The following is a 72,089-nucleotide window of genomic DNA, read 5'->3' as shown; positions in this document are numbered from 1 at the left end:
CATTAGCTGATTTTTCTTGACCGATGCGGCATGACCTTCCAACATCTGTGAAAGTTTAAAGGGAATTGTGTCAGGCACGTTTCTTGTGCAGAAGGTGGTAAGTGACAACAACTTTCTCTCCTGGGAGATGGTAAAAGCAGAAACAATCACAACGTTCAAGAGGCATTTGGACAGATAAATAAGCAGGTATGGGTTGGCAGGAATTTGGATCACATACAGGCAGATGGAATTAATTTGGAATAGCATTATGATCCGCACAGACATGGTGGGCCGATTATTCCAGTTCTGTACTGTTCTGCTTTCCGGGGGCGAGAATTTTTTTTTGAAGAAGCAACAAAGAGGATTGATGAGGGCAGAGCGGTGGACATGATCTACATGGACATCAGTAAGGCGTTCGACAAGGTTCCCCACAGGAGACTGGTTAGCAAGGTTAGATTTCATGGAATACAGAGAGAACTAGTCATTTGGGTACAGAACTGACTCAGAAGGCAGAGGGGTGGTGGTGGAAGTTTGTTTTTCAGACTGAAGACCTGTGACCAGTGGAGTGTCACAAGGATCTGTGCTGGGTCCACTCCTTCTCATCACTTATATAAACGACTGGGACGTGAACATAGGAGGTATTCGTAATTTTGCAGATGACACCAAAATTGGATGTGCAGAGGACAGTGAAAATTATGACCTCAGAGTGCAACGGGACGTAATCTGATGGGCGAATGAGCTGAGGAGTGGCAGATGGAGTTTAATTTAGAAAAATGTGAGGTGTTGCATTTTGGAAACTCAAATCTTAGCAGGGCCTCGGGAGCATTGCTGAACAAAGAGACCTTGGAGTGCAGGTTCATAGCTCCTTGGAAGTGGAGTCGCAGGAAGATAGGATAGTGAAGGCGGCTTTTAGTATGCTTTTCTATCATGGTCAGAGCATTGAGTATAAGAGTTGGGAGATCATATTGAGTCTGCAAAGGACGTTAGTTAGATAACTTTGGCAATATTTCATGCAATTCTGGTCTCTTTCCTATCAAAAACAATGTTGTGAAACTTGAAAGGCGTCAGAAAAGGATTACACAGATGTTACCAGGATTGGAGGATTTGAGATATAGGGAGAGGTTGAATAGACTGTTTTATCTGGAGGGTCAGAGGGGTGACTTCAAGAAGGTTTATAAAATCAGGAGTGGCAGGGATAGGGTAAACAGACAAGGTCTTTCCTCTGCAATGTTGGGGGTGTGGGTGGAGAACGAGTAGGGCGGGGGGGGGGGGGGGGGAGACAAACAGACTGGGGGGCGAGGAGAGTTATTTTAATGATCTACAATTCAACCTTGTTCCTGTTTTCTCCCATCCCCTTCAATCCCTCTGAAGTGCTCAGAACAATTGCATAGTTCTGCGGAAGTAGGGTTTCAGGGAGATCAGGTGCTGAAGGTTGCATTTGGGACGCTGACCTGTATTGATCAGTGCACTGATCAACAAAAGGACCCGTGTTCGATTCCACTCTCTGTGTGGTGTTTGCATATTCTCCCTCTGTGTGTCTGTGTGTCCTTCCATTCTGTGTCTGTTTCCATTCCAGACATCTCTATGACACTGTTTTGCTAAACGTGAAGGGTTTCAGAAAAATCTCCAAGGTTATTCTTAGGACTGTGGAGTTAAAGGGAGAGGCTGACTAGGCTGGGGCTTTTTTCCATGGAGCCCAGAGACGAAGGGGTTACCTCATCGAGGAGCACAGACAGGGTGAATAGCCAAGGGCTTTGTTTCCACCCAGTATCGGGGAGTTCAAAACGACAGGTCGTTGGGTTGAAGGTGAGAGGGGAAAGATGGAAAAGGGACCTGAGGGGCAAACATTTCACGAGGAGGTTGCTGTGTGTATGGAATGAGCTGTCATAGGAGGAATGAATGCATGGAGGATTACAACATTTAAAAGGCGTCTGAAGGGATACAAGAATAGAAAGTGTTCAGAGTGATATAGGCCAACTCTCCCAAATGGGACTGGATCAGTTTACGATATCTGGTTGATATGGACGAGTTGGACTGAAGGCTCTGTTTCATGCCGCATAACTCTATGACTCGAAGTGCTTAAGCAAAATGGTGGAAATCTGAGATAAAAACAAAACGTGCTGGAGATCCTCAGCGGTCGGGCAGCACCTGAAATGGTGACAGATGCAGGAAACATTTCAGCCTTGAAATAGTGTTTAGGTGATCACACCAGACACGTGCGCTTGATGACCAGTATGGAGAAGTTGGGGGCATTGTGTTCAACAGTTTTACACGACAGAATCTGACTCCATTTTATTCTGTATTTCTCTGTGACTCCCTCTTTTCGGGAGCAGGCAGGAATGGGAAGCAGTGGAGAATGTAAATGATGTGTGACCTTCCTAGTGAGAGGATTCGAGTACAGGAGCAGCGATCCCTTTCTGGAAGGGCTTTGGTGAAACCACACCTGGAGAACTGTGTGTACCTTTGTTCCCCTTTCCCAAGGAAGGCTATCCTGGTTATTGAGAGAGAGTAAAGGAGGATCGTCAGATGAGTCCTGGGATGTGGAGATAGTTAAGGACTGCAGATACTGGAAGTCAGAGTCTATACAATGTGAACCAGGAAAAGCACAGATCAGGCAGCATCAGAGGAGCAAGAAAGTTGCTGTTTTGGCTCAGGATCCTTTGTCAGTCCCGATGAATAGTCCTGACCCGAAACGACAACATTCCAGCCCCATCGTATTCATGCTGGTCATCAAGCACCTATTTATTCTAGTCCCACGTTCTGGCACTCAGCGTGTAACCGATATTGAAGTGCTTGGTGTGATCATCTCAACACTTCTTCAAGGCTGTAATGTTTCCTGCATCTCTCACCATTTCAGGTGCTGCCCGACCTGCTGAGGATCTCCAGCACTTTTTGTTTTTATTGCAGATTTCCACCATTTTGCTGAAGCACTTAGGGTCAGAGAGCTGTACAGCTCCATGTTTTGCTGACTCTGATTCCTGGGGATGTCAGGACTGATGGATGAAGAGGGACTCAATCCTCATTTAAAACTCCACCTCCTCTGGTTTTCTGAGCAGCTGACTACATCACTCATATTCTACCTCCCATTCCCTGAACTGAATCTGACCCATCTAAGCCTACACTTTATTTCCCATCCCTCTGCCGGACTAGTTAAAACCTCACCAATGGAAGTGGCAATAGCCCCCACCAGGGGATTTCATCCAGCCCTGCCCAGGAGTAACTAGTCTGGCTGGTACAGGTCCCACCTAACCCAGAAACGATCCCAATGCCTGAAGAATCTAAACCCTTCACTAGTACATCATTTCTCCAGCCAAACATCCAGGTGATCTATCCTCTTATTCCTACTCTCATTAGCACATGGCACTACTGGCAATTCTGATATTATTATATTTCAGGAGATACATTTTAATGGATCTCTGATTTTCTTTTATACAGTTTTCAGGCCCTCATCCCTTTATTTCGGAATGTCGTTGGTATCTGTGTTCCATAACCATGAGCTTTTTACCCTCTAGCTCCAGAATGTCCTGCAGCCGCTCTATGATATCACGGATCCTGGCACCAGGGACGTAACATACCATCCTGAACTCATTCTTATGGCCACAGAAGTGCCCGCCCTGTCCCTGACCATTGAATCCCCTGTCACTGCAGCTCTACCACTCTCTTTCCTCCTGTTCTTTGCAGCAGAGATCTCTGTGGTGCCATGAACATGGCTGGTGCTGATTGCCGCTGAGAGACCACCCCACCCGGTACCCCCAAACAGAATCCCAAGCGGGATATCTGTTTGATAAGCGGATGATCACTGGGGACTCCTGCACTCCCTTCCTGAGCCTTTTACTTGACCTGATGGTCACGCATTCCCTTTCTGTCCGTGGAACCCTCATCTGCAGTGTGACTAAATCACTAAACGCACTGTCCATTACATTCTCAGTATTGCAGGTGCTCCACAGTGAGTCCACTCACTGCTCCAGCTCTGAAAAACTGGTTCTTAGTAGCTGCAGATGGCACACTTCCTGCACACATAGCCGTCAGGTAGACTGGAAGCATCCCTTACTTCCCACATTGTATAAGAGGAGCACACCACGGGTCTGAGGTCTCCTGTCACAACATCGCTCTAGATTCAGCTAGTTATTCCCTTTAAGAGAATTTAAATGAGCTAGTAACCTTCCTTCCCTTGAAACATTTCTATTATAATCAAAAGCACCGAACTTTAACTAAACTGATATGTTATATTTTTAAAAATCTTAACAAATACTCCGCAGGTATCACTTACAAATTGGCTATTCCCATTGGGACCATGTGAATTTCTGAATGGCCTGAACTAAAACTGAGTTTCAGCTTCACCTTCTCCCTGTCTCACCTCCCTCTGTTTTCCCCCAACTCCAAAACACACTCATTGAGCCAAGCAGCACTCTCAGTGCAGCCCTATCATTTTCATTGTCTGCTCACACCTAAACTGCCCTCAGCCTCTTGTACTGTTCCAGTGCATCTCAATGGGAGCTCAGGAACTGCATCTCATCTTTCAGTTCAGCCCTTTGTAACTGCAGAGTCAACATGGATTCAGCAGTTTCTGGATGAACAGACAGTTATCAGAATCTGGAACATTCCACCTAAAAATGTGCAGGAATTTGAGTTCATAAGGAATTTTATTAAGAAGTTTGCAGGGAGTTGAAAATAGGGAGTTTACAAGTTAATATCATGAAGTGGGGTGATTGGGACTAAATCTGACAAATCTTACAAACATACGAGGTATAATTTGGATAAAACTGTGCTCCCTCTCAGGCCAAATCGCCCAAGGGTGATACAAACATGAACTTGAGCACACTCCTGCTTTTTGCTTGACAAAGAACTGGAGATATTTTCCCACAAAACAGACAAACCTTTCTCCTTCCACAGTTAAATGCCAATGATATTCAGATCCTGATGACTCCGCTGACTTTGGAAACTTGCTTTCGAGATCCCGGTCTCATTTATTCTCAATATCCTATACAAAGAATTCACAAAACAAATCTCACAGTCAGTGCAAGATGAATAGTAAAGACAAATATTTCTCTGGTATGTGTTTGCTGTGTAAATGCTCCTCTTCAAATCGCCCTTCCCCCACCCAGGAAGAGGACATGTCCATGCGCCTCACTGTACCTTGCCCCAAATAAAGATGGCGGTCAAAACCCAGGACCTATCACCGCCTGAGGCCCTCAGCCGCTTTCCCATTTGCGGCAAACTTGGGATCAAGAGTTTCTAATTCAGAACTAGCGACCTGTACAGAGGTGTAATTAAACCCTCCCAGTCTGAACTGAAGCATTCCATCCAATTTCCACTGCCACTCTTCCCCTTTCCCGTTTCCGGCTCCTGCACACAGCAAGGGTATATCCAGGTCCAGTGACTTTCCTCAGAAACAATGGAGGCTGGGAAAATTCAAATCCCTAGTGTGGAAACAGGCCATTCGGCCCAACAAATCCACACTGACCCCCCAAAGAGTATCTCAACCAGACCCATTACCCTACCCTGAAGTGTATCTCACCCAGACCAATTACCCTACATTTTTCCTGACTAGTGCACCTAATCTACACATCCCTGAACACGACAGGAAAATTAGCCTGGACAATTCACCTAATCTACTCATCTTTGGACTGCAGGAGCTAAGGCTAAAAGAGTAAAAAAATAGGTGGGGATGGGGCGAACAGTCAACAACATGGCATCAAGGTTTCCTCATCTCCTCTCCCCAACCTTATCCCAGACCCAACCCTCCAACTCAGCACCGCCCTCCTGAACTGTCCCACCTGTCTATCTTCCTTCCCAATTATCCACTCCACCCTCTCACCATTACCCCCACCTGCATTTTCCTATCATCTTCCCAACTACCTTCCCACCCAGATCCACACAACCATCCTATAATCTGTCAGCCCTCTTCCCCACCCTCACATTCCTGATGAACTGATTAGGCCCAATATGTCAATTCTCCTGCTCCTTGGATGCTGCCTGACCTGCTGTGCTTCTCCAGAGCCACACTTTAACACAAGCTGGAAGATCAATACCTCATTTTGTACTTGGGGACCCTTCAGCGCTCTAGCCTCAATCTTGAATTCCATAATTTTAGGCCTAAGTCTTCCCTGACTAGTGTCCTAGTCCCCCACCCCATACATAGGCTTTGTTATTGCACTGTCTGCCATTACACACTACCTATGCGTAGCTGCTAACAGTCCCCATAATCAGCTATTCATCTCCCCCAGCCAGATCATTATCCACTCCATTGTCCAACTGCTCCTATCTATCTCTTTGGTCTCTAATCCCATCTATCATTTACTCTTTAACCCCTACCTTCTGCATATAAACTGATATGTTTTCTCAGTAATTTCAGTTCTGAGGAAGGGTAATCGGATCCGAAATTTTAACTTTCATTTCGCTTCACAGATGCCGCCAGACGTGCTGAGCTTTTCCAGAACCTCCTAATTGTTGTTTCTTATTTACAATATCCGCAGTTCTTTTGGTTTTCATTGACTGGGAGCTTGTCGTTCAGGTCTAGCAGGCAACATCGTGTGTTTATAAACCCTCTCAGTACACAAACACAATTTCTTTCCCAGTCTCCGCTGTCTCTCCCACTTCCGTCACACTCACTGGGACAGCACCACCCCCCACCCCCACCTCACACTGACACTGCACCTGCACATCTCAAGGTCACGTTTTGGCCTGCTGGACCCACCCTTCATTCACTCCCATTGGCTGGAGGATCACACCAACTCTCCTATTGGTCTGAAGCTGCTGTCAATCAGGCAGGATCCATGTGACGAGTGGTGGGTTCCTCCCATGAGCGTCAGAGTCTCAGGGGTGACCACATAGAGGTTTATAAAATCATGAAGGGCATGGATAGGATACATAGACAAGGTCTTTTCCCTGGAGTGGATAGGATAAATAGACAAGGTCTTTTCCCTGGAGTGGGGGAGTCTAGAACGCGAGAGCATAGGTTTAAGGTGAGAGGGGAAAGACATAAAAAGGATCAAAGGGGCAACATTGTTCATGTCTAGACTGGTACGAGTATGGAATCTTCTGTCTGGATGATTATATGAATAGGAAGGGTGTAAAGGGATATGGGCCAACCGCTGCCATATAGGACTAGATTAGGTTGGGATAAGTGGTTAGCATGGACGAGTTTGACCGAAGGGTATGTTTCTGTGCTGTATTTTCTATGGCTCTGCCCTGGGATGAGCTTCATCATTCACAGTGAATGGCACAGCATCACAGAATACAGAGGTTGGGGGCTATTCAGCCCATTGGGGCTGGACTCTCTCCCTCTGGAGATGCAGTAAATCTGTCCCAACTCCCCTCACATTTACCTGAAGCCCTCCAAATTTATCCTCAAATAGTTAAATTCCAAATCTGTTTTGAAATAACTGCTGAATCTGCATCCAGCTGTAGTTCAAACTGTTCTAGATGCTCAGAATTTACTCAGTAAAATAATCTTCACATTTTTACCCTGAATTATTTGCCAGTTACCTGATAGTCGTACTAAAAATTTTGACGCTAATATTTTTCTCTCTCTGTAAATTAAATATCCTGGAAACAAATCGGCTCCTGGTCCAAATCACTGCTTAACCTTCTCAGCTCCAAGGAGAATTATCTGAGCTTCTGCTAACTCTCCATAAAAGAGAAACCTACCTTAATTTTATTTTATTAGTGTCATACAGATGTTCAACACAGAAACAGGCCCTTCGGTCCAACTCGTCCATGCCGCCCAGATATCCTAAATTAATCTCGTCCCATTTGTCAACACTTGGCCCATATCCTTCTAAAACTTTCTCATCACGTACCCAATCAGATGCCTTTTAAATGTTGTAATTGTGCCAGCCTCCACACTTTCTCTGGCAGCTCATTCCATACACGTACCACGTTCAGCCTGAAAATATTGCCCCTCAGATCACTTTTAAATCTTTTCCCTCACACCTTAAGCCTGTGCCCTCTGGTTTTGGACTCACTGAACCTTGGAAAAAGACCCTGGTTGTTCACCCTATCCATGTCCCTCACGATTTTGTCAACCTCTAAGATCATCTCTCAGCCCCAGCCTATTCAACATCTCCCGATAATTCAAACCCTTAACCCTGGCAACATCTTTGCACATCTTCTCAGAGTCCTTTCAAGTTTTGTAATATCACTCCTACAGCGGGGAGTCCAGGACTGAAGGCAGCATTCCAGAAGTGGCTCAATCATTGTCCTGTAGAGCCACAAAATAATTCTGCGACTCCTGTACTCAATGCACTGACCAATAAAGGCAAGAACACAAAACATCTTCTTCACTACCCTGCCTATCTATGATTCCACTTTCAAGGAGCAATGAACATGTGCACGCCAAAGTCTCTTTGTTCAGCAACACTCCCCAGGACCTTACCAATAAGGACGTAGGTCCTGCCCTGATTTGCTTTTCCAAAATGCAGCACCTCACATTTATCTGAATTACACTCCATCTGCCACTCCTCAGCCCATTTGATTGAAGTCCCATTGTACTCTGAGGTAACCTTCTTCGTTGTCCACTACACCTCCGATTTTGATGTCTACTGTAAACCTACCAACCAAACCCATATATTCACATAGAAATCATTGATATAAATGATGAAAAACAGTGGACCCTGCACCGATCCTTGCAGCATATTGTTCATCACAGGTCTCCAGTCCGAAAAGCAACCCTCCACCACGACCCTTTGTCTCCAACCTTCCAGCCAATTTTGTATACAAATAGCCAGTTCTCTCTGCATCCCATGGTGTCTAATTTGCTAACCAGTCTGTTCTGTAGAACCTTGTTGAATGTCTTTCTGGAGTCCAAGTCAGTGATTTCCATGGACAAAGCCGTGCTGACTATTCCTAATCATTTCTTGCCTTTCCAATTACATCTAAATCCTGTCCCTGAGAAGCCATTCCAACAACTTACCTGACTTCAGGCTCACTGGTGTATTGTTCCCTGGACTTTCCTCATCACCTTTCTCAAATAATGGCACTTGCCATGCAGCACCACACCTGTGGCTGTCAGTGATATAAATACCTCTGCAAGGGGCCCGGCAATCACCTCCCTCGATTCCCACAAGGTTCTGGGATTCACCTGATCATGTACCAGGGATTTATCAATCTTGATGCATTATACAAGGTCCAGTATCTCCTCCTAACTAATATGGACACTTGTCAACTGAACACTATTTATTTCTCCAACCTCTCTCGTTTCCATATTTGATTTCAGTAAAAGCTGACATGAAATCCTCGCGTATCATCTCTCCCATCTCCTGCAGTTCCACAGACAGCCTTGTTGATCTTTAAGGGTCCCTATTCTCTGTCTGGTTACTCTTTTGTCCTTAGTGTATTTGTAGAATCTCTTTGGATTTTCCCTAAACCTTTTTCCCAAAGCTATCTCATGTCCCCTTTTTTGCCCTCCTCGTTCTACTGGCCCAATCCTCTTCCAGGGATTCACTCAAACCCAGCTGTCGATATTTGCCATATCCCTCCTTCATATTCTTGACCAGATCCTCAATTTCTCTCGATAGGCAGCATTCTCTGCAGCTACCAGCCTTGGCCTTAACAGGAAGATACTCTCTGCATACTACAGACCTATGGAGGCAATGGCAGATGAGGACAGAGGTCAGTAAAGAGGTTGTGTTGGGAAAGCTAACAGACTAAACGTATTTGGGTCTCCTGGCCCTAATGGAATGCATCCAGGGAACTCTAAGAGATGACAGACGGTAAATACATCTGCACTCGCGACAGTTCACGAAAAGTTGCTGGACTCTGGGACGGTTCTGACAGACTGGAAAGCTGAAAATGTGATGCCAATATTTTAAAGTGGACCTGTTAGCTTAACGTCTGTAATGGGGAAAATGCCTAAATCTCTCAAGGAAGCAATAGTGAGCTATCTAGATAGAATTTGTCTCATCGAGCAGACACAGCATGATTCATGTTTACTTCATTTACTCAAAGTATTTGAGGACATTACGTGCAAGTTGGACAACAGAGACCCAGTCGATATGGTGTATCTGGATTTCCAGAAGGTATTCAACATTATGCCACACAAAAGGCTGCTGGATAAGACGCACGGCATTCTGGCTAATGTATTAGCATGGATGCAGGATTTATTAACTGACAAAACGTAAAGAGTGGGGATAAATGGGTGTTTGGACTAGTGTTGGGACTACAATTGTTAACAATTTACACAGATGTTTTGGAGTTGAGGACCAGGTGTCAGAGTTCACACTTGACATTAAGATGAGGCAGAGCAATGTGTGCAGAGGCCACTGTAAGTCTATACAGGGATAAGGATAGGTGACGTGAGTGGGTAAGGATCTGGCAGATGGAGGAAAATATTGGGAAATGTGAGGTCATTCGTTTTGGTTGGATTAACAGCAAAATAGATTATGTAATGGTGAAAACTTGCAGCAAGCTGCTGTGCAGAAGGAGCTGGGTGTCCTTTTGCATGAATCACAGAAAGTTGGTTTGCAGGTGCAGCAAGTAATTAAGGCAGTGAAGGGATATTGTCCTTCATTACTGGAGGGATGGTTATGCTGCAGCTGTACATCGTGTTGGAGGGGCCACACCTGGAGTACTGTGTATAGGTTTGGTCTCCTTATTTCAGGAAGGATGGACTGGCACTGGCGGGGGTGCAGAGGAGTTTCACTAGTTGGAGACTGGAGTTGAGAGGGTTGCCGTATGTGGAGAGATTGAGTAGACTGCTACAATATATATTGGAATTTTGAATAATGAGAGGTTGTATAGGAGAAAAATAAAATTATGAAGGGGGTCGATAAGATAGAAGCAGGGAGGTTATTTCCATTGGGGACGGGGCAAACTAGAGAACATAGCATCAAAATAAGGTGGTATCAGATTTAGGACTGAGTTGATGAGGAACTTCTTCAACTAAAGGGTTGTGAATCTGTGGAATTCCCTGCTGAACGCAGCAGTTGAGGCTTTCATCTTGAATGTCGTTTGGTCAAAATGTAGATTTATGCATAGGAAAGGGATTAATGGTGATGATGACAGAGCAAGAAATTGGAGTGAGGACATGAAAAGATCAGCCCTGATCTTATTGAATGGCAGAGCAGGCTTGAGGGGCCAGATGGCCTACTCCTGCTGCTATTCCTTATATTCTTATGTTCCCACTTTCCAGCCGTCCATTTACCTGGGAATAGCAAAGAAATATTGAAAGTTCTTGCCTCGTACCGTCAAAATTTAGAACATGAACTTTTAGATCTTTTAAAACTAGTAGAAAGATCAGAGAATTCCAGCAGGCCATTCAGTCCATCACATCCACACTGACCCTCAGGCTCCCACCCTAGCTAAGTTATGCTGCATTTCCCATGGATAATCCACCGAGTCTGCACTTCCCTGAACACGATGGGCAATTTAGCCTGGATAATCCATCCAACCTGCATATCTTTAGATAGTGGGAGAAAACCAGAGCAACCAGACGAAATCCACGCAGATAATAACAACCAGGATATCATCTCTTTCTTATTTCCCAGTTCCACCCAAATAACTTCACTGGATGCACTCCCATGAATATCCTCCCGAAGCACATCTAAAATGCTATCCCTGATCAAAAACACCACTCCAACTCCTCTCATGTCCCCCTTTCTATCCTTCCTCTTGCATCGATACCTTGGAACATTAAGATGTCAGCCCTATCCATCCCTGAGCCTCGGTTACATAATGCTCATGATATCCCAGTGCCACGTTGAAAACCATACCCTGAGCCCATCTGCCTTCCCTGTCAGGCCTTTTGAATTGAAATAAGTGCCGTTTAACTGGTCAGTCATACCTGGTTCTGTACCTTGCCCTTGCCTGCCTTGACTGTATGACTTCTGAACTGTACCAGCCTCAGACTTATCTCTTTTCTCATTATCTCTTTGGGTTTACCCACACGCCCTCACTGATGTAATTCCTCCCGACTAGCACTAGCAAACATTCCTATCTGGATTAAGAAACCTTACAATTCAGGTAAAATCCATCCTTCTTATGCATGTCAACTCTACTCCAGAGGAGATTACAATGATCCAAAAATGTGAATCCTACACCAGCTCCTTAGCCACTCATTCATCCCCTCCATCCTGCTATTCCTCCTCTCACTAGCATGTAGCACTGGGAGTAATCCAGATATTAGGACCAACGAGGACCTACTTTTCCAGGCTAATTTGCTATATTCTCTCTGCAGAACCCCATATTATCCCCTTCCTATGTCATTGGTATCAATGGACAACGACCTCCCAGTAGTCATTCTCCCCTTTGAGAATAGTCTGCTCCCTCTCTGAGACATCCTTGACCCTGGCACCAGGGAGGGACCACTCCATTCTGATGTCTCACTGTCAGCTGCAGAAACGGCAGTCTGTGCCCTATACCAGAGAGTCCCTAAATATCATTGATCACCTGGAACCTGATATACCTCTCCTTACGTTCGAGGTACCTGGGCTGTCAGTGCTATATTCCCCTGAAAGTCTATGACCACCTACATTTTCCAGAATACTATACTTGTTTGAGATGGGAAAAGCCACAGGAGACTACTTCTCTACCTACCTCCCTCTCCTACCTTTCCGAGGTGTAACTCACCTACCTGACTGTACCTGCAGTTTTCCAGTTGAAACGGCCATTTATCACACACCCTGACTCGTGTAAATTCTTCATTACCATTAAGCACTGCTCCATCTAATCCATGAGATCCAAGAGGATTTGCATCCTCACTTCCTGCAGACTATCGTCAGAATCATTGAAACTCTTCCTAATCTCCGACATCCTGCAGGAAGAGCACGTCACTGTACGAACGGCCATCTCTGCACCTTAATCTGTAGACCCAGAAAAAGGCAGAGTCTTAGAGCTTTACAAAAGACTACTCTCGAATACATTAGTACCTGTATTTTATATTTAAATCATTCAACCAAAAGATCATAAGACAGGCATTTAAACTAATAAACCCTCACCCCACTGAATGTTATGGATTTTTAGAAATAAAACAGACCAACATTTACCTTTTAAGAGACTGAAACCCACTGAGCTGATACCCGGCTGTGAGTCACAGCCATACAGCACTGAAACACCCTTCGGTCAAACTCGCCCATGCTGACCAAATGCACCAACCTAATCTCGTACCATTTGTCAACACTTATGTGCGATATCCCTCTTAACCCTTCCTATTCATATACCCATCCAGGTGCCTAATAAATGTTGCAATTTTATCAGCCTTCATAACTTCCTCTGACAGCACATTCCATAAACGCACCACCGTTGCATGAAAAAGTCTCCCCTTAGGTCCTTTTTATATCTTTCCACTCTCGCGCTAAACCTATGCCCTCTAGTTCTAGATTCCCCCTCCCCAGTGAAAATACCTTCTCTATCTCTCTGATCCATGCTCATGATTTTATAAACCTCTGTGGTCACCAGTCAGCCTCCGACACTGGAGGAAAAACAGCCCCAGCCTATACAGTCTCTCCCAGTAGCTCAAACCCTCCGACCCTGGCAACATCCTTGTAAATGTTCTCTGAACCATTCAAGTTACACAACATCCTTCTGATTGGTGGAAAACAGAATTGCACACAATATTGCAAGATGGCCAAACCAATGTCCTGAACAGCTGCAACATGACATTCCAACTCTTGTAGTCAATGCTCTGACCAATAAAGGAAATCATATCAAACACCTTCACTATCCTATCTACCTTCGCCTCTCCTTTCGAGGAATTATGAACCTGCACTGCAAGGTCTCTTTGTTCAGCAACATTCCCGAATACCTGACCATTATGTGTCTCAGTCCTGCTAAGCTTTGCTTTTCCAAAATGCAGCACCTTGCCTTTATCTAAATTAAACTCCATCTGCCACTGCTCAGCCCATTTGCCCATCTGATCAAGATCCCATTATAATCCGAGGTAACCTTCTTCACTGTCCGCTACACCTCAATTTTGGTGTCATCTGCCAACTTACTAACTATACCTCCTATGTTCACATCCAAAAAAATTATATTAATGACAAAAAGCAGAGGACCCAGCACCGATCCTTGTGGCACTTCACTGATCACAGGCCTCCAGTCTGAAAAACAATCCTCTACCACCACCCTCTGTCTTCTAACTTCGATCCAGTTCTGTAACCAAATGGCTAGTTCTCCCTGTATTCCGTGAGATCTAACCTTGCTAATCAGTCTCCCATGGGGAACCTTGTCGAATGCCCAAATGAAGTCCATATGGATCACATCTACCGCTCTGCCCTCATCAATCCTCTTTGTTTCATCTTCAAAAAACAGCTCAATTAAGTACGTGACACTGATTTCCCACGCACAAAGCCATGCCGACTATCCCTAATCATAGAACATAGAAATGTACAGCACAGAACATGCCCTTTGTCCCATGATGTTGTGACGAGATTTAATCCTAATGTAAAACAAAGTAATTTAACCTACTCACCCCTCAACTCAACTCAGAGCAGACCTCTGCAGTTCTGCCACACCCAGTTGTGAATGGTAATGGACAATTAAACAACTCACTTGAGGAAATATTACAGATATCCAGACCCTTACTGATGGAGGGGTCTCACATATCCATGCAAAAGTAGATGACAACATTTGCAGCAATTTTCAGGCAGATGCAAAGTGGGATGATCAATCTCAGCATTCTCCAGCGGTTTCTAACCTCATAGCTGTGAGTTTGAATCCAGTTTGATTTAGTTCGAATAATATCAAGAAATGGTTAAGTAAAGGCTATAGGTCCTGCTAACATTCTGGCAACAATATTGATAGCTTGTGCTCCAGACCTTGCCACCTACCAAGTCACGTACCGCTCCAGCACTGGCATCTACCGACAAAGTGGAACATTGCCCAGAGATGTTCAACACAATAACACATGGCAAATCCAACCCAGGCAATTTTGATCTATTGGTCCACACTCGATCAGCAGTAAAGTAATGGAAGCTATCATTAACAGGGCTATCAAGAAGCAGCTGCTCAGCAACAGCCAGCTGAGCGACACTCATTTTAGGTTCCACCAGGACCACTCAGCTCCCGATTTGGGGACCGCCCTGATTCACAACCTAACAACCAGATGAATCCCAGAGTTGAGGTGAGGGTGACAGCCCAGTCCCACTCCAAGACCACTATTTCTAGCTGATACCAGCCTCACCTCAGCTCATATACTGAAACCCTCATCCATCATGTGTTATGATTTTTAGATTACTTACAGTGTGGAAACAGGCCCTTCGGCCCAACAAGTCCATATCGACCCTCCGATGAGCAACCCACCCAGACACATTTCCCTCTTCACCTGACAGTAAGGGCAACTTAGCATGGCCTGTTCACCGAACCTGCACATCTTTGGATTGAGGGAGGAAACCGGAGCTCCCGGAGGATAATCCACGCAGACACGGGGAGAATGTGCAAACTCCACACAGACAGTTGCCCGAAGAGGGAATTGAACCTGGGTCTCTGGCGCTGTGAGGCAGCAGTGCTAACCACTGAGCCACGTGCCACCTATAACCAGACTTAATTATCCAAACACACTCCTGGCTAGCCTCCCAAACTCAACCTCCCTGTCATCTCAAGAAAAATCGAAAACTCTGTTGCCCACATGCTCACTTCTGCCCAAACATGTTCATCCGTCAAAAGGCTCATATTCATAAGCAACAACAATTTTAAAAACTCATTCTTGATTTAATTCCTGGCTGTGATCATCCCGAGCTCCCTGCACTACACATCCTTTGAGACCTCAACAACCTATTTTCTTCGAGACTCCCAATGATTTGTTAATTCATTACTTCATTAATTCATTTGTTAATTCATTAATTACTGGTATCTGTGGAATGAGAAACACAGTTGATGTTTCAGTGAGTGCAAAATGGATTACAGGGAATGAAAATGGTACAGAATTTGATAGTCAGAAATGGAAGGAAAATACACTTGCTTATTGGGAAAAAGAATTCTTGACTGTCAAAGATATTCTATTAAAAAAATATGATAACAGAGCAGCACATGGGGCTGGGCCGCAATGAAAAACTCATTTACAAAGGGTCTATAAACGTTTTAGTACAGTGGGTGACATGGTGGCACAGTACTAAACAGACCAAAAATACACCCATGGCTCGAGGCTGAGGAAGCTAGATATTGACAAAGTGGTTATGAGGGAGCCCAGAGGTGAATCAGAGCAGTATTAGCTGTTATGATCCCAATGACTCTCTACCAGAGAAAGGATGCACGTGCGCCTGTCTGCACCTTGCCCCCAAAAAGATGCCGGCAGCGCACGTGCCCAGTGAATCGTTGCCCCGAATAAAGATGGCGGCGCTCACTCAGGCCAGCAGCCGCGCTGAGGCAATTCCCCGTTTACTGCAAACACGGGACCGGGACGTTGAAATTTGTGTTTTCCGACGTGCACAACATGTTTGTAAAGCCTATCCGCTCATAGCAACACAGTTTTTATCCCCTTTCCCTCTGTTTATTTCTTTCCTTACCGTATCCTTTCTCTCCAGAGCTTCTCAAGCATTCATTCCAGCGACTCTGCGCCATGCGCGAGGGTGATCACGTGGTTTAGCGTAGTTCCGCCCCTCATTCACTTTGATTGGTTGGAGGACCAACCGCCCCACCAGTTCCTCCAGCACCGCCGACCGTCCTTTCATTGGTCCGGTGCTGACCAATCACTCGGGGTCCCTTTGTTGGCTAGAGCATGCGCAATGCGTCCTGCGTTTGCTGATATTAGATTAGAATAGCGGTGCATAGGTGAAGGAATTATGAGTGACATCAAATTGAAAGAAAAGGTGTACAAAACTGCAAAGATGATGGGAGACCAGAAGTTGAAAAATTTCAAAAAAACAAAGGATGAAGAAAAAAACAGATGGAAGATATTTTGGCCCTTGTCAGAGATCCTGTTACAACAGCTTTGCTCCCATTAATACCTTGCTTATTTCCCAGCTTTAGGATGGTAACAGTATCTTCCGGATTAGTAAGATAATTGGGCAAATTAACCCACCAGTTACTAAGCCTAAAACAAAGTGCTCTTGTGATGCTGTGGTAGTGTCTCCAACTTTGAGCCAGAAGGCCTGGATCAGTCCCAACTGCTTCAGAGTTTTCATAATGCATCAAAATGGGTTGATTAGGAAAGCAATATGAGACAAAACTTCAGTAACTGAATGAACAGTCTTGATGGTCGACGGAAATTCCAAACTTGACTGTTTTGTATCCTCACCTGAGGTCTGATCTCAATTAATCTTCCTCATTTAAACTTGTGTTGAATATAATTAAAGTTTGTCTTGTCTGCATGCCCCCTTGTGCAAAGCCTGTTGCAAACTGTCAAAGAACAAGATTGAAAACACAGATTAGCTGATAACCTGTTCAAGGGCTTAAACCAGTGGCCTTTTCCACTGGGACAGTAGGCGCTGCAGAATTGATCCCATTTCACATTGAGCTGAGACAGGAGGTGGTGAGCTTGCTGAAATGTCTTTCACTGAAAAATGTTTGAAATAAAATAAATTACAATGGCTGCAGTGCATTTGAATTTAGAGACTTAGTGGGGAGTATCGATCGTCTTTTCTTTGTTTGTTTCATCGCAGAAGGAATGAGAGCAGCCCAACGCCAGCTGGACCTGCGGAGAAACTGCCAGATATTAAAATGTGTAACTCTGCTTCATTAGCCAGTCTGACGAAGTCATCCAGACTCAAACATCATGACTGGCGGTGGGTTTTTTGTGTTCACTATGGATACTGTTAACAGAGTACAAAATTAATGCATAACATATTTCTTGAAAACTGAAAACAACCGATACTGAAAATCACAGTAGGGAGCCGATGGCCAAGTGGTATTATTGCTGGATTATTTATCCAAAGAGATGGAAAAGCGCAGCAAGTCAGGCAGCATCTAGGGAACAGGAGAATCGACATTTCGGGAATTAGCCCTTCTTCAGGAATGAGGAAAGTTGGTCCAGCAGGCTAAGATAAAAGATAGGGAGGAGGGACTTGGGGGAGGGGCGTCGGAAATGTGATAGGTGGAAAGAGGTCAAGGTGAGGGTGATAGGTCAGACTGGGGTGGGGGCGGAGAGGTCGGGAAGAAGATTGCAGGTTAGGAAGGCGGTGCTGAATTTGATGGATTTGACTGAGACAGGCTGGGGGGAGGGGAAATGAGGAAACTGGTGAAATCCGAGTTCATCCCTTGTGGTTGGAGGGTTCCTAGCCGGAAGATGAGGCGTTCTTCCTCCAACCGTCGTTTTGTTGTGGTCTGACGATGGAGGAGTCCAAAGACCTGCATATCCTTGGTGGAGTGGGAGGGGGAATTGAAATGTTGAGCTACAGGGTGGTTGGGTTGGTTGGTCCGGGTGTCCCAGAGGTGTTCCCTGAAACGCTCCGCAAGTAGGCGTCCCGTCTCCCCAATATAGAGGAGGCCACATCGGGTGCAAAGGATGCAATAGATGATATGTGTGGAGGTACAGGTGAATCTGTGGCGGATATGGAAGTTTCCTTTGGGGCCTTGGAGGGAGGTGAGGGGGGAGGTGTGGGCGCTAGTCTTGCACCTCCTGCGGTTGCAGGGGAAGGTGCTGGGAGTGGAGGTTGGGTTGGTGGGGGGTGTGGATCTGACAAGGGAGTCACGGAGGGAGTGGTCTTTACGGAATGCTGATAGGGGAGGGGAGGGAAGTATATCCTTGGTGGTGGGGTCCGTTTGGAGGTGGTGGAAATGGCGGCGGATGATGCGCTGTACATGGAGGTTAGTGGGGTGGTAGGTGAGGACCAGTGTGGTTCTGTCCTGGTGGCGGTTGGAGGGGCGGGGTTCAAGGGCGGAGGATCGGGAAGTGGAAGAGATGCGGTGGAGGGCATCGTCGACCACGTCGGGGGGGAAATTGCGGTCCTTGAAGAAGGAGGCCATCTGGGATGTGCGTTTTTGGAACTGGTCCTCCTGGGAGCAGATGCGGCGGAGTCGAAGGAATTGGGAGAATGGGATGGCGTTTTTACAGGGGGCAGGATGGGAGGAGGTGTAGTCCAGGTCGCTGTGGGAGTCGGTTGGTTTGTAGTAGATGTCCGTGTTGATTCGGTCGCCTGAGATAGAAATAGAAAGGTCGAGGAAGGGGAGGGAGGAATCTGAGACAGTCCAGGTGAATTTGAGGTCGGGGTGGAAGGTGTTGGTGAAGTGGATGAACTGTTCAACCTCCTCGTGGGAGCACGAGGCGGCGCCGATACAGTCATCGATGTAGCGGAGGAAAAGGTGGGGGGTGGGGCCAGTGTAGTTGCGGAAGATGGATTGTTCCACATATCCTACGAAGAGGCAGGCATAGCTGGGGCCCATGCGGGTGCCCATGGCTACTCCTTTCGTTTGGAGGAAGTGGGAGGATTGGAAAGAGAAGATGTTCGGGGTGAGGACCAGTTCAGTCAGTCGAAGGAGGGTGTCTGTGGAAGGGTACTGATCGGTACGGCGGGAAAGAAAGAAGCGGAGGGCTTTGAGTCCTTCGTGATGGATTTATCCAAAGATCCAGGTAGTATTCTGGACTGATCCCCCACACATTGGGAAGGATGGCAGGGTCCCTGAGAAGGACAGATCGCAAACAAAACTAGCAGACCTAATGCTTTTTCAGAAACACCGAAGTATGAATGTTAAATGTGAGACAGTCCGAGGGCTTGAGCCATAAAGCAATCACACAACTAACAACAGGGCAATTCCAAACTACTCTTTCAAACATACTGCAGCCTTAGTGCACCACCACTTCCCAGACATTGCTGAAAAGAGAGAAAGAAAGAACATAATAAGAATGGGCCATAAAAAGTGAATTTCACCAATCACAGTCTCGATTAGATTACCTTTCCCTTCCGATTACTCCAGGATGGAAATTAAGGAAATGGGAGAAGTTCAATAACATATGACATCGAAATGCATTGGACCGATATTCCCATTCGCCAGAAAACCAAATAACGAGTCGAGTCACCGCAGGACTTTGTTTCACAACAGCGATGAAATAACAGTCTCCATTCGGTTGCAGTAAAAACTCAACTTGCCTAGAATATAAAGCAACAGCAGAACTGTTTGCGATTTTCCGCACGGGAGACGAACACGATCATGACAGCAGAGACACTTTGAAATATTTGACACTATCGCACACCACAGTTAATTCCCCGGGAAGCAAACACATTGCTCTTTTGTTTTCAACATCAATACAATGGGGACCGAAGCAGCATTGGAACTGATCAGCATAAATGACAGTGGTGGGACTCGAACCCACGTCGCTTTCGAGACTGAGAATTGAGATCCAGCGCCTTAGACTGCTCAGCCGCACTACCAGCCGGGTTAGCTCCACTCCCCATTTTCTTGCATTACCAATTGTGCTCCTGCATAACAACAGATGCAAAGTCACATGAAAAGGGTTCCATGATCCCTCTCCCACTCACACAGCTGCTGGGATGTGCCCGGCTACAATGTCAATTTCGCAGCAGATAATGATAGCCAATCAATCCAGACAAAAATCAATTGTAAGCTGAGTCTATCTTCTCAGACTCTTTTCAGCTACAAATGTATCTGTGAGTGCGTGGGAATATATGTTTGGTTATGATTTGGTCAACTAACCATGAGCTGCTTGAAATTACTGCAAGTTCGATTGGTACTTTGCTAAATGATTTCACCCATTGCTCGAAACAGGACGACTTTCACCGTTACATGGAACACGAAACACACCGAACTACAGGGAAATGCACAAAGCTGAGCAGGCCGTGTTCCACATCATACCGTGCAGCATAGTTTCAGTCACTGTGTCTGTTTTGCAGAATAAGAGTCCCAAAGAATGTTCTCCACCCTAAAACCGGAGGGAGCATTACAATCCGAGAACGACAGATCACATTGTGAGGATGCTCTGACCTCGGGGCCTGATCGAGAGGCCACTTTCCTTGCCTTTTACCTTAACTGTGCAATTTGCTGCAGAGATGTTCACTCCTGGACATGAGGCACATGGATACCAACTGAGTTGGAAACCTGCGTCGGAATCGATGCGAAGCGACTCAATAAATTTTGCTAAATTCCATGGTGCTTATTAGAAATGCAGTTTCTGTTCCCGTCAATCTAAAAGGCAGTTTCTGAACATGGTTACAGAAGTCATAAGGTAATTACCTCACCCCACCCACACTCCGGAAGAGGTGCTAACTGCCCTTGAGTGCTTTTTGTTCTCGATGTGAAGATCTCTCACGCCTGAGTCACCTTCACGTCTCTTGTTGCTGAGTGAAGCACAAAGAAGGAATTTCACCAGAGCTGCAACTGCCTCACTTCCCCACTCGCCCTCCCCGTTTACATTTTCCTATTCGTCAGTGATTTAAAGAAAACCAAATGGATGCGATGTCATTCTGTAGCCTCTCTGTCGATTCTTCCGTTTCAGTTCCAATATGACTTAGATCTCGGGGCGCACCTTAATTATAGCGACGCTATGAAAGCACAAGTCCAAAGGTTCCTCTGAGAGTGTAATGTCTTTCATTGCTGTTGCTGATTGAATAAGCCACTAACGTGCGAACTGCTCCAATACATGATTCAGGACCTTTGGTGCCAAATCTCACACGTTGAATAACGACAGACAGCTTCCACATGAGGCCTTTCAGAGACGACTTTGGGGTACATTTGACAGACAGACAAGTTCAGGAATTCGTAGTGCGCTGTGACACCAGCGCATCAGCTTCTTCCCTGTCTTTGAACCGAGCCGCCTGCGCAAGGAATGCAAATGCGGTATTGCTTTTTGTGGAAGGATCAGACCGCGGTAACTACACTCTCAAACAGAGTGGCATATGATCAGAACCAGGTTGGAGAAAAACTTTACAATGCTTTGCACAGTAATTAAATGGAATTGCATTACATTTCACAACGAGATCAGATTTGTTCAAGCAAATTCGAAGGCAGGTTTGCAGATGGGAAAGCAACCAAGAAAGCTCCGTTCTTGTCCATGTAAAAGGCTGCAGTTGAAAAACAAAGAAGTTGCTACCCAGTTTCGAACAGGAGACCTTCCGCGAGTTCAGCGAACGTGATGACCACGACACGGCAGAAACAAGCCTCGGCCGCCCGTGCTGCGGCTCAGTCGCATCCAGCACTGAAAGTTGAAGCCATTCTACATTTCACATTTCTGTTTCCAATAGCTCGTTGTTGTCCAGCGTAATTGACGTCTTGAAAACGTAAAAAAAAGACACGTGAAATTAATGAAAAAATATAGACAAGGATATCGTCAATGTTTGGACCGTAAGGCGAGGTGCAATAGGCTGGGACGACTTTCCCTGCAGCGTAACGGCTGCGACATGATCTTATGGAAGGCTTGTAAAATGAGTATTTACGTGTTTTACCCAAGTTGGGGTGAGTTGAAAACTCGAGAGCACAGGTTCAAGGTGAGTTGGCTGAAATTGATAAAGGACCTGAGGCACATTTCCCACACAGAAGATTGTGCGTGTATTGGATGAGCTACCAAAGGAAGTGGAGGAGGCTATTACACTCAGAAAATTGCAAAGGTAATCGGATGAGTTTCTCGACAGGATGGGATTAGAGGGATTGGGGCCAAATGCTGGGGAACGGGACTTGTTTAATTTTGGCGATGTGGTGAGCATGGACGAGATACACCGAAGTATCTGTTTCCACGCGGTATACCCCAATAATGTTGTGTTGCTTACACCGGCTTTAAAGGATTACGTTTTCGCGGAGCTTGCTGTCGCAGACTATGGCACAATAATTTAGTCTGTTCGACTGCTCACGGGAAAGATAGTATTGTGAAACACTGCAGAAACGAACGACTTCCTTACTTTTGCTCCGATTGACCATACTCCGTGAAATTTTCCCAGATCCTCAGTTGAGGATTTTTGCTGCTGGAAGTTACCTCAGAAACCCTGTTAACTCGTAATATATTGAGCGAATCGCAAAACAGAAAGTATTTAACAAGGAACACAAACAAAACTGGCAAACCTAATGCATTTTCAGACACAGCGAAGCATGAATACTAAATGTGAGACAGTCCGAGGGCTTGAGCCATAAAGCAATCACACAACTAACAACAGGGCAATTCCAAACCACTCTTTCAAACATAGCCTTAGTGCACCACCACATCCCAGACAATGCTGAAAAGAGAGAAAGAAAGAACATAATAAGAATGGGCCATAAAAAGTGAATTTCACCAATCGCAGTCTTGATTAGATTATCTTTCCCTTCCGATGTCTCCAGGACGGAAATGAAGGAAATGGGAGAAATTCAATAACATATGACATCGGAATTCATTGGAACGATTTTCCCATTCACCAGAAAACCAAATAACGATGAGTCGATTCACCGCAGGACTTTGCTTCACAACAGCGATGAAATAACAGTCTCCATTTAGTTCCAGTAAAAACTCAACTTGCCTGGAACATAAAGGAGCAGTAGAGCTGCTTGCGGTTTTCCGCGCGGGAGGCGAGCACTACCATGACAGCATAGACACTTTGCGAAAATCTGCACTCTCCCACACCACAGTTAACTCTCCAGGAATCGTACTGAATTTGTTAAAACCTCAACTTGCCTAGAACGTAAAGCAGCTTGAGCCCGCGATTTGCCGTGTGGGAGGCTAACACGATAATGACAAGATGGACACTGACCCCCGTCTCCATAAAGCAAACTCACAGTCCTGCTTTTTATTTGAACACGCCGCAGCCACAGAAATTGCAGTGGGGTACTTGAGCCTAAGCTTCTTTAGTAATTGAGTTCTGAAGCAGGCACCTCTGGCACCTTGGCTACCCTTCATAGGGCTGATTCGGTTCAAATACTGAAATTTCCAGTGTCTGATCCGCAGGACACCCTGCATGATTTTTAGACAGCGCCATCCTCCCTGTGACATGTACGTGCTGGATAACATTCTGTTGTGTCATGTGTCCCAGCTTAGCCAATATCACCGTTGTTTAACTCCCTACATTCTGTTGGTCGAACTGTGATTCCAGTCAGAATCACAAACATGTGACAAAACACCTTAGCTGTGCTGGTTCTCTACAGAGATAAATGTGCTTCTCTTTTCGTATCATTCTCTTGCCTTCTCCCTGGTACTCTACACATCTTTACTTTCAACATGAACATTGAATTAGTTTTTCAACAACTCGATTGAAACTGTCTTTGTCAATGTCAGACCCTAACCATTCCCTATGTGTAAACATTTCTCCTCATGTACATTTTTCTTCTTTTACTAATGTATTCAAAATCTGCCGAATCGTTCTCGATCCTTTCAGGCGTAGGGAGCATTCCCCCTTCCTTATTCCCTCTGTCTAACCCACTCATGTCTTGGAAAGGTTTCACAAGGTCAGCTTTTGGCCTTCTGCTCTCCAAGGAGACCTGTCATTTCCAAATGACCTTTATTGTTGACATTCCTCATATACCACACCATTCTCATCAACCTGTTCAGCGCGATTTTCAATCATTTGATGTCCCCACTTCCTAAAGTTTCACACCCAGAACTGTGCGAATATCCAGATGGTGGATTTACTCAGAGTGGAATTCTGTGGGTGAACATCCTCTAACACTTGCTTCACTTTCACCACATGTGGTACTGTGCCATGCCCACTACAATGACACTTCTGACCCAAAACTCAAAGGTATTTCAATGGGTGCAACTTAATGATTTACATCATTTTATCAAACAGTTGATAGGACGATCGGGCAAAATTGAAACGAAACAACCAAGGCTCGATGGCAACTTGAAGTAAGACATTCTCCCATGCCAGTATTAACACAAGCTGCTAAGCGAAGATCATGCCCTAGACACTCTTCCATTGCCAACAACAAACCAGCTGAGATTCGGTCAGGCCCAACTCCATCCCAATTTGTTCTCAGATTTATAAGCATCAAAGTGTTTTAAGCATTTCGCCTTGTCATTTTGTCTCCTTGTTCACAGGACAGTGCTGTTTATCCCTTCCGCCTGGACGAAGTTGTCTCCATCGGCAAAGTATTCAGCTATTTCCCTCCACCGGCAAGCAGTGTGAGGAGAGGCACGCGCGGTTACACTCTAAATCTCGCTCTCATCGGCACGGCCAGTTCCATCAAGTGCTGGGAATCAGAAAGTTTGATTGGGAGCTTCCTGCAAATATCATTTATCTGAGAAGCGATAAAAATGTTGAGCTGGTGGGTAAGACACAAATGCATTCCGGACTCTCTATCCTCAGGTAAATTCATGTGAGGGCATTTTTGTGCAGCCTGTTTGCTGTTCAAAATCCATCTTCACACAGCAATCCTGCAGAAAGGCTTTTGTAACAGTAACATCGGCTTCTTTGCTGCAATCGGGCAGCAGTTAACATCTGAGCCCCAACTTTCCCAGATAAAGACAATCCGAGTGAAAGTCTCACTCACTGAGAGCCATCCCCACGTCCCTGAGCTGCGGGGATGCAGACAGTTTAACGCAGAAGATAGGGTGAACAATGAGACTTTGCTTCACCATCAGCCACTCTGTCCCAGAGACAGGAAGAGGGACAGCATCAACGTGTGGCGTCACTCACGCGCAGACAGAAGCTGTTCAGCCTATCGAGTCCATAGCGACGCTCTGACGCTTGTATATCCCTGTGGTTATTCATAGTTGGTGATAGTCCCTAATAATGCGGAGCTGTGCCTGTATCGCAATTCTGTCTCCAACAAATTGATCGAAATGTAATTCACAGCTTTTCATTTCACAGGGAGAACACTGCTGTGTGAAACGGCGTGGGGAATAACTGCAGGGCGTCATGCACATAGAGCACTCTACAACTGATGTGTCTCACCCTCACCAGTTTATTCCCAGCTCTGGCAAGGGATTTTGCGAATCAGATCAGAGCACACCGACACAGAACAGGAAAAGAGCTTCCAGAACTTCACAAGTGTGTTTCCTCATTTGTGTAAATTTCCGTGTGTATCAGTATGAAATATTCATTTCAGATACATTGAATGAAAGGAAGCAGAAAGTGAAACAACATGCAATGCGTAGAATGGAGATCTATTGTAGAGAAACACAGGAGGGGGCAGTACACACACTGAAACATGGAATTGTCAACGAGTAGAGGATGTTTTCAATCCATTAATTTCATGGTTATGAGCCCAATACGCTCCCGCTGGGCCGTTCTGTTAGCGCTGACCATAGCAGTTTCACACAGTCTTCAGCTTTTCGTCTGGCGTGTGGCAGAGGATGATTTCAAAAGGTTTTCACTATTATTGTGTGACACTCTGTGGCGCAGATGTGTCCCGGCTGTGTCAAAATAACCTGTGACTAACTTGCCACATTCTGTTGCTTTAACTGTGATTTCACTCAGAATCACAAAATATGTCACAGTGCAAAGTGAGGCAATGCAGCCCCCCAAAAATAAGGAAATGTCTATGTCGGTCGATTGATTGACTATATTTGATTGATTGATTGTCACATGAACCTCAGTACAGTGAAAACTTTTGTTTGCGATTAGTAAAGGCAGATCATACTAATTAAGGGAATGCAGATCACAGCATAAGTAAAACAACATTTTGGACAGATGAAGGCTTTCAAGTTACTCTGCACAGGACGTGCACACGGCAAAATCCACATTAACAGGTTCAGCATCATTTGAAGTTAGGGAATCCATTTCTCAGTCTTGTAACGACCTCCAAGAAGTTGCTGTTGTGTGTTTACAGCTTCGGTACCTTGTTCTGAACTCGATCTCATCAAAATTATACATTCCGAGTCAAAAATAGAACCAACTGCAAAACTCCAGTGGTCAAGTGTGACTTTTCACACGTACATCACTCGACCGAGGCGATATCACACCCAAGAGCAACAAGACAGAACCGCAACAGAAGCATGATCCATAAATCAGGTGAGTTTCCTTGTTTAAAAAATAGGGTTTTTCTGTTGTTTCGGAGGGAAGGCCGCACTGAGTTTTAATAACAGCTCCTTGCCATTCTGACTTCCGGTTCCCCGGAGGCTGTGCTAGCCACTTCTTTTGCGAGCGGACTCCCATCATTGGAAGCTGGACGAACTCATCTTCAATTGGTAATTAGTGTTGTGGGAGAGTAACATGAACGCGCTTTTCAGCCCACTATCAAACACGGGGTTGTGGAGCGCGGGAAGGGGTTAGAGGTAGTGGGAGTTATGGAAATTCTGGAAAGTTGTACAAAAGAGAGAATGCGCATGCTCAGGACTTAATATTCTTTTGGGAACCTTGTGCAAATAATGCCATCTGAGACAGATAGAAATGTGAAGAACTGCAGGGAAAGAAAGAATCTCTCACAGTCATCTGTGTCTGTGTCCTTCTCGAAGTCACAGCGAGAGCTCTGCTGTCTGAATCAGCTTGGGATGTTTCTGCAGCGAGTCCTATCGTTAGTCATTCCTGAAGAAGGGCCTGTGCCCGAAACGTCGAATCTCCTGTTCCCTGGATGCTGCCTGACCTGCTGTGCTGTTCCAGCAATAAAGTTTCAACCTATCGTTAGGCACATTGCACCTGATAGGTATAAGCTTTATGACGTTACTGCCAGCTGCGAGAACAGATTTCACAGCTCACATCATCCCAGAGTGACAGGGAACAGAAGAAAGCGATTCAGACCATCATCTGAACACCTGCTGGGGAGAAAACGGATGTGGGAGAGCAAACAGTCTCGACTAGTGCATGTTTCCAGCATTTACAATCTTGGTCTGTGTGACAACAAAAGGAGGAACGAGGAACTGTTTATCTTGCTTCTTAAAACAGGCGTGAAAATGTTGCAGAGCATAGATACATCTACCTGCTGTTAGTGAAATGATGAAAAGCATACTACAGTTCACAGAGTATGATCTCTTGGTTATGGGCTCAGCACGCTCCAACTGTGACCCTCTGCTCACCGGATTTGAACAAAAACAAAGAAATGACCCAGTGACACGGATTCTGTGAGGAATTGTAACCAATGGAATGAAAAGCCCCTTGAGAGTGGGATGTAACATTATCTGTGAAGGGATTGTTTTCCAGACTCGAGGAGAGTGCGCAGTGCTGTTTCCATGGATCAATATCAGGATAGGTAGATTGAAACAGCGTCGAATGTTATTGTAGAGAGCCCTGTCGCTTCGACACACTGCACCTTTTATACAATGGTACAAAAGCACGGACCTTTTGTGAAGAGGGGACACCTTCAAAATCGTTACTGAGGCAAAATGCACAAATCAGCGAAACAACAAAGCAATCACAGAAACTGGTGTTACGTGACGGGGTACAACTCTCTGCTAATGTAAACCAGCAAAACAGAAAGGAGTCACCCCGTGCTGTATTCTGTTCAAATTCAAGAGGCAAAGAACCAACCCAAAAATCACTACTTAAAGTTAAAAATAACAACTTTATTGATTTTTTATTATCAGAAAATAATCAACGTACAACTCCTTTCTCTAAACCTTCTGCTCTACAATACCTTCCCTCACCCCGACCCCAATAACTTTTACAAAAAAGTTCAAATTTAAAAACCAGCTAGATGTTGAATCTTCTCTTTGTATCTTCCTCTGTAGATTCTTTCTCCAGGTCGGTGTTGATGCTTTTTTTTCTATGCAATCTATTTCTCCAGATAGGCACCTCTTGCAGATTTTACTAGCATCCTACATCTGTTGGTGTTTTAACTGCTCTCTTTGCTGTTCTTTGTCACTCTGGGTAACTGTTCCAAATGTCCGATATTTGTCCCACGAAACTTCAGATCGTTTCATTGGTTTTAACATTGTAAAATACCAAATTCAAACTTGATTGGGGCATAATTTAAACTGATTGGCCGAATTCAGATTTGATTTTTGTATCCATGTAACACAGTTCTTAGTTGTTACGACCAAATGCTATGTTGTTGCCTTGTTCTGGACTCCTTGTGCTCGCCAGACATGTCAGCACCATTAAAAGTACGTTACACCCACAACTTCATAACACCGGCATTTGCCATGACAATCTATTTCTCTCAACATCGTTTTCTATCAATCTCATGTGCCTGACATTTGAACAATCTCTAATCAATGTTAATCAAAACTGCCCTATTCTTATACCCTCAGATTTAACACGCCCCCTTAATTATGTCTAACGATATTAATTTATTTCTCACTGCGTTACTTCAGCACACGTTGAGAAGAAATACAAATGAAAACAACAGTCACCTTTGTGACTGCGATTTGACCCAATGTTGCTGCAGCCAACCGATTCAGCTGTAAATGAAATAGCCTTCATCTTTCCTGTACCAGTAATGAGATTGCATAGCATAGTGGTAAGTTTTCATGAGTTGAATTAGACCCAGAATAATTTCTCATGGCGAAATTTATTGATGAAATACACGGGGGTTGGGGAGTTCAATTTGGTTAGGAAGGGTATGGTCAGATTTCCCTTGATACAAAATCGTTAGAGACGATGGAAATGAGATTGACTGGGAGGTATAGCCACGAGAAAAGAAAAGAAGGGATTTAATGGGATGGTGGAATAGATGAAGATTCACGCGACATAAATTAGGAATAACTGAGTTGTGTCCTAATGCAGGTTTTCCAGCGGATGTGAGGTTGGTAAAGGTAAATAAGAGGGAAATTACCTCGTTCAGGTGAGTGTATAACTAGAGGTTAGAGCTTCAAAATCAGCGAGGAACGACAACGAAGTTGCAGCAGGTACTTTTTATTCTGAGTTTTTGAAATCGGAGATTACTTTTCAGACAGAAAAAAAACATTTTAGAAGATGATTCCAACATATTTGAAAGGCCAGTTGCAGACACACAAGTAGAGAATTTAACAGGGACAAGGATTCTGGGTTGCCTAGATGGGGAGGCAAAAGTGACACACTCACAAATTGTTTAGCGTTTATCGGAAAGAAATTGCATAATACCTGCAACTGAACATGTTAAGTGGAAGAAGAGCTGGTGGTGGTGAAAGGTGTTGTAGCTGATTCGACGTGAACTGCTACAAATTGTTAATATCCTGAGCTGTTTGTTTTAGGTTTGCATTAAATGGAAGCCGGTTATCTGAGTCCGCTGGCTAACTGATTTATGGTATAGAGTGAGACTAACAACGTGGGATTAATTGCTGCACTCTCTCAGGTTGCCATAATGATCATCATCTCCACCGCTCATGTGATCTGTAATGTAATTGTGACTCCAGTGAGTAGGAATGGACCTATCAATGTCAAGCACAATTATTTTTGCCATCTGTTGCCTTGAACATTTGGTCACAATGACCAGGAACTGTACTGAGTCCATTTAATATTCACTGATCTCCTCCCAGAAAATCCAGCGACAAGACTCGGCCTTATTCCTATTGGAACCCTCTGTTCTGCACAGCAGCAAAACTATTTGTCATAACTTTACCAGATTCACTGACAACATTCAGTCTATCCAAAGAGATAAATCTAATTCCTTTCGAACCGTTTAATGAGCCGTGTGAGTTTGCAGCAAACAGGATTATCTGAAACGCGTTTATCAACCTTTTCAATAATGTAATCCAGTGCAGTGTCAGAGATTTGAAAAAGGTCATCAAGCTAAAATAGCACCTCTGTTTCTCGATCCATAGATGGACAATCACGTGGGGAATATATGCAGATTTACAGTGAATAATTTATACCTTTCCCAAAGACAGAACAATCGCACGAATCAGAAACTTGAGTTTTAGAATAGATGCTGCTTTATTTGACATTAGTCTTCAACTACGCTTCAGTCTGATGCTCCAATAATTCCTGATCAACGTCAGTAAAACCAGCGTTAGGTAAGAATTGTAATTACAACTGTGGCATTTTAACACACTGTTAAGTACCAAGCGCTGATCAGTTGCTTCACTGGAGCCGCCGGCAGCAAGCCTATAACGTGACCTACTCGTACCTCTGGGACCTTCGACCCGCATGTTCTACTTTTGCTGTGGCTCTGAAATTAAAGCTTAGACAAAGGAGGAGGGACTGTTATGGATCTGTGACTTTTCGAGCATCAGGTTCAGGAAATGGGACACAGAAAAATGATGCGCAAAATAGACTTGATTAAAAACTGTGTTCCGTCGATCGCTGCGTTGTTTACAGACAATGTTATATTATCACTGTCACAGGGCTTCTCATTCGGTCTGCTTCAATTTGGAACAGAATTCGATTTATCGACACTTCACTAACTTTCTTCTGCAAGTTCCTACAGACAACATGAAACGTACTGCACTCATCATCAATCTTCACCATGGCTAAATCCAAGGACATGTTGCACAGTTTTCATGAATACTGAAGATATAAGAATGCCATGCAAGAGTAAATTAAATTTCAGTTTAAGTTATAAACAATCCCGAGTAAGATACTGAATTGCCCAAAATTCATGTTTATTACCGTGGCCAGAACTCTAGCCAGGCAAAAGGGAAATCATTGTGCCACAGAGCTGCGCTAGCCTCCATTTTACTGCTCCCAAAGTTATGGCGTTCAAATCTTTCATCAAACATCTGTTTATCCTCGCCCCAGTTTCCAATACTTGGTCCTTATCCGTGCATGGTCTAGCTCCTCAAGTGTTAAATACTCCTAAATACTCCTGAAGCGTTTTAATCCCCAATACCCACACGGTCGTTTGCTCCATGTGCCCAGTTCGAAACCTGTGTGAAGGAGCACGCAGTTTGACAGAGCGCCTGGGAGATCCTCCACTGTCTAATCTAAAGCTGCAACAAGAGCTGTGTATTCCAGCTGTGAGAGCGGTGGGATAAACAGGAGGTCCTTGGTGTTCCGTGGTGTAGATTCAAAGTGTCCTCATCATGTTATTGTTTAAAACTCTGTCAGAAACAGCACAGACAGAGAGGATTAGATGGGGACCATTTCGCCCGCCAGCGCTACCCCGCTATTTGATGTCATCATGGCTGACCGAACACATCAATGTCTTTTCCCATCCACATCAACCTGTCACCCAAAGGGAAAAAGGCACTGAATAAAACGAAAAACTCTGCAACTGTGGGAGGGAAATGTATTTAGAGACAGTGGGCTTCAGCAGTGGGTTTTGTGAATGAGAAGACGATTCTGGGCTGACCATGTTTCAAGTGATATGATTCCCTCAAAACTCACCACCCAGAATGTGAGGAATCTTCTCTGGTGAGTAGTAGGGAGGAGGACTACAGACGACAGGAACTGATGATGAATCAGCAGAACAATCATTCATTCAGCTGAAATCAGATCCAAACTCTGATTCTGGTGGGACTCAAACCCACAAAATTTGATTCGCAATCTTAACAATGCAGTAGAAGTCCAACACGTATTTCATTGTGCCACAGAGCTGCGCTAGCCTCCATTTTACTGATCCCAAAGTTATGGCGTTCAAATCTTTCATCAAACATCTGCTGATCCTCGCCCCAGTTTCCAATACTTGGTCCTTATCCGTGCATGGTCTAGCTCCTCAAGTGTTAAATACTCCTAAATACTCCTGAAGCGTTTTATGACTCCTAGCATTACCACACGTTCAAATAGTGAGTTCCAGACAAACAACACTCGCAGCATGTAAACATTCCTCCTAAATCTTCTCTGAACATCCTCTCTTTAGCGTTTCATCTATATCCCTGGTTATTAACCCTTCCCATCAGAAGTTTGCTCCTGTCACACATCTCTATCCACTGCTGTGGTTCTGTTCGCCGAGATGGAAGTTTTTGTTGCAAACGTTTCGTGCCCTGTCTAGGTGACATCCTCAGAGCTTGGGAGCCTCCTGTGAAGCGCTTCTATGGTGTTTCCTCCGGAATTTATAGTGGCCTGTCCCTGCCGCTTCCGGTTGTCAGGCCACTATAAATGCCGGAATAAACACCGCAGAAACGTTTGCAACAAAAACTTCCAGCTCGGCGAACAGAACCACAGCAACGAGCACCCGAGCTACAAATCTTCTCACAAACCTTGAATATCTATCCACTTTCTGGGCACGTTAATCAATTTCTCTCCCAACTTGCTCCGATCTCCGATAAAGAGCCCCAGTCGAGCTCATCTATCTGCATTGGAGAGTGTAGTGCGTTTAAAGCACAGCAGGTCAGGCAGCATCCGAGGAGCAAGAGAATCGATGTTTCGGGCATAAGCCCTTTATCATGGATGAGACTTTTGAATCGGTGTTGAGGGAGGGGGATGGGAGTGATTGTCAGGTAGCTGGGAAAGTGATAGGTGGATGAAGGTGAGGGAAAAGGTGGCAGTTCAGAGGGGGGACTGTTTGCCGGGTCCAGATAGCAGTGCCTAGTTGGAGGCTTTGGATAATGTCGGGGCAGGTGAAATGAGGAAGCTGTTGAAATACACATTTATCTGGTGTGGTTGCAGGATCCGAAGGTGGAATATGAGACGTTCTTTCTCCAGGCACCGGCTGGTAATGGAGTAGCGGTGGCTTGTGCCCGACCATCGATTCTCTTCTCCTCATATGCTGTCTAATGTGCTGTGTTTTTCCAGCTCTACACTCTCGACTCTGAGCTCCAGCACCTGCAGCCCTCACTTTCGCTTATCTTCGCAGGGGGAATGGTCGAGCTTAGGCACCACCTTGGTAAATCTCCTCTGACCACGCTTCATGAAGGCTGGCGATCAGAATGGAACAACATTATCCAAAGAAAAGCAGAAATATATGAAGAAAATTAGCAGGTCTAGTGCATCTGGGGAGAGATTTTCGACCCAAACGAACCGCCTTTGGAACGAATGGTATATGTAGGTGGGGCAGGAACGTGAAAGAAGGTGGACAGGGTCTAAAATAATTTAACTCGATATTGTGTACTGAATATTGCATGGTCTCTCAGTAGGAAATGACGTGCCGCTCTTCCAATTCACGCTTTGCTATGCGGGAGCTCTGCAGCACACCAAACTGAAATGGAGGCACGGGAACACAGTGGGATGTTGCACTGACAGGAACCTGGAAGCTCAGGGTCATTTTTTGCTTGCAGACAGAACGTAGGTTTACTAACGTTTCTCTCCCACTCTGTTTTTCTCTCCTCAGTCGAGACGATATCACATTGTGAACTGGAAATGCAGTTTGCTAAATTGAGTGATGGGCAGATAAATCACTGGAACCTTACACAGTGAGGGGAGACATCGTAAACGAGAAACATTACTCCTTCTGGGATTTCGTGGAATGGTGCCATATGGGGAAGTGCTGGGGGTCAAAGATTATTGGACGTGGGTATACAGAGAGAAATTGTCCTGCATAGTGCCGGTACTCAGTTGTATGGGCAAGTGGGGAAAGCGCAGTAGAATGTATAACTTCCTGGGCTACGGGCTGTAAGTAAACTCCTCACTACGGAGAAAAAAAAATCCAATAATTTTCATTCCAACACCGACACGAGATACAGCTTGCAGAAGTTACATATTTGCACTGTCACTGTCACTCTGTCTCCCCGGGAGCAGTCGTACTCCCCCATGCTGATTTCACACAGCACGGTTCTTCCTGTGACATGACCCTTCGAGAATGGAAGGACAGCTATTGATAACCCGTACTTCGAATGGAGTATCTGTATTGCTCAATAACAATCACTTAACTATCCGAACTCCTTTTTAAATCACTTGACCCATAGCCTTGTATGTCTTCGCATCACAAATTTACATCTGAATACTTCAGAAAGTTAAGTGGATGTCTGACTCTTCGATCATTGCATACACTGTGTTCCAGATTTCAATCACCCACTGTTTGAAAACGTTTTTCCACGCATTCACTCTAATCTTTCCGCTTCTGACCTTTAATCGATGGCCTCCTGTGTCGAAATCTCCATCAAAGTGAAGCATGTATTTCACTTTATACTATCCATATCCCTCAGTACATTTTACATATTACTCATGCCCCCCTCAATCTCCTCTGCTCTGAGAAAAACAATCTCTCTTCTTCAGCCCAGACAATATCCTGGCAACTCTCCCCTGCATCATTTCCAGTGCTATCACATCCCTGCTATAATGTGTATTGCATGACTACACACAATAGTCTCGCTAGAGCCGAATGAAAACTGAAATAAATGACGCGGAAGTCCACAGAAACTGGCGTTTTTTGATTAAAGTTTATTTTCCTCAATGCTGCCCTGTACCTTTTTTCTGAGCCTAATGTTTCAATAATCGCTGGTCCATGTCAGTAAAAGCTTCGACATGAGGATTGCTCTCACAACCGCGGTATCAAAATGTATCAACTTGCTTGAAGGTCCCGATGGTGAGACTTGGACATGGTCACCCAGCAACAGTGAGAACAGCAGCACACACTGAACGGGGTCAATGTGAAAGTGATTGTAAGGGAAATGGGAGGGGGAACTTAAAGGAGGTAAGTGATTGCGGGAGGGAGTGAATTCTCCGAGAATGGGTGAGTCTGACTCCTGATATATGACTCGCAGAGATGTGAGAGACATAGGTGTTTGATGGAAAAAAATCATAATCTTTGAGATTGATTTCATGTAAAATCAGCTAATTTATTACTGTGTTTCTTCAGCATGAGTCACAAGGAATAAAATGCAGTGACTCGGATTTGAATGAGCTTACTGCGGCCACAATGCAGAATATTTTAACGTAAAACCATCAACGAGTCATGCAGAGACACGCGTTTAAAAACAGCAATATTTACAGTGACAGAGGATATGTTAGAAAGAGTAGCAGATGCACAACAGGAATATTAGGCGAGCGATAGCAGACATAAGGGAATTCAGAATGAGCTGAATCTTTAAATACGATATCCGCAGACTCTGTGGTGGTTCCATCGAGTACTGCATGTTGAAGACAGAGTTTGATAGATTTCTAGAAAGAAAAATTTTCAGGGGATAGTGCGTGATATTGGTACAATGTATGTTTCAATAACAATCAGTTTTAATACATGATTCGGAGATGCCGGTGTTGGACTGGGGTGTACAAAGTTAAAAATCACACAACACCAGGTTATAGTCCAACAGGTTTAATTGGAAGCACACTAGCTTTCGGAGCGACGCTCCTTCTCCTTCTCCTTCTGGTGTTGTGTGATTTTTAACAGTTTTAATACGGTTGCTTCGCCAATTTCCCCAAACAAGGAAGTACCCATTGCTGCAGTCAGTCACATAACCCCAGTTCCGAGAACCGGGATCAGACAAACTTCGTGGCGCAACTGCAAATATCAAACTGGAAGTGGGGGTGGAAATGAGTACCTGAAGCTATTCTGTGGCACCAGTGACATGATTGGCAAAGGTGTGGTCATAGAGTCATAGTGATAAACAGCATGGAAACAGAGTCTTCGGTCCAACCCGTCCATGCCGACCAGATATCCCAGAACAATCTCGTACCACCTGCCAGCACCAGGCCCATATCCCTCCAAACCTTTCCTATTCATATACTCATCCAAATGCCTTTGAAATGTTGCAATTGTACCAGTCTCCACCAATTACTCTGGCAGCTTATTCCATACACGCACCACCATCTGTCTGAAAAAGTTACCCCTTAGGTCTTTTTTATATCTTTCCCTTCTCAACCTAAGTCTATGCCTTATAGTTCTGGACTCCACGACCCCAGGGAAAAGACATTGTGTATTTATCCTAGCTTGTGAAATGCTGAGGCTGGAAGTGCTTCTGGTCAAAGGCGAGGTGGAAAAGCACATTGGTCTCAATTTATTGTATTATTAAGATTCAGAAGCAGCATTAACCAGCGCTGAGGATTGGCTCAGAGGAAGCGTGCTGGAGCATTAAGTGAGAGGTCGATGTGTTAAAAGCATTCTAAGAGATTTTCCTTAACAAAGCGGAATTTTGTTACTTTGACAGTAAGAACTGCTTTTGCTCACATCGTCTCCACATCAGTCTCTTGCTCCAGAAAACACTCCAATCCAGCGTACATTGCTTTCATTCCATCACAGAAACGCGTCCTATTCTCTCTCCATCTTGGATAATCTGAATTAACAATGTCATTCTTTGAATGGAGAAATAGAGCAGGGAGTTGTCAGTGCAGTGGCAATCTATTGGGCTAGTAATCTTTAGAGACTGGAACGTGGCAGCTGCTCTGATATAAATGCGATGAATTAAACCTGGAAAATAAATCCAATCTCAGGAACAGAGACAATAACTTTATATTGCTGAAAACTCATTCATTCATGTCCCTTCGAAAGGGAAATCTGCCGACGACAACGAGTCCTGTCAACATGTGACTCCAGACCCACAACAGTATGGTTTACCCATGAATGCCCTCTGACTCAGTTCAAGGTGAATTAAGAATGAACAACAAATGCTCTTCAGACCAATGATAACAACATTCTGTGGGAGAATAAGGAAGAATAAAAATACATGGACAACGGGGAAAATGTAAAACGTGTCTGTGTGGACTCGAATTCAACTGATTATCCAAAGTAGACACAAGGATACCCGCAGCACCAAGAAGTCAGGGCCATGGGGTGACTGCAGGAAGGGATTTAATTACCCACTGAGGTGTAAACTCACCTGCTCAGTCACAATGCACAGAAGTCATTCACCACTCCCATATGTGAGAAGTGATCACTCAGGAGACCAACTGACGGAGTCACCAGCAAGTTTACAAATGACAGCAGGAGTTCGATTCTGCTGTTATTGCAGCTGTTAATCCCAATCAGCAATGATACCTGTTTGTTTCTAGTGGAGATCCACTGTTTTCTGATGTAGATCAATAATTCAAACTTAGTTGTAGGAGCCATGATTCAGAAGTTTGCTGATAATGCAACAATTGGTCGTGTAGTTGACTATGGCGAAGAATTTTAGGGACTGCAGGGATGCATCAATCAGATGGAAAGGTAAAATGCTGAATGGAATTGAGTCCAGATCAATGAGTGTTAATGAATTTGGGTAGAAGAAACTATAACAGTGAGTATTCTGTGTGGTGTAGACAGACAAAGAGATCTTGGAGTGGACATTCACGATCGCTGAAGATTAATGGACAGGGGAATCAGTTGGACGAACGTGCGTACTGTAGATGCTGGAGATCAGAGTCATGATTAGAGTGGTGCTGAAGAAACCCAGCAGGTCAGGCAGCATCCGAGTTGGGGAAAAAAAATGACATTTTGGACAAAAGGCCTTCATCAGGAAAAAGGCTGGCAGCCTCGAGGTTGGAGAGATAAATGGGAGCGGTGGGGCTTGGGAGAATTTAGCTGAGAGTGCAATAGGTGGATGGAGGTGGAGATAAGAATGTTAGGTCGGAGAGGAGGGTGGAGCGAATAGGTGCGAAAGAAGATAGACAGGTGGGACAGGTCAGGAGGACAGTGCCAAGCTGGCAGGTCAGAACTAGGGTTAGGTGGGGGCGGGAGAATATTAGGAAACTGGTGAAATCCATATTGGTAACATGGGGTTGAAGTGTCATGAGGAAGAAGATGAGGAGTTCTTCCTCCAGGCGTCGTGTGGTGAGGGAGTGGCGGTGGAGGAGGCCCAGGACCTGCATGTCCTCGGGAGAGTGGCGGGGGAGTTGAAGTGTTCGGTCACGAGGCGTCGGGGTTGATTGTTGCCGGTGTCCTGGAGATGTTCTCTGAAGCGCTCTGCGAGAAGGTGTCTGGTGGTCCCACTGTAGAAGAAGCTGCATCGGGAGCAACGAATGCAATAATGGACATGTGGGAGTGCAGGTGAAATTTGGATGGATGTGAAAGGCTTCTTTGGGGCATTGGGCGGAGGTGGAGGGTGTGTGGGCGCAGGTTTTGCAATTCCTGTGGTGGCAGAGGAAGGTGCTTCGAGGGGAGCGTGGGTCATTGGATGGCGTGGACTTGACTAGGTAGTCCTGGAGGGAACGGTCTTGGCGGAACGTTGATGGGGTTAGGAGGGAAAATATCTTTGAAGGTCAGTGTTACTGATGTTTTTTCAAACCCACTGGCTCCCACAGCTATCTGGGTTACACCTCCTGCCAGGAGAAAGTGAGGACTGCAGATGCTGGAGTCCAGAGCTGAAAATGTGTTGCTCGAAAAGCGCAGCAGGCCAAGCAGCATCCAAGGAACAGGATAATCGACGTTTCGGGCATAAGCCCTTCATCAGGAATCCTTGTAGAGGGAGGAAGAGACTTCTTCAAGGAAGGCATCCTTGTAAGAGGATTCGCAGTAGGTTAAAATCTTCGACGAGAAAGTGAGGACTGCAGATGCTGGAGATCAGAGCTGAAAATGTGTTGCTGGAAAAGCGCAGCAGGTCAGGCAGCATCCAAGGAACAGGAGAATCGACGTTTCGGGCATAAGCCCTCCTCCCAACCCACCTCCTTCACAAATGCTATCGGGTGTTCACAACTCCTCCGCCTACACCGCATCTGCTCCCAGAGGACCAGTTCCACCACAGACCTCACCAGATGGCCTCCTTCTTTAAAGACCGGAACTTCCACTCCCATGAGATTGAAGATGCTCTCTAACGCATCTCAGCCATGTCCCACACCTCCATCCATGAACCCCACACCTCCAAACACAGCAAGGACAGAACAAGGACAGAGGAAGGTCCTCAACTTCCATTCTACCAACCTCTGCATAAATCACATCATCCGTCGACATTTACGCCACATCTAAAATGACCTCCCACCACGGATATATTTCCCTTCCCCAAAACTATCCGCTTTCCTCAAAGACCGTTCCCCCATGAATGCATATTCATGTCCACGCCCTCCAATGGACGACCATTCCCTCCTTGCACCTTCCTCTGCCACCACAGGTATTGCAAAACTTGCCCCCACATCTTCCCCCTCACCTCTGTCCAAGGCTCCAATGGAGACTTCCACATCCATCAAAGGTTCACCTGTACTTCCACACATGTCATTTGTTGCACCTGCTGCTCCAGATTCGGTCTCCACTAAATTGCGGAGAGCGGTGTCTTCTGACAGAGGACTTCAGAGAACATCTCCAGGACACCTGCAAGAATCAACTCCACTGTTGCATGGTCAAAGATTTCAACTCCCCCTCCCACTCTCCCGAGGACATGCAGGTCCTGGGCCACCTCCATCGCCACTCCCTCACCACCCGGCGCCTGGAGGAAGAATGCCTCTTCTTCTTCCTCGGGACCCTTGAACGCCATGGCATCAATGTAGACTTCATCAGTTTCCTCATTCCCTCTCCCCATCTTACCCCAGTTCTAACCTTACAGCTCAGCACCGTCCTCCTGACCTGTCCCACCTGCGTATCTTCATTCCCACCTATCTGCTCAAATCTCCTCTCTGACATATGACCTTCACCCCCTCCTCCATCCACCTACTGCGCTCTCAACGACCTCCTCCCCAGACCAACCCCTCCCATTATCTCCATCCTAAAGCCTCCCAGTCTCTTTCCTGATGAAGGGTTTTGCCTGAAACATTGATTTTCCCTCAGACACTGCCGGATCTACTGTGCATCTCCAGCACCACTTTCACCTTGAGAGGTATCATTTGCTTGAGATGGTTTTTGGATATTTTCTATAGTTGACCACAGGCTGTGGACGACAGTAAAGTATTAGCAACCACCAGTTTAGTGAACAGCTGAAGGACTGAGCACAAGTCTGATCATTGCATTAATCAACATTTATTAAATTTTAAGAAAAAAGATGGAGGGCTGAAGTATGCAACTTTGCCCATCAAGACTACTTCACCACTCAATGAGTTTATCACAGATTCCTTTCCAAGTCAGGGTTCTATGGGCCTTGGAGGGAAACTTGCAAATGGTCGCGTTTCGTTGCATCTTCCAACTTTGTCCTTATAGTCAGTTCAGCTGTTGAGCATTGAAGGTTCTGTCAAAAATGCCCGGATGACTTAGTCCAGTGCATCGTGTAGTTGGTGCACTCTCTGCAATTGTGCCTTAACGGTGAAAGTAATAAGTATTCAGGTATTGAATAGGGTACAATCAAGTAACTGCATTGTCGTGGATAGTGTCAGTTCCTTAAGTGTTATTGAAGTTGCACCCATCTAGGTTAATGGAGAGAGTTCAGTTCCACATCTCATTTGTGCCTTTCAAAGGATGTAGGATTCACATGGCAATGAGTTGCGTTTATAGTCAAAACCTGTCTACCAACGGACATGTTTTTGTTGTCAAAGTGTTTATGTAGAGTCATAGAGAGGTACATCATGGAAACAGAACCTTCATTCCAACCCGTGAAAGCCTACCAGATATCCCAAACCAATCTAATCCCACCTGCTAGCACCCGGCCCATATCCCTCCAAACCCTTCCTATTCATATCCCCATTCAAATGCCTCTTAAAAGTTGCAACTGTACCAGCCTCCACCACATCCTCTGGCAGCTCATTCCATACACATCCCACCCTCTGCGTGAAAAAATTGCCCCTTAGGTCTCTTTTATATCTTTCCCCTCTCACCCTAAACCCATGCCCTATAGTTCTGGATTCCCCAACCCCAGGGAAATGACCTTGTCTATTTATCCTATCCATGCCCCACATAATTTTTGTAAACCTCTATAACGTCACCCCGCAGCCTCCGACGCTCCAGGGAAAACAGCACCAGACTGTTCAGCCTCTCCCGAGAGCTCAAATCCTCCAACTCTGGCAACATCCTTGTAAATCTTTTCTGAACCCTTTCAAGTTTCACAACATCTTTCCGAAGGAAGGAGATCAGAGTTACACTCAATATTCCAACAGTGGCCTAACCAATGTCCCGTCCAGCCGCAATATGACCTCCCTACTCCTGTACTCAATAGTCTGTCCAATAAAGGAAAGCATGCCAAACGTCTTTTTCACTATCCTATCTACCTGCGACTCCACTTTCAAGGAGCTATGAACCTGCACTCCAAGGTCTCTTTGTTCAGCAACACTTCCTAGGACCTTACCATTAAGTGTATAAGTCCTACTAAGATTTGCTTTCCCAAAATGCAGCACCTCGTATTTATCTGAATTAAACTCCATCTGCCACTTCTCAGCCCATTGGCCCATCTGGTCCAGATCCTGTTGTAATCTGAGGTAATCCTCTTCGCTATCCACGACACCTCCAATTTTGTGTCATCTGCAAATTTACTAACTGTACCTCTTATCCTCGCATCGAAATCATTTATGTAAATGACAAAACATAGAGGACCCAGCACCGATCCTTGTGGCACTCCACTGGTCACAGGCCTCCAGTCTGAAAAACAACCGTCCACCAACACCTGCTGTTTTCTACCTTTGAGCCAGTTCTGTATCCAAATGGCTAATTCTCCCTGTATTCCATGAGATCTATCCTTGCCAATCAGTCTCCATGGGGACTCTAGTCGAACGTCTTACTGAAGTCGATATAGATCACATCTACTGCTCTGCCCTCATCAATATTCTTTGTTAATTCTTCAAAAAACTCAATCAAGTTTTTGAGACATGATTCCCCACACGCAAAACCATGTTGACTATCCCAAATCAGTCCTTGCCTTTCCAAATACATGTATATCCTGTCCCACAGGATTCCCTTCAACAACTTGCCCACCACCGAGGTTAGGCTCATAGCCAGTCTCAATCCGTTTTTCCTAAATACTAGCTCCGTGGATGATTACGCAGGGAAATTTGCTTGCAGTAAAGCCTTTCAGTAGTATATGATTAGGTTCTCATTCATCAGAGTTATCGTTACTCTATTGCGTCCTTGTGTGGGCCAATCTGATTCCAGTCGCTAGCTGCACGGTGGGCGGCACTGTGGCAGTGGGCGGCACGGTGGCACAGTGGTTAGAGACCCGGGTTCAACTCCCGCCTCAGGCGACTCTCTGTGTGGAGTTTGCACATTCTCCCCGTGTCTGCGTGGGTTTCCTCCGGGTGCTCGTGTTTCCTCCCACAATCCAAAAATGTGCAGGTTAGGTGAATTGGCCATGCTAAATTGCCCGTAGTGTTAGGTGAAGGGGTAAATGTAGGAGTATGGTTCTGGGTGGTACACGCTTCGACGGGTCGGTGTGGACGTGTTGGGCCGAAGGGCCTGTTTCCACACTGTAAGTAATCTAATCTAATCTCATAACTGTATAAGCTGATTTCAAGTTCCAATTCCCGTCTGTGCTTGAAATTTCAACCGTTGCCTCACATAAATGTCTCTACCTGCCTTAATAACATGAAAGCACGCTGCAGGGAACAGCAGAGATTTATTTGGATGCTGCCAACACTGGAGAAAATGGAGCTTCGTGGAATTATTTTTTAGGCTAGGATTATTCTCCTTGAAACAAAGGAGGCGGAGGGGAACTCAATAATCACATATTAACATTTATAAACGTTCAATATTCGTGGGACCTTGACAGAGTAGATACGGGCAGGTGGTGTCCCCTCTGATTTGAAGAGAGCACCAGAGGATATGAAGTCAGAATTAGTTATTGCCTATTTAATTCAGAAGTGAGGAGTAATTTCTTTGCTCAGGGGCCAGGGAATTGGTGGAAATCTTTACCGAAACTGTTGTTGAGGCTGCGTTGTAGTGTATTTTCAAACTGATTCCCGAAGAAAGGCTTTTTCCCGAAACGTCGATTCTCCTGCTCCTTTGATGCTGCCTGACCTGCTCCGCTTTTCCAGCAACACATTTTTAAGTTCTGATCTCCAGCATCTGCAGTCCTCACTTTCTCATATTTTCAAACTGTGCCAGACAGATATTTAATCAGAAAGACGATGAAGCGATGTCGAGGTAAGGCAGGAGAATGGAGTTGAGGATTATCAGATCAACTATGAATTCATTGAATAGTGGAGCAGACTCGATGGGCTGAATGGCCGACTTCCAATCCTACATCATTTGGTCTAACGCATTATTTTATTGATAAGTTTAGAATTCTGAGGTGATGGGATGAAGTGATAGAAAAGCTTTCTCAAACTGATCAGACATATCAGGAACTAGGCTCATAAGCTCATGAACAAGAAACGTGCTGTGGCCTGGAGACAACAAATGGCACTGGGCACACCGCAGATGCGTATGTGCAGAAGGTGTGATTGCTACTAAAATTGGCAGATCTAATGTTGTTGGCAACTTGGTGATCATGCTGAATGATGGATCGTGGTATGATTCATACAGAAATAGTTTGTGAAAGAATTAAAAGCTTGTTTCATTGGGGAAGTTTTCTGCGGTTCCAATTCCAATTGACTGTTTGGAATACTGATCAGACCTTTGTGTGGAGTGTTACAAGAAAATACTCATTCACAGTCCCACTAGTTAACCTATTGCTCTCGATCTCATCTTATTTGTTTCACTTTCATTCGATGAAAATTCAGAGAAAGTCAAGATGGAATGAAAGGATGAAAGAAATGTTGCACTCCATTTTGTTATCCCAATTTAACTTACAACAGAATCAAATTGCTTTATTTCGACCTTGATGTGGTATCGAAATATCACCAATCTCCGGTGCAATGAAGGGCAAGAGCAAGATTCCCCATCCAGTGGATACTAAAGATGCGAGGCACAAAGGAAAACCAAAGCTGCGTTTGATAGAAATAACAACCAGAGTAGGATTCAAATCCACACATGCGCAATGAAAGACCAACCCGTCGCCTTAACCTCTGGGCCACTTGATCCCATGGCAAAGGGGCTCACATGGGACCACATTAAGATTACTTATGGTGCATCGAGGGGATAAGAAATTCCCTGAGCGGAATCAAATCCACACCATGATATTTCTGCTTTCAGCGGAATAATAGTACCAGCAAAATCCAAGGAATTGACCACGTCCTTGGAAGGAATACCTGTCCTTGATTCATTCTGAGTTGGAACTGCCTCAGAATGAACCAGTGAACAAAAAATCCTCGTCTCATTTACACGTACATTTTGTCTTGACTCATATTTTCTTCAGATAGTTTCTCTCTCACGTGAAGAAGTATATATGGAGAGAGAAGTGAAGGTGATGTCTTTCTCGATGGTCTTTCTCATACGGCTGAACCTGAACTGGGTAAAATTTCCGGAAATGCAGTATTGTTCGTTTCATTTTATTAATTTTGCTGCAACCTCACTCTGTTCATTGCAATGATCGGTAGGGAATTGGATTTATATTATTGGAACGTTTAGTGTTGTATTCAATTTTGCTCCGAATTTATTTCGCCTTAAAGGAAATACTGATGAGAAAAACAGAAGGTTGAACTACAAAACAAAATATCAGTTTTGATGCTCAGTTACTTTGGCAGATTTCAGTGGGTATCAAATGAACCCAACATCATGGCGATTGTCCTCCCATCTTTAAGGCATGTGTTAAAGCAGGAATCGATCTTCAAGAGACGGGTCACTTCCTATTCATTATGGAATAGCTTTGCTTGACAATATACAAAATCTGCTCAGTTCCATTTATAATGCTTCATGTGGAATATTAATTGAAATCTTTCAAAACTCTGAGTTTTTTTTGCTGAATCTTATTCAGCTGCATACTTTTCCGATATTTCTTTACATTTAAAGTCATTCAAATTAGACATTGTTTCCTCGCACCTTCCATCCCCCACAACCCACTTTTACACTTTTACCTGGCCACAGGCTGTCTCTCTCCTGGCGAAACTCACTGCTTGTGAGTTTTGGAGAGAGTAAATAGGTGGTAAATTATGTCTTTCAAGTTAGTACATTTCTGAAGATCAGGCTTTCAGAACCATTGATGTTGGACAAAGGAATGATGGGAGCATTGCTTGTGTGTCTCTAAATGTGCCTTTCCAAATATTTTGGAAACCGATTCTCTGAGTGACAGGAATTCTGCTCCCATCATTTCTTTGTCCGACATCAATGGTTTTGAAAGCCTGACGTTTAGAAATTTACGAACTTGAAAGAGAGAATTTACCACCTATTTACCCTCTCCAAACCTCACATACCCTGGAAAACTTACATTCGGTTTTCCTTGCTTCAGTTTGAAATTTTCCAACACACAAGTAAATAAAATCCCATCCCCACTAAACGCCGTCAGCATCATCTCTAATGCCTTAGCAGCGCAGTAAACGCTGGCAGTGTCCTCTCTGATAGAATCACAGATTCCCTACAATGCAGAAAGTACAGTTCAGCCAGTCGAGTCTGTAGGAACACTCTGAAGAGCATCGCAACCAGACCTAGCCCCCCTCTTTATCCCCACAGTCCTCTCGCTTGTGATTTCAAATACTCCCTGGACACATCCGCACAATTTAACATGCTCAATCCACCTAACCTACAGACTTAACAGCCGTGCGAACCACTGAGCAAATGTACCATCACGTTGAGTACCATCTGTATCATGTTTAATGGCTTTATACACTGGTAACTCAGCCTAGTGAAAGCAAGCTACGCCCATCAACCCGACTTCAATGCATCCAAACGCGCTTCTGCGCTGTACAACCTCATTAGTGCTGCTGGAAATGTTACTGCACTAAGATCTGAATGGGTTTACTCTGTTTTCTTCCTCAGATTCCTGCTTTAAATAAACATATCAGTCAGGAACAACTCTATATAATGGTTTTCATTCCAACACAAACACAATGTGCAGTTTGCAGAAGTTACATGTTTGCACTTTCACTGACACTCTCTCTCCCCACGAGCTGCAATTCTTCCCCAACTGATTCAGACAGCACTGTCTTTCCTTTGACATGTCCCATCGAGAATGGAAGGCCAGGCATGAACAACCGACACTGGGGAACAGAGCGACAGGTTTAAAACCTTTACAATGCCCCCAGCGGAGAATTGAGCCCTGTGACAGGCGGGGACACGAACCACGATACTGTGGAGGACAACAACATCGAAGGAAACCCTTCAGCCTATAATAGCCGCACTTGTCCAACACAGCTGCTTAACAACCTGAATCAAGTTTTCCATCGTTTAGTCCATAGTCTTATATACCTTGTCATCAGAAATCCACATCTGAATTTTTTTTCAGGTTAAAAGGGATTCCGCCTCTTTGACCCTTTCCGCACATGTACTCAAACCTTTCTGCCTTTTCCCGAAATCTCTTGGCCCCGGTGTTCGATCCCTCCATCAATAAGAAACGCTTCTTTCAGTCTAGCCTATCCATATCCCTCATTATTTTGTACATCTCAGTCGTGTACATCTCCAACCTCCTCTGCTCTGCTATAAACAACCCCACTCTGTCCAATATTTCCTCATCACTGAAACTCTTCAGCCCAGACAGTATCCCAGTGAATCTCTCCTGCAACGTTCCCAGTGCGATCACATCCATGCTATACTGTGAATTGCAGAACTGCACACAGTAATTTAGCTCGAGCCGAATAAACTTTTTTTTTTCTATTCTGTTACAGTATGAGGGCGTCGCTGGCTCGGCAGTATTTATTGCGATCCCTAATCGCACAGCGGACAGTTGAGACTCAACCATATTGCAAGGTCTGGAGTCACATGGAGGCCCGACCAGGTAAGAATGGCAGGTTCCTTCCTCAAAGGACGTCAGTGATCCCGATGGTTTTGTTCTTTCAACAATTGACCATGGATTTATAGTGTTATTAGATTCGTAATTGCAGGTATGTATTGATTCCCAATTGTAACACCTGGTATGATTGGAGTCAAACCCGGGTCCCTAGTTCGTTTGCTTGGTGTCTGAATTAACAGTCCAGTGGTAATAGAGCTCGGCCATTGCAGAACATCCGTGAAAGTAATCTTTCCCAATGATGTCGCTTTTCCTCGATATTGTCGCGTGTCATTTTCCTGAGCTTGACCCCCAATAATCGCAAGTCCATACCAGTAAAAGCTGCTACCTGAGGATTGGCCTCACAACAGCGGTAACCAAATGGATCAACTGGTCTGCAGGTCCCGATGATGGGGTTGATGCACGTTCACCCAGCAACAGTGACCGCAGCAGCACAGAATGAACAGTATCAATGTGGGAGTCAGTGTTAGATTCTGCAGTGCATTAACGAAATAGGAACTGACTCCTCAACTACACGATGAAAGAGCAGCGCTTCGAAAGCTAGTGCTCAGTTAAACCTGATAGACTCTAACCTGGTGTTATGTGATTTTTAAGTTTGCACATCATCGTCCAACACCTGCATCTCAAAATAAATGAAATGGGAGCGTGGAACGGAAAGTTCAGTTAGTGATCGTAGGAGGGAGAGAAATCTCTGAGAACGGGTGGATTTGAATTCTGACATATGAAACTCAGAGATGTGAGCGAGCAGAATTTGAAGGAAAATGATCATCACCTTGGAGAAAATTACCATGTTAAAACAAATGATTCCTTTGTGTTTCACAAAAACTGGGCTAGGTAGAGCAATTACTGCCGTGACTCAGATTGGATCCGAAGCTGCTGCGGCCACAACGAAGATTACTAACCACTATGTGAACATGGCATCCCAGAGAGGAGCCCGCTAACAGTGCGCAATAAGTACAGTAGCAGAGGAAATGCTAGGCAGAGCACCAAATGCACAATATCAGTGCTTAGTGAACAGTGGCAGATATGTGGGAACTCAGAATGGGCTGACCGTTTAATATCGGTTCCTCTGGTGGCTGTGGTGATTCCATCATTCATATGCTGAACGCTGAGATAAATACATTTCTCCAAAACATCGAAGACTCCGGGGACAGTGCAGTTTTGGTTGAAATGTATGCTTCAATAGTAATGCAGTTTAACATCGGCTACTTCACCAGCTCCCCACAGATAGCAGGAACCACTGCTGCCACATAGTGCCAATTCCCAGCCCCAGAATCAGAGGAACGGAATGGCACAGTCGCGAAGATCCAACTGGAAATCGGGATGGGAATGTGGTCGATGGCTCCAGTGAGACAACTGGTGAATGCAGAGTACTTCTATGACTTTTCAGAGGCGCAAGCAGTTCCGAGGTTGGGAGTGCTCCTGGTCAAAGGAGGGACAGAAGGGAAAATTTGTTCCCGTTTATAATGACATAGCAATCTACAGTGCATCTTGATGAGACAGCTGAGTGCCACACCTGGAGTGAGGCGGCTGGTTTGAAGTTTGATATCTCCCAGCAGTCTGCGGCTTTCTTCCACATGGCTAACTGCATGACTAACTGTTGTATGATCTGCACACTGCTAAATCACGGCCACTACAAGTAAATATGCATCATTGATCTATATGAGAAAACAGTGGAACTCACAGCAGGCATGCTTCGTAGGTTTGTAGGCGACACCAGAACTGCAGACAGTGAGGAAGATTATCTAAGATTCAAAATGATCTTTATCTAATGAGTCGATGGACTGAAAAATGTAACGTGGAGTTCAATCTGGATAAATGGAAGGTATTGCATTTTGGTACAACAAAAAGAGTGGAGCTTATACAGTTAGTGATAAGGCTTTGCGTGGTGTTGGAGAACACGGAAGCTAGGGGTGCAGGTACATGATTCGTTGTAGTTTGCATCACACATAGACAGGATGGTGAAAAACCATTTTATACACTTCGCTTCATTGCTCAGTCCTTTGTAATTGGACTTGGGACGTTTTGTTGAAGTTTTTCAGGACATTGATGAGGCCTCTTCTGGAATATTATGTCCAGTTCTGGTCGCCCAGTTGTAGGAATGATATTATTCAGCCGGAGCAGGTGCAGAAAACGTATGCATGCATGTTGCCATGTGTGGAAGGTTAGGGTTATAATGAAAGGCTGAATAGGCTGAGACTATTTTCACATTCGAGATTGGGTTGCTGGAAAAGCACAACAGGAAAGGCAGCATACGAGGAGCAGGAGAATCAACATTTCGCGCAAGTGTCGTTCATCAAGCTCTTCTCTGAAACGTCGACACCCTTGCTTCTTAGATGCTGCCTGACCTGTTGTGTTTTCTCAGCACAACACCCTCGACTGTGATCTCTCATCTGCAGTCCTCACTTTCTCCGAGTTGAGACTGTTTTCACTCTCGGTTAGGGGTTTGAGCGGCGACCTGATAGAAGTATATGAATTATTGAGAGGTAAGTTAGAGTTAACAATAGCTGCCTTTTCCCAGGAGGGGGATTTCAAGGCGAGAGGGCATATGTTGAAGATGAAAAGAGAGAGAGTTTAAAAAAAAGACATGTGAGGCTTTTTTTTAGAGAAGGTGTTTTACGTGCGCAATTAACTTGCTGAGGAAGTGATGGATGAGGGTACATTTGCAACATTTAAAGGACAATTGGATCCAAACATGAATGGGAAAGTGGGATTTTTAAAATAAATGAATTCATGCCTAGTACATCAGTTATTTCCCAGAGGACAGTTAAGAGTCAACCACGATATTATCCATCTGGAGTCACATGTGGGGCAGAGTAAATGAATGTGTGCTTCCCGAACTGGCATGAGTGAATCAGATGGGAGTTTCCACACGACTGATTCAGGTCATCACGAGACTCTTCAATTCCAAGTGTTTTTTGAATTCAAACTCCACCATCTGTCATGTCAGGACCTGAACCCTTTGTCCCGAAAATATTACCTGGGTTTTTGGATTAGCCACGCAGTAATAAAACTACAAGGGTATTATAACCACTCAGCGGGTACAGGAGGAGGCAGATGGGACGAGATTAGTTTGGCAGTGTGTTCAGCATGGATTGCGTGGACTGACAGGCCTGTTTTCATGCTGTATGAATCTATGATTGACGCCTTGGAACAAAACGCTGGTTGGGATTAACAGTAGCATTGACAGCATAATCGAACACCTGATGGGATATGTAATCCTGCTGGAGTCTCCGGAGCTTGTTTTGCTCAGTGAACCCTTCCCACACACGGGACTGGTGAACGGTCTCTCCCCAATGTTACTGATTAAATGAGTTTCCATTTCTGTGGTGAATTGAATCCCTTCCAGCAGTTCCCACACTGCCCTGCTTTCTCTGTGGTATCGGCGTCCTTTTTTCTTCCCAGAGTGAACGATCCTTTCAAATTGTTTCCACACTGATACAAATTCCGTTTTCCATGTTGTTTCTGTGTTTCCATTCTTTCTCATTCACCCACAGGTTGTGAGTATCATTGGTCAGGACAACATTTATTCTTCGCGCCTCGTTCGCTGCAGTCTGGCTACACCACACACCCGGGTGCGATCCCAGTCTCGGATGTCTGTCTGTGGACAGTCTGCACATTCTGTGTGTTTGCGTTCTTATTTCTCCCTCAGACAAAGATATGCCACTTACAGGGATCAACAATGGGAAACGCAGGCTTACGGGATAGGGAATACCGTGGGGTCTGGTGGGATGCGCTTTGGATGGACTGGAAAGGTCGACTAGTCTGCTTCCCCACACGATGGGGATTCTTGAATTAAGGGTCAGCTCATGTTTTTCTGGTCCTGCATTCCAGGTTTTATTTGTCGAACTTAAAAATCACCCTTTCCGTGTTCCAGTCGCCAAGGATGACTAGTTTAAAATATCACCGCAACACCACCTTCTCCAGGTTGAAATATATACTGTGTGGAATAAACTGATACCGCCAGTGTCGGAAACGCAGATCCAAATAGCAAAATCATCTTTTAAACCCACCATTGCAAAGTTAAGGGCTCAACACGCTCCAGTTGTGCCACTCAGCTGTCTTAACAAGATGCACTGGAGATCGCTATAATAGTATAAACGGGGACAACCATTCCCTTGATTAGGAGCACACTCAACCTAGGAATTTCTTGCGCCTCTAAACCATCATAGAAGGACTGCACGCTCACCTGTTGCATCACTCGAGCCAGAGAGTAACTCTGCGCACTCATTCTCATCCCCATTCCGGTTGGATCTGGGCAGCTGTGCCGCAGTTTCTCTGATTCTGAGTCTGTAAACTGGGATTATGTGTGATTATCTGCAAGACTGGTTATTGCCTTGAGGAAGCTGGTGAAGTCGCCGATGTTAAGCCAAAATGCTATTGAAGCATATATTTCAACAATATCCTGTACTGTCCCCCGAGTCTTTGATGGTTTGTCGAAATCTATCAATCTCAGTTTTCAACACTCTCATTCAAGGGATCTTCACAGCCTCTGAGGACATCGAACTGAAAGATTCAGTTCATTCTCAGTTCCCACATGCCTGTCACTGTTCGCTGAGTACTGATATTGTACATTTGCTGGTCTTCCGAACATTTCCTCTGCTAATATATTTATTACTGTTTGCAATCATCCTCTTCTGTGGTTGCTGTGATCGTGGTTGCCTGTATTTGCATTGTAACCACAGCAACCTCGATTTCAAATCAAATCACTGCACTATGTATTCTCTCCGTTGTCCTTTTTGTGACACCTGCTAAGAAATTAATTGTTTAAACTTCAAATTCCACTTTCTCACAACTCTGCGTTTTATATATTAGGATTCAAACACACCCCTTGTCGGAGATTTCTCTCCTTCCTACAATCATTAATGATCCTTTCCGTCCCTCCTCCCATTTCTCTGAGGCAATGCACAATTTATCACTCTCTTTCACATTCATACTGTTCTGTCTGTGCTGCTGCTGCGGTCACTGTTGTTGGTTTAACGTGCCCCAACCTCACCATCGGGACCTCCAAACAAGTCGATCCATTTGGATACCGCGGTTATGAAATCAATCCCCATGGAGCAGCTTTTACTGACTTAGGACAGAGACAATTGGAGCGTCAGGCTCATGGAAAATACCCAGGGCAGTTTTAGTGAAAAGACATTTTATTGGAAAAGATCAGCTTTTGTGGTTTTCTGCGTTGGTCTTATGGTACTTTCATAGCACTGATAATTCAACGACCGAGGTAATAGTCTGGGTTCTCGGGCGTGAATTCCACTATGTCATAATTGTCAAATTTGGATTCAATAATTATCTGCAATGAAGAATCTAATGACTACTACAGATCCATTGACAATTAATGAAAAAAATCTGTTTCACTGATGTCATTTCGGGATGGAATTTGCTATCCTTACTTGGTTTGGGCTGCATGTGACTTCAGACTCATAGCAATATGGTTGAGTCTCAACTGCCCTCTGGGTAATTAGGAATGAGTAATAAATTCTGCCTAGCCAGAATCGCCCTCACACCAACCCAGAAATTTTAAAACAAGTGCTCATTAGGCTCAAGCAAGAGTGTTGTGTGCAGTTTTGCGAGTCACATTATAGCAGGGATGTGATCACACTGAGAAAATTTCAGGAGATATTTACCGGGATATTGTTTAGGCTGAAGAGTTTCAGTTGGGAAGAAAGACAGGACAGAGTGGAGTGTTTGTCGCAGTGCAAAAGAGATGTCGACAAGACATGATTGAGTTAGGGTATGGACAGGGTTGACTGAACGAGTTTTCCATTGATGGAGGGCTCGATCAGCAGGGGCCAGAGATTTGAGAAGAAAGGCAGAATGGTTTGAGAAGATGTGCAGAAAAGCTTTATCAGCAGTGGGCGGTTGGAATTTGGAATACACTGTATTGTTCTGAGAGGCAGAAACCCTAATGACCTGAATAAATATTCCGATGTGAATTTGTGATGCCAAAACATACAAGGCTGGAATAAGCATTATGAAATAGGATTCAGTTCATTACGCAGTTGTTTTTGACAAGTGTGGCCACAATTGGCTGAAAGGCCTGCTTTGACACTCCTGTCCTCGGTAGTGCCCCGCCTGTCACAGGGCTCAATTCTCCGCTGGGGACAGTGCAAATGTTTTAAATCTGTCGCTCCATTCCCAAGGGCTGGTATCGATACCTGTCCTTCTATTCTCGATGGGGCATGTCACAGGAAGGACAGTGCTGCCTGAATCAAGGTGGGGAAGGGCTGCAGCTCTCAGGGAGGCAGAGAGTCAGTGAACGTGCAAACACGTGACTTCTGCAAGCTGCATCTTGGGACTGTGTTGGAATGAAAATCATTTGACAGATTTGGTCCGGATTGAAGTGTTTATTGGAAGCACGAAGGTGAGGAAGAAACAGCGTAAAAGCATTCAGATCTGAGTGCAGAAACACTTCCCGCAGCGCGAATGAAATTGTAAACGATAGGGTAGGGTTTTGATACATTGAATTTGGGTTGATTCGCTTTGATGAGGCTGAGTTACCAGGGTAGAAAGACATTAAAAATGATACAGCAGTTGCTCACTATGATGGAACATTGGCTCAGTAATTCGCACTGTTGTTCGGTCGGAGGGTTAGATTGATTGGCAAAGTTAAATTGCCCTCTTGTGTCCAAGGAGTGAATGAAGCATGTTAAGAGTGAATTAGCCATGGTTACGCAGGGACAAGGTCAGAAGTCACAGAACGCCAGGTTATAGTCCAACAGGTTTATTTGAAATCATAAGGGCGAGGGCTGCCCCTTCTTCAGGTGAAATATACGCGAATAGGGAGGAGAGCTCAGTCTGGGTGAGATGCTCTTCAGAGTGTCGACACCGGCTCGATTGACTTAAATGCCCTTTTTGCACTGCAGGATTCTGTGATTCTATTGCAAAGGATAATGGCGGTGTTTACTGGGGTGGAAAGCCATGAGAGACGATGCTAACGGGGTTTACTGACGATGACATTTTAATCACTTGTTGTCTTGGAAAATTTAGAACAGTTATCTCTGAACCAAGGAAAACTTAATGGGGCTTTATCACGTCATGAAATGTTTGGACAGAGTAAATAGGAGTAAAATTCCCTGTTTCAAGTATGTAAACATCTCGACGTCAGGCTTTCAAAACCTTTGAGAAAACCTTTGAAGGACAAAGAAATGATGACAACAGAATCACTGTCACTCCGAGAACCTGTTTTTAAAAATATTTGGAAAGGCAGATTTAGTGACCTACAAGGAATAAATTTGACAAGGAGAGAGACAGCATGTGGCTAGACAAAGGTGTTGGCGTGAGATGTAGTCGGGCGGAAGTTGCGGGGAAAGAATGTCTAAGTTGGTTGACATTAAATGTAAAGACGTTTCGTGAACGTGTGCAGCTGAATAAAATTCGGTTCCAAAAACTCTGGATTGTGAAAGATTTGGCATAATGTTCCACCTCAAGCATTGTAAATGGAACTGAGTGAATTTTTCTTATTGTGAAGGGAAGATATTACATAATGAAAAGGAAGTGACCAGTTGCTTGGAATTCGACTTCCTGCTTTAATCACATGCGTTAAAGATGTGAGGACAAACACAATGATGTTTGGTCCATTTAATACTCGGTGAAATCTGCCAAAGCAACGAGCAACAAAACTGTTGGGTTTTGTTTTGCACTTTAACCCTCTGTTTTTCTAAGCGGTATTTTCCTTAAGCTGAAATAAAGTCGGAGCAAATTTGAATGCAACATTAATCAGTCCAATGAGATAAATCTAATTCACTTCTGATTATTACAATGAACATTGTGAGGTTGCAGCAAAAGTAAAATGAAACGAACAAAACAGCGTTTCGTGCGATTTAATCCAATTCAGGTTCAGCCATATGAGAAAGGGCATTGAGCCACAACATTGCCTTTATTTCCCTCTCCATGGCTGCTTCTTCACGTGAGAGAGAAAGTGACTGAAGAAATTATGAGTCAAATGTAGGTGTGAATGTGACGGAAAATCCTTGTTCTCTGTTTCACTCTGAGACAGTTCTGACTCAGAATGTATCAATGACAGCTATTCATTCTGCAAACATTTCTACTTATTGGAATTTGTTGTTATTATAATTCTGGTGAAAGCAGAAACACCATGGTGTGGATTCGATTCCGCTCTGGAAATTTCTCATCCATGACTTTCACCGAATGTAACCGTGATGAGGTCACATGCCACCGCTCTACAAAATGTGCTGAGGAGACCGAGAGATTATGGTGGTGGGTTATTATACCGCTGTGCTCCGAATTCACGGGTTCGAGTCACACTCTGGTTGCTAACTTCACAAACCGTTCCAGCAGTTTCTCTTTGCACTTCACACCTCTGGTATGCACTGGTTCGAGAATCTTGTTCTTGCCCTTTACAGCACGGGAGATTCACGAATAATCGACACCACATTAAATTCGAAATGAAAAGTGAGAGCAGTCATTCTATTCAATTGTACATGAAATTGGTGTGATGAGAAGGAACACATTTTTCTTTCTGCCGCACATTCCATCTTGTCTTTCTACGAATTTTCATCGAAAGAAAGAGAAACAAGTAACAAGAGATCGGGAGCACAAGTTTATCCAGTGGGGTTGTACATGAGTATTTTAACCTAACACTTCACACAATGATCTGATTAGTATTTCAGACAGTCACTCAGAATTGGAATCGCAGAAAACCTCTCCAATGAAACGAACCTTTCATTCTTTCACAAATTTCTGCTGTGTGTGAATCATACAACGATCCATCATCCAGTGTGATCACTGACTTGCCAACTGTCTAAAGTCTACCAACTTTCTTCAGCAATCACAGCTTCTGTACACAGCCACCTGCGCTGTGCCCAGTGTCATTTGTTGCCCCCAGGTCACAGGACATTTCTTTTTGCTGAGGTTATGAGCCTTGTTCCTGATATGTCTGATCTGTTTAATAAACCTTTTCTATCACTTCATCCCATCCCCTCACAATTCTGAACTTATGAATAAAATAAGGCGTTAGACCAAATGTTAAACAAGTGGAAGTTTGCCATTCAGCCCATGGAGTCTTCCCAACCATTCAAAGAACTCATGGTTGATCTGATAATGTTTAACTCCTTTCTGCTCACTTACCTCGACAAAGTTTCATCATCTTGCTGATTAACTATCTGGCACAGGTTCACAATACCCAGCAACAGAGTCTCAGCAGTGGTTTCTGGAAAATGCCACAGATCTTTTAGCCCCTGAGCAAAGAAATTACTCATCATTTACGAATTAAATGGGCAATATCTAATTCTGAGATTATGTCCTCTGGCGCTCTCCTCACAACACAAGGTCAAACCACTGGCCCGTATCTACCCTGTCAAGATTCCACCAATATTAAACGTGTACAATTGGTGTTATATGATTGTAGAGCTTCCCTCCACCTCCTTTGTTTCGAGGAGAATAATCCCAGTTTAACCAATCATTTCACGAAGTTCCATTTTATACAGAGTTGGCAACATCCTCGTAAATCTCTGCTGTCCCCTGCAGCGTCCTTACTTATTATTAAGAAAGGTGGAGACATTTCGGCGATGAAACGGGTTGAAATTTCAGGCGCCGACGGGAATTGGAACTTGAAATCAGAAAGCGATTGGAATCGGATTGACCCACAGAAGGACCAAATACAGCAATGATAACTCTGACAAATGATAATCTAATCACATTCGATTGACATTCAATGACTTCATTGTAACTGAATTCCTCCATGTAATCGTCCTTGGAGCTTGTATTTAGGAGAAATGGAACCTGATCGCCCATATAAAGAGGTTGACTACAAAAAAAAATGTCCGTCGGTCGACTTTCTTTGATTATTAACTCAACGCTTGTCTCCATGAAGGCCACATCGTCTGCAACGCACAAATTAGATGTTTAACAAAACCCTCTCCATTTGCCGAGGTGGGTGCCGCTTCAATACCACTGATGGAACTGGACACACTCCACGAAAATACAGTCACATAAGTGTACATTGTTCAACACCGAAATATTTATTCCCTGAACTGCTAAGGTGCAATTGCAGCAGAGAGCACCTCCTAGAAGATTCCCTGAAGTAAGTCATCCAGGTTTTGTTGACAGAACCGTCAAAGCTCAAAAACTGTACCAACTATAACGACAAGGTTGAAGATGCACTGAAACGTCACCATTTACAAATTATCCTCCCAGGCACATACCAGCATGACTTGGAGAGGAATCACGGTAAATTCATTGAGTGACGAAACGGTCTTGATGGGCAAAGAGTTATACTTCAGCCTTCCGCCTTTTATTTTACAATTTTGAAAAATATTGATTATCGCATTGACCAGACTTGTGCTCATTCGTTTAGTTGTTTCCTAAACTGGTGGTTGCTAAAGATCGAATATCATCCTGAGCCTGTGGTCAACAATTGAAAATATCCAAAAAGCCTCACAAACATCTGATCTCCCTGTCCAACAATCTTCAGAGATCTCTGAATGTTCACTCCAAGATCTCTTTTCCCTGTACACCACTCAGAATCCTCACTGTTATTGTTTCAACTCCCCAAATTCATTACTACTTATTTGTCTGGATTCAATTCCATTCGCCGTTTTTTCCCTTCAACCTGATTGATACCTCACTGCGACCCCTGATATTATTCATCACAGTTAACTACATGACCAATTGTTGCATCGTCTATAAACATCTAAACGTGACTCCTCCAACTAAGTTTGAATTATTGATCTACAGCGGGAAACAGTGGTACTCCACTGGAAACAGGCATCCAAGCATGATTTATTGCTGGATGGGATGAACACCTGCAATAACAACAGAATCGGATCCTTGCTATCATTTATAAACCTGATGGCAACTCTGCAGGTTGGTCTACTGACTGATTCCTTCTCACATGTGAGAGTGGTGAATAACTTGTCCACATTGTGACTGAGCAAGTGAGTTTACCTGTCAGCTGGTAATTGATTCCCTTCCTACAGACCCCGCCCCCATGGACCTGACTTCATGGCGGCGTGGGTACCATTTTGTCTATTTAGTTTGGATAATCAGTTGAATTTGAATCCACGCTGAGACGATTCCCAATTTTTCCCATCATCCATGTATCTTTTTTATCCTTCCCTGTTCTCCCCCGGAGTGTGGCCATCATAGTCTGAACAGCATCTGTTGTGCATAATTAACTTTCCTTGAACTGAGTCAGAGGGAATTTATGGGTGAACTGTACTATTGTGGGTCTGGAGTTATATGTTGGCAGGTCTCGTTAAGGACGGCAGAATTCCCTCTTGAAGGGACATGAATGAATGGGTTTTCAGGAAAGTAAAACTTTTGTAATTCTTCCTCTGAGCGGGTTTATATTCCTGATTTTATTCATCGAATCTAATTGCGAGCAGCTGCCATGCTCCAGTCTCCAAGGGTTGCTAGCCCAAATATCGCCATTACATTTGCAGATGACGCAAAGATTGGTAGAGTAGCAGAAAGCATAGGGAACTGTCAAAGAATGAAGGAGAATATACATATACATGAGAGTTGAGCGGAGAAGAGCCAAATGGAGTTGAATCCAGGCAAATGTGAGGTGATGCATTTTGGGAAGTCCAATTCTACAGCCACGTATACTGTTAACGGAAGAGCCTTGGGTAATGTTGATGAGCAGAGAGATCTGTGAGTTCAGGTCCTTTGTACCCTGAAGGTCGCTGCACAGGTGGATCGAGTGGACAAGAAGGCATATGGCATGCTTGGTTTCACCAGACCGGGCATTCAGTATAAGAGCTGGCAGGTCATGCTAAAATTGTACAAGATTTTGGTTCAACCGCATTTGGAATGCTGTGTACAGTTCTGGTCGCCAAATTACCAAAACGACGTGGACGTTTAGGAAAGGGTGCAGAGAAGGTTTATGCGGATGTTGCTTGGTATGGAAATGCTAGCTCTGAAGAGAGGTTGAGTAGGTTACGTTTGTTTTCATTAGAAAAAAACGAGATTGAGGGTGACCCGATTGACATCGACAAAATCATGAAGGGTATAGCCAGGGTGGATAGTGATAAGCTTTTTCACAAGGTGAGGGATTCAATAATGAGAGGTGACACATTCAAGGTGAAAGGTGAAAAGTTTAAGAGAGATAATCGTTGGAAGTATTTTACACCGAAGGTGGTAGGTGCCTGGATTGTGTTGCCAGCAGGGGTAGTAGAAGCAATCACCGTAGATTCATTTCAGGTGCGCCTGGACAGATACATGACTAGGTGGGGTGCAGAATGATACAGATGTTTAGCAATTGGGTGATAGATTGAGACAGGGGATTTGGATCAGCTCAGGCTTCGACATCCAAAGTGTCTGTTCCTGGACTTTAAATTTTCTCTGCTCTTTGTTCTTCTTTGTTACTACTCTGCCAACTTCATGCTACATTGCTGCATCCCAGAGAATGACATTGTCAATTCTAATTATCACAGAGGGAATGAGAACATGACATGTGGTTGTGTCGGAATGGAAGTGATGTATGCTGGATTGGAGTGTTAACTGGGAGCAAGAGGCTGATGTGGAGACGATGTGATCAAAAACAGGTCTAACTGTCAAAGTAACAAAACAGCTCATTGTTAAGGAAAATTTCAGAGAATGCTTTCAATTAATCGACCTCTCGCTGAAGGGCTGAGCACGCTTCAGGTGAGCTACTCTGCAGTGCGTTTAATGCTGCTGTTGTATCTTAATAATCTAATAAACGGAGACAAATGTGATCTTCCTCCCCGCCTTTGACCAGGAGCACTCCAAGCTTTGTCATTTCTTGCGCCTCTGTGCCGTCATAGAAGAAACACGTGCTCACCTTCAAACCAGTCAATCCATTTCCATACCGTGGTTGTGACATCAATTCTCATGCAGCAGCCTTTACCACATAGAGGAGAGATTATTGGAACATCAGGCTCTGGAAAAGGATACAGGGAAGCACTGAGGAAAAGAAAATTTAGTAGGAAATACATTTTTCTGTGGACTTCTGCATCATTTATTTCACTTGCTCATTTAGCTCTATCTTGTCTATTGTGTGCAGTTCTGCAATTCACATGATAGCGCGGATATGATAGCACTGGAAATGATGCAGCAGAGATTTACCAGAATATTGTTTATGTAGAAGAGTTTCAGTTATGAAGAGAAATTGGACGGACTGGAGGCGTTTTTCTTCGAGCAGAAGAGATTGAGAGGAAACAGTGATTGAGATGTACAAAATAATCAGGAATACGGAATGCATAGACTGGAATAAAGGCTTCTTTTTGATGGTGAGATCGATCACGGAGGGGGGGGGGGGAGGGTGGCATCGATTCAAGAATAGAAGAGGAAAGATTTGAATGAATGTGCAGACAATTGTTTTGAAACAGCCGTTGAACAAAACCTGGAACTCAGTGCATGCAAAGGTTGCAGAGGCAAAAATCCTCATAACTTACAGAAGTATTCAGATGTGAATTTGTGATGCCATGACATACAAGGCTTTAGGCCAAGTAATTTGAAAAAAGAGTTCGGATAATTAAGCGAATGTTAATTTCCAGTATTAACAAACAGGCTTCTTTTGGCATGGAATTCCTGGGTAGTACCACCGCCTGTCACTGCATGAGGTCGGCTTCAATTCGCTTCTATGACATGCGCTTGCATATTGAAAGGGCTCAGTGAGTGGAACTGCGCCATTCAGCGTCAGAAACACGCCTTCGATTCAAGTCTTGTGTGACTGACTGTGTGGAATTCACACAGACCTGCTCTCTCTCTCTCCTGTGTGAGTTTCCTTTGGCTGCTCCGATTCCTTCCCACAGTGCAAAGGTCTCCAATTCAGGCAAATGGCAAAGGAGATCTGAATGGACTGTAAGTGCTCTAAATAAGAGACAAAAGTCCGAATTGCAGCTCGGGGAAAACAGAATGACCATTTCGGGTCAACAGACCCTTCCTCGGAACTGTTTTGAATTCGCAATGCTAACTCTGATTTCTCTCCATTGATGCTGCCTGACGCGCTGAGCTTTTGGAGAAATTTCTATTTTTGTGGGTGGATCACAATTGCGGGTTTAAAAGATACAGTGGGGGAGTGTGAATCTCTTCCAGGGCACAGTGCAGATTCAACTGGCCACATGGTTTCTGTCCGCACTGTGTAGAATTCCATTAACTCTGAATATATACGTTTTTCTCCTTTTTTCAGTCCTTGGTTTTCACATCTCTCCTGTCATGTGAATTGCAGAGCAGGACAATCGACGTTTCAGGCATAAGCCACCATAAAACCGTTCCCACCTGACGACTGGAAGATGAACGCCTCATATTCAGCCTTTGGACCATGCAACCACACGGGATAAATGTGGATTTCCTCATTTCCCCTTCCCCCACATTATCACAGTCTGAAACATCCAACTCAGCACCACCCTCCGGATTCATTCATCTCTCCCCCTCTAACTTATCACCTGCTCCCCGCCTCAATCCACCATTCGCTTTCCCAGCTACCTTACACCCAACCCTAAACCCCTCCCATTTACCTCTCAGTCCCCACCCACAAGACTTATTTCTGATGAAAGAATTATGCGAGAAACGTCGATTCACCCGCTCCTCGGCTGCTGCCTGACCTGCTGTACTTTTCCAGCACGACAGTATCGCCATGGCGAAGTTAGACGAGCTCAGCTCAGGCTCTTTATCTGAGAGCGGAGAAGGCTGAGTGAGGAAGTGATTAAGGTGCACATTAAGGGGATCGGTATGTGTGAGAGGAATAAACTTCTTATGGGAAGAGTTAACAACCAGGGATCTCCGTTAAACACAAGGGAGAGGATGTTCAGACGAGATATAGGAAGAACGTTTTCACTCTAAGAGTGTTGTTTGTTTGGAATTCACTGCTGGAACTTGTGGTAAAGCTATGAGTCATTAAAATATTGCAGGATTATTTAACCGAATACTTGAGAAGTTAGAGCACACATGGATAAAGACCAGGTACTGGAAAGTGGGGTGAAGATAAACAGATGTCTGATGAAAAATTCAAACACTGTACAGAAAATACAGAGCATGAAAACATGCGAGGGGTAAAGGCATTGAAACTACTGGTGGTCTGTTACAAAGGGTCTGCGGAATGCTACACTCGTAAAAAGGTTACTGGGGCAGGATTGGGCCGCTGTAGCAGGATGGGATAAGAATAGTGGACTGCTCCTACACCAATTAGCAAAGTCAGAGTGTGCTAAAAGTTTACTATGGCAGGCTGAGATAATAACAATTAGGGAAGTCAGACTCGCCTGCTAAATATCATCATGGCAGGCTGGGACAAGTCGTGACAATAACGACGAAGGACATGACTTTAAATACTTAATTGATAGTAGAGTCAGCCTGCTTGAGACGCTTGTAGCAGGCTATGACATTATATATCTAATCAGTGGTTAGTAGAGTCAGCTTGGGACAGGAAAACATTGTGATAGATGGGGTAGCTGAATATCTAATCATGACAGGTTAGTCTGGGATGGAAGATCATTGTAGCACAGGTGGCATTAGAATACCTAATAGTGACTGTCCAATAATATTAAGTAGAATAAGGAAAGAACATTTAGTGACAGAAGTGGAACGACAATGGGAACTAACACCATTGGTTTATTGCATAGCTGGAGTGGTGTCATTCTGACTGACACAGTTGGGCATTCTGATAAGCTAACAAAACGTGATTAAAGAAAAGGTATGAAGTGATGGAGTTTAATTCAGATAAATGCCATCTGCTGCATTTTGACAAAGCAAATCTTAGCAGGATTTATACACTTAATGGTAATGTCCTAGGGAGTGTTGCTGAACAAAGAGACCATGGAGTGCAGATTCATAGCTTTTTGAAAGTGGACTTGCAGGTACATAGGATAGTGAAGAAGGCGTTTGGTATGCTTTCCTTTATTGTTCAGAGTATTGCGTACAGGAGTTAGGAGGTCATGTTGGGGCTGTACAGGACATTGGTTAGGCCACTGTTGGAATATTGCGTGCAATTCTGGTCTCATTCCTCTCGGAAGGATGTTGTGAAACTTGACAGGTTTCAGAAAAGATCTACAAGAATTTTGCCAGAGTTGGAGGATTTGAGCTATAGGGAGAGGCTGAACAGGCTGGGGCTGTTTTCCCTAAGCGTCGAAGGCTGATGCGTGACCTTATAGGGGTTTGCAAAATTATGTGGAGCATGGATAGGGTAAATATACGAAGTCTTTTCCCTGGGGTCGGGGAGTCCTGGACGAGACGGCGTAGGTTTAGGGTGAGGGGGAAATATGTAAAAGAGACCTAAGGGGCAACTTTTTCACGCAGAGGATGGTACATATATGAAATGAGCTGCCAGTGGATGTGGTGGAGGCTGGTACAATTGCAAAATTTAAGAGACATTTGGATGGGTATATGAATAGGAAGGCTATGGAGGGATATGGTCCGGGTGCTGGCAGGTGGGACTAGATTGAGTTGACAGAAGGGTCTGTTTCTATGCTGTGCATCTCAATGACTCTATGACTTTATGCATGGACACTGAGGTTCGGGGGCATTCAAGAATTTGCTTTCTGATGTCACGGTTTTTGTTTGCAAATAAAAGATCTACTTCTTGATCTACTCTCCGCATCTCCTGATGTTTGTCGACATTTTGCCCACAACAACCGCAACTTTGGGTGCAGTAAAATTGTGGCGAGCGCAGCTCTGTGGCGCAATGAAAAACGTAACAGATTTCTACAACTTTGCTGTTCAATGATTCTGGGTTTGAACCGCGCCAGAATTGGACTTTAGTCGAATCATTGATTCATCCCCAATTCCTTTCGCCTGGAGTTTTTTGTCCATGCTACTGACCAGAGGAAATTCCTTACATTCTGAGTTGTAAGTATTTTACGGAATCATATCGTTTGAAACATGATCAGACCAGAATCTGATGCTCACCCGCAAAACCTGCAAATTTTGTTCAGAAACCCACTGTCTGTAAACACATTTCCCTCCCAAAGTTGCACAGAAATTTTCGATTGCTTAAATGTCTTTATCTCGTTGTGTGACAGGTTGTTGTGGATGCGATGGTGAAAGACATTGACATGTTTTGTCAGCCATGATGATATCAAACGGCGGGTAGGACACATGTTTGGAATAGCCTCCTCCTGTTCCTCTCTTTCTGTGCTGTTTCTTAGAGAGGGTTTTCAACAATAACCTGATGAGGGCAATGTGAATCGACACTACGGAATATCAAAGTCCTCCCCTTTACACCACCACTCTCACAGCCAGAGTGGACAGCTCCTATTGCAGCTTTAGATCAGATAGTGAAGGATTCTCTCAGGCGCCCTGTCAGACTGCAAGCTCCTTCACACAGGTTTCCAACTGGATACATGGAGCAAGCAAAAGTGTGCATATTGGGATTCACGGACATATTTTCACTCAGCTGGGGTCCAGTTCTCGTCACATGATTTTTTGACATGCTGAGTCTTTCTGTGCATTCTTCCTACTTTCCAATTTAAACTGTAATTGAGTTCATTTTTGCATAAAATTCTTACATATTTAATATTCATGGGAACTGTGCAACGTGTCCTTGGATGCAGGAATGGTGAAGATTATTGATGAATGCAATAAGTTTCCTGTTACCTGTATAATCTTTCAGAAGCAAATTGGTGAAGTTTCATTGATTCGAATTCTGTGCCGATTGAAGCTGATCGAAGAAAATGCCCTGCGACAGCGGCAATGTAACATTGTCTGTTAACAACGCAGGAACCAACAGCAACCCATTTTTCAATGTAGTCTATTTTTCACATTTTTGTAACCCTTTTGTATCGTTTTCGTGAACCTGATGCTTCAATAATCACAGTTTCATGTCAGTTTCACCTTGTCGGCATTAGCTTTAATTACAGAACCAGATGCTTGAGGGAAATGAAGAAGGGTGAGTGACTGAGGTATCAGTGGGGCAGTACATCACCACCAACGATCCCACAGTGTTGTGGTTCAATGGTTAACACTGCTGCCTCAACAGGGTCCCAAGTTCGATTCCAGCCTCGGTCGACAATCTGTGTAGAGTTTGCATATTCTCCCTGTGACTGCGTTGGTTTCCTCTGGGTGTTCCAGTTCCCTCCCCCAGTCCAAAGATTTTGCAGGTCACGTGAGTTGGCCATTCTAAATTGCCCATAATGAATATGTCAGAGGGAAAATGGTTCTGATTGGGTTACTCTTCGGAGGGTTGGTGTGGACTTGTTGTTCCGAAGGGCTTGTTTCCATACTGTAGGGAATGTAATCATTACAGCAGAAGTAGAGCAGTTGAGTTAAATTTCTCCAGCTAAGTGTAGGTCAGGGGACCGATTCGCTGTCTGCGGCACCAGTCGCGCAATTGGTCAGCGTCACCTACTTAAAGGTGCGTAAAATGCCAAAGTTGCAAGTTCAATGCTAATCTAAAGATGCTGTTACTGACATTGACTCGGGATTATTGAAGCATTACACTGAAACGCAGTTGAAAACAATGTTGAGTAAAGTAGCATTTATTTGAAAACTCCAGTTTCTGACGTGAGGAAATAATTTGTATTTAGGAAACATGCCAATAATTAAACGGAAATCTGCAAATATTCCCCAGGTGAATATCCATCTCTGGATAGAGAAACAGAGGTTAAGTTTCAGCTTGATGACCTTCCTCAAATTGCTTTCCCAGCAAAGGATTACATCCTGGGAAAGTCTGTTTAACTCGTTTCATATCATTCCATTTCCTGCGATCTGCACAGCTCAATAAACCAATCAAAAGTATTAGATTTATCACCTTGTGGAGTTTGAATGTTGTCAGTAAACCTGGTAAAGGATCTGCACAAGTAGTTTTGCTGTTGGGAGGAACAGGGTGTCAAATTGGAATAAGGTTGAGTCTTGACGCAGGATTTTCCAAGCGGAGATCAAAGAGTATTAAATGGACTCACTCCCCTTTCGATTGTTTGTGACCACATGTTCTAGGAAACAGATGGCAATGATAATGATGTTTTACGTCGACAGGCCAAATCTTGCTCACTAGACGCACCACAGTATTACAGATCAGGTGAGCGGGGGAGATGATGATCTTTTTGGAAACCTGAGACAGTGAGAGAATTAATCCACGCTGTTTGTCTCACTTCTCTCATAAAACAGTTAGTCAGCAGACTGAGCTAACCGGCTTCCATTCAATGCAGAGTTAAACCAAACAGCTCAGTGCATTTACATTATGTAATATTACATGTAGAAGGAGCGCTGCACCTTCCAACTCCACCAGCTCTTCTTATACATAACATTTTCAGTTGCAGATTTATTCAATTTCTTTCCTATGAATGTAAACCAATTTGAGAGTGTTTCCCTTTTGCATCCCCATCCAGGCAGGCCAGAATCCCTGTCGCTGTTAAATTCATTCCTTGTGTGCCTGCACGCGCTTTTGAAATATTCAGGAATCAGCTCTTAAAGTTTTTTTATTTCTGAAAATTCATCTCCGAATTCAATAACTCTCAAAATAAAAAATGCCTACTCCAAACTTCTTTCTCGTGCCCTGTTGGGTTTGAAGCTCTAACCTCTAGTTTTCACTCGCCTAAACGAGGGAATTTCACTTATATTTACTCTTAACAACTTCACATCAACTGGATAACCTCTCTTCGAACATAACTAAGTATTTCCCGCATTATTCTATCCCACCATCCCATTAAACCTCTTCTTTGCTTTTCTAGTTGCTTTATCTCCCAGTAAAACCCATTTCCACAGCTTCTACCGACATGGTATCAAGTGAACTCTGACCATGTCATTCCTAACGTCTTTATCTTCCAGTAAACGCCGCCAGTGTCATTCATTATGTCTTTACATCGCAGTAAATTTCGACCTGAGAAAGGATGCTGGGTCCAATTCAATGCATGAAAGCTCACCACTGAGCTATGCAAACTTATTACTGACATAGGAAAGGTGGAAGCAATTTCAGTTACAGCGGAATCGATCAGCTAAAACAGCATCGTGTCAAATCCCAGTCACATACATGACTGTTGTTCTTATAGTTATTTTTTTCTCTACGTGTGCATAGGTAACGCAGTGAGGGATCAATTACAATTGCCAGACATACATAAGGGGGCGAATAAAATGCTGAAATTGTGAGATCAGAGCAGTTTTTATTGATATACGCCATTCACTGTTCGATTCTCAGACTCAGGAATTAGACAGAGAGCGATTTTCTGCGAAATCTGAGCAGGAAAGCTGACCCCATGATGTAGCACCAGTTTGTGTGGTTACTCTGTTGTTTACCTCATTTGTGTGTTTTGCCTCATTGAGAATTTTGAAGTTGTCCCCTCTGTACAAAAGTTTTGTGCTTTTGCACCATTATACAAAAGATGCAGTACAATAACACCCAACGCTGATTCAGTCTACTGGTACATGTATTGACACTTGGAAATAGCACTATGCCCTCTCCTCGAGTCTGGAAAATAATTTACAACATTCCCGCTCTTATGGCTCATTTCAATCATCGACTTCTCTTCTTCACGGAATCCGATTCAGCAGATCTTGTCACTGCGTCATTTCTTTGTGTGTGTTCAGCTCATGTGAGCAGAATATCACAGCGGGAGTGCCCTGGGCCCAAAACACAGAAGCCAGACCAAACTCGTGGAACCGTACTCTGGTTTTGATCATGTCATGAACACCAGGAGGAAATATCTAAGCTCTTCAAAACTTACTAACCTGTTTTTCAGAAGCAAGACAAACAATTCCAGGTTTCTGCTTTTGGTGTCACATGGACCAAGATTGTAAATTCTGGAACCAGTTGAGACTGTCCTCTCACCTACGTCCATTTTCTCCCCGGGAAGTGTGAAGATGATGGTCTGAATCGGATTCTTCTAAAAAGAATAATCATTTTATCCATTAATCACTGGTGTATGGGTCCACCAGTCTCCCGCTGGGCCTCTGTGTTAGCGCTGACCACAGCAGTTTCCCGCAGTCTTCAGCTTTTTGTCGCATGTACCTTCGAGGATGACATCAAATGATCTTCACTGTTACTGTGTGATACTCTACCAATAGAGGCAGCTCAGTTCGCGGGGATGGGATAAACAGCACCATCCCGCGTGGGGAAATGCTGCAGTGTGTCCTGCGGATCAGACACAGTGCACTTTAGCATTCAGATCATACCAGAGTGAGAGCGCTCGAGAAGGCCAATTGGTCATTCGTACCTGTGTCAGCTCAGGAGTTACAAAAGATGGGTTAAAGCGGAAACACTGGTGATTGGATCAGTTTCAAGTGGTTACGTGATGTAGGAAGCAGAAAAAGATACACTGTGAAGCAATTGAGATCTCAATACAGGAGCAGCAAATAGGTTGAACAGGGCAGAGGAGAGCTTTGAAGTATTGAATTCTGGTTGATGGGCCGATCATGTTCTCACTAGGCCACACTGCTATAGAAGATAGTATGTCAGTGTATCTCGGAATTGTGATGTCGCAGGCAAATATCGCCGTTACACTGCAGGAAATTCCTTTTTCCAATGTGACGACAGTCTGTATGTAAAATACCTTAAATATTGAACCCTTTCTCATAAATAATTCCAGTCTATCTCATTGCGTTTTATTGTCTCCTTTCCAGCTTACTTGTCATTCTGCCTGCACTGAAGTTGATTTGGTCCTTTTGCATGTCTTTTAAAGTCTGGGTGACGTGAAGCAGTTGTACTCACCCATCTCCTGACAGAATTTTCCACTTCACTTCAGCCATACTAACTTCACTATCTGATACCATTCCCATTGATTAGGTGTTAAGTGCTCGTGTCAGATCCAGCCTGCCCTCACCCAAAATAAACGCAAAACATAATCACACTCTGATCACTGCAATCCAGGGGCATCTTCAGTCCGAGGTCTGAGAGATAAATGGGAGGGTTGTGGGATTGTGGGGAGGTTGCTGGGAAAGCGATAGTTGAACGAAGGTGAGGGAGAAGATGATAGGTCCGAAAGAACAGTGATGAAATGGGTCCAGAGGGCGGTGCCAATTTGGAGGCTTGGGACTTAGGGAAGGGAAATGAGGAAACTGTTCAAATCCACACTAATCCTTTGAGGTGACAAAGTTCCAAGACTGAATATATGGCGTTCCTCCCCCAGGTATTGGGTGGTTATGGTTTGGCAGTGAAGGAGGCCCAGGACGTGTACGTCTTTGACGGAGTAGGAGGGGGAGTTGAATTGTTTAGTCACTGGGTGGTGAAGTTGGTGGGTGCGGGTGTCCCAGAGATGATCTCTGAAATGATCTGAAATAAGGTGTCCTGTCTCCCTGATGTAGCTGAGTCCACACTGGATGCAACGGATGCAGTAGATGACATTGGAAGCGGTACAGGTGAATTTCTAACGGATGTGGAAGGATCCCTTCGGACCATAGACGGAGATGAGTGGAGTAGTGTGGGCGCTGGTTTTAGCCTACCTGCGGTGGCCGGGAAAGATGCCAGTCGTGGGATGTGGGCTAATTGGGATTGTGGACGTGACGAAGGGTTCGTGAGGGAATGGTCTTTTTTGGAATGCTGATGGGGTGGGGAGGCAAATATATATCTCATGGTAGGGTCTGTTTGGAGATGGCAGAAGTAGTGGAGTATGATGTGTTTTATGCGGAGATTGGTGAGGTGAAAGTTGAGGACCATGCGGTTCTGACCTTGGTGCGGGGCGGTGGGGTTCAAGGGCAGTGGCGTGTGAAGTGGAGGAGATGCACTGGAGAACATCGTCAACCACGTGGGAAGAGAAGTTGCGATTATGGAAGGAGACCAATTCGGACGTTTTGAGGTAGAATTGGTCATCCTGGGAAAAGATTAGATTAGATTACATTACAGTGTGGAAACCGGCCCTAAGGCCCAACAAGTCCACACCGACCCGCCACCCACCAATACCCCTACATTTACTCCTTACCTAACACTATGGGCAATTTAGCATGGCCAATTCACCTGACCTGCACATCTTTGTGACTGTGGGAGGAAACCGGAGCACCCAGAGGAAAGCCACGCAGACACGGGGAGAACGTGCAAATTCCACACAGTCAGTCGCCTGAGGCGGGAATTGAACCCGGGTCTCAGGCGCTGTGAGGCAGCAGTGCTAACCACCGTGCCACCGTGCCGCCCACGGTGGCACAGTGATATGGTGAAGGTGGAGGAATTTGGAAGAAGGGATGGCGTTTTTACACGAGTTGGGGTGGGAGGAGGTGTAGTGTTGGTAGCTGACGGAGTTGGTGGGCTTGCAGTATATGTCTGTAATTAGTCATTCGCTGGACGCGGTAATGGACAGGTCTGGGCAGGGGAGGGAATTTACCAAGATGGTCCTGGTGAATTTGAGGCGGGGTGAAAGCTGTTTGTGACGTTGGTGAACTGTTGAACCTGCTCATATGAGTACGAATTAGCGCCACTGCATTCATCAATGTAGCAGATCAACATGTGGAGAGTGGTGCCAGTGTAACTGCGAAAGATGGACAATTCCACACATCTGAAAAACAGGCAGGCATAGCTAGGACAGATGCGGGTTCCCATGACTACCCCTTTGGTTTGGAGGAAGTGGGAGGATTGGAAGGAGAAGTTGCTGAGGTTGAGGACCTGTTCAGCTATGGTGATGAAGGTGTCGGTGGAAGGGTACTGGTTGGGATGGGGTGAGATGAAGAAACAGAGGGCTTGGAGACTTTCGTCATGGCAGATGGATGTGCAGAGGGACTGGATGTCCAAGGTGAAGATGCCGTGTTGTAGGCCAGGGAAACAATACTTTTGGTGGAGGTGAGGTGCATAGTTGGTGTCACGAACGTAGGTGGGGATTTCCTGGAATGGGAAGACAGGAAGGTGTTGAGGTAGGAAGAGATGAGTCGATTTGGACAGGCGCAGGCTGAGACAACAGGTTTTAGGAAGAAGGTAGAATCGGGCAGTGCGGGGTTCATGGACAATGAGGTTGGAGGCTGTGGATGAGAGATTCCCCAGAGGTGATGAGATTGTGATGGTCTGGGAGACGATGTGAGGTGAGGCTGTGATCGGGGGCAATAGGAACAGGTGTCAGCGAGTTGGCGCCTGGCTTTAGCAGTCTGCCTCAGGCCGACTCACACGCCTCATTCCTGATGAAGGCCTTATGTCTGAAACGTCGATTCTCCTGGTCCTCGGATGCTGCCTGACCTGCTGTGCTTTTCCAGCATCACACTATCAACTATTCAGTATTCTGGTATCATTTCACAATACCAGGTCCGTGCTGTTTGCCTCCAGAAAGCACTGTTTTCATAACCTTCTGCAACATCTGCCAGTCTCAAACAAAAACAGAAATTGTTGTAAAACCTTAGCAGAGCTGGAAGCATCTGCGCAAATGATTCATGGTTAACGTTTCACATCCACTGGGTCCGTCCCTGCACAGATGCTTCCAGACTTTCTGAACTTTTCCTGCAACCTCTGTTTTAGTTTGATTTTCAACATCGGCAGTTCTTTCGTTTTTTTTCTAATTTTCTACCAATGTGATTTGGCTAAAGATTATGTTAAATGTTTAGAACATGAGTGCGATAGAACGGCCAGTTTCCACCAGCCCGCTACTGCTACTTGGTTCACGTGACCAATGCCTTTCTACTTGGTTACCGCGCCCTAGAGCAGCTCTGCATATAAATTGACAAATTTATGGTATTTTCTTGGATTGGTAATCAGGAGCGAGATTGTTTGAATTGTTGAAAAAGTAAGATAAACAGAGAAAATGCAGGATATTACATGGGGAATCGGAAGGGAAAGAGAGAACAGTGAATGATAGTGTTCTGACAAAATTTAAATCTCATTGCTCAAGATTCAGAAAATGTTATCATTCACAAACATAGCACAATGTGGAATGTAACTTTTGGTACAAGCAATGCAGGCAGATTGCAAATCTTAGTCTGAAAGTCTTGCTGCAACTGTTTTAGTCTAAATGAACGCACACATGGGTTTCAGTGCTGTCATGTTCTCCTAAACTGGAGAACGAAATCCTTGCCTTCGAGGATACATGGGCAACGTTCACTGATTCATCACAGTAATGACAGAACTGTCCTCTGGAAGCATATGAGTACAATTATTCAATGCTCCATGGAGTTTCGAATAAGGTGAAGGGAAAGTCTCCATTCACAAATTAACCATTCAGTAGAACTCAATACAAGGACACATGAAGTGATGAACAAAGTGGGCAAGAACACGGAAATAAGATACACAATAGCTACGATACTTACTATGTGTAAAGTGTTGAATTCAGAACCACGGTGGACTTTAGTAATGATGTTTACTGTCCAGAACCAGCCTGCACTG

Source organism: Chiloscyllium plagiosum, unplaced genomic scaffold (genome assembly GCF_037043375.1).
Source record: "Chiloscyllium plagiosum isolate Xiang-an unplaced genomic scaffold, Cpla_swu_hap1 HiC_scaffold_50, whole genome shotgun sequence".
NCBI classification, from domain to species: domain Eukaryota; kingdom Metazoa; phylum Chordata; class Chondrichthyes; order Orectolobiformes; family Hemiscylliidae; genus Chiloscyllium; species Chiloscyllium plagiosum.
This window is presented reverse-complemented; position numbering follows the sequence as displayed.